The sequence below is a fragment of the Saccostrea echinata genome, unplaced genomic scaffold, assembly GCF_033153115.1.
Source record: "Saccostrea echinata isolate AGI-Se365-2 ecotype Australia unplaced genomic scaffold, CSIRO_AGI_Sech_v1 ptg000005l, whole genome shotgun sequence".
In the NCBI taxonomy this organism is placed as follows: domain Eukaryota; kingdom Metazoa; phylum Mollusca; class Bivalvia; order Ostreida; family Ostreidae; genus Saccostrea; species Saccostrea echinata.
In genome coordinates this window covers 13,018,078-13,090,166 of record NW_026889754.1, presented here as the reverse complement: position 1 = coordinate 13,090,166, position 72,089 = coordinate 13,018,078, and the positions used below count along the sequence as shown (strand labels likewise).

The following is a 72,089-nucleotide window of genomic DNA, read 5'->3' as shown; positions in this document are numbered from 1 at the left end:
ACTCTAACAACTCCAAAAGGCTATTGAAGAATGCTATGAAATCTCCTTCCATTTCACAAATATCTCTGTCAGCCATCCCTAATCTGAAAAGTATCAACTGAACAATAAAGTGACCACTGTGATTTCAAATATTTCACCATGTTAAAGGGGTTAGGGTTATAAAATTGACCAGTTTTTCCATAGGTTCCTTAAGAGACCATAAAGATGGTTGGATATGTGGAGAAAAAAATGCCCTTGTTTCGACAAATAAAGTGAAAAATTAAATTACCATTTTAACACAATTTTCTTTGATATTCCATTATTATTTGTTGCTCATTTTTATAATTGCTAGCTGTTAATGACCATCATCTATGAGAAAATATTAATTAAATGTCAGCTAAAACATGTTTTTTTCTACTTTTATAGTTCTTGTCCTGTTCATGTCCTTGTTTTATATGTTTTGTGTATACCGTACGGAGGAGGAGGAGGCGGAAGCGGAAGTCGCACTGGTGGAGGAGGTGGTGGAGGAGGAGAGAAGACCCCACAGAAATCCACGGATGCCGACCTGTGCCAGTACCCGTGTACTGCGCTCGACCAGAAATCGATAGAGTTTTGATGAAAAAAACATTAACATTCATTATTCATGCGACCTTTATTGGTCCTTTTTTAATTTGATCAAAATGTCGTTATTTTAGAAATATGACATCATAAAGTTCACGTTTTCCCCGCCATTTAAGCATATTTTGTATAAAACTACTTATTTTCAAGCAGTTTTTCTTCCAGAAAATATAGAGCGCAGCCTAGAACAAACTTTATATTTTTTTTTACCAAAGATGTATCTATCCAATACTAATTAGAGACAGAAAAATTATGTATGTTCTACACTGCGCACCATGTTTTCCATAAGAAAAAACATCAAGAAACAAGATGTGTTTGTAAAACACTGATGCCCCCGTATGGCAGCTTATGGCAAAGGTTAAAGTTTCTCAAATGCAAAGCAAAATCCAGGCCAAAAGATAAAAAATGTTAAATTTGAAAGCCCTAGCTGCAACTGTTCAAAAGTTAAGGCGAAGGTTAAAGTTTTTTAAAAGTAAGTAAAACATCAAGGTCAAGGTCAAAGTTGTTGGTATCCAAAGGAAGGTCTTGTCACAAGGATTACATATGTAAAGTATGAAAGCCCTAGCACCAACCATTCAAAAGTTATGGAAGGTTAAAGTTTTTCGAAAGTATGTCAAACTCCTATGTGAAGGTCAAAGGGTCAAAGTGGTTGGTATCCAAAGGAAGGTCTTGTCACAAGGATTACATATGTGAAATATGAAAGCCCTAGCATCAACCATTCAAAAGTTATGGCCAAGGTTAAGGTTTTCAAAAGTAGGTCAAACTCCTAGATCAAGGTCAAAAAGTCAACGTTGTTGGTATCCAAAGGAAGGCCTTGTCACAAGGAATACACATGTGAAGTTTGAAACCCCAAGCACTAACTGTTCAAAAATTATGGCCAAGGTTAAAGTCTCATAAAATTTTGCAAAAGTGGGTCAAACTCCAAGGTCAAGGTCAAAAGGTCGAATATGATTGTACCCAACGAAAGGTCCTGTCACATGGAATACACATGTGAAACATGAAAGTCATAGCTCCAACCAATCAAAAGTTGTGGACAAGGTTAAAGTTGACAACAGACAGACAGATAAACAGACAAACAGACAGACAGGACAAAAACAATGGATCTTTCGATCCCGGGGCATAAAAAAAAAAGCATATTTTTGGCTTTTTTTGTTAGATAGCAAAAATAGCATTACTTCTCATGTCATTTACAGCCAGTAAGTGCATATAAATGTGAAAAATATATTGGAAATATTTCTAATATAATCTCTTCTACAAAATAAATATCAGTTTAATATATCTGAATATCATTCTAAAATGTTGATTTTTAGGAGGCCAAATTTGGCTCTTATCATATATAGTCCTTTCTTTATTATCATTGATATTAATATACTTGTACTATATTTTATTGTTTTCTTCTTTTGCGGGTATCCCCCCCCCCCCCTCTTCTTCATCTCGTAAAAAGTTTAATGTGTATTTATGTTGTATCGATTTTTTTTTGTAATTTTTTCATACGTTTTACTGTGTATGTTAAATAAATCTTTCTTTTTCCTGAATATCTTTGTTTTCTTTTTTTAAACTTAATGGCATGCACAAAAATTGATTTATGTACAACGTGATCCATGGACATGCAGTAACAACTATTACTTTTGATTTTTTTTTTCATGTCATTTACTAGTTACACGTTTTTAAAAGTAGGAAAGCACTCGTCTTTCGTTTCTGTCATTAATTCAAGTGGGCATTTAAATGCTGACGCAGTTCAAATTTTGCTTATAAAAAGATTCAAATGATTCCGTTTTTTTTATCTATTTTCGGAGGCAATCCTACCGAAGATATCTCCCAGTTTTTTCCCGCTTTTACAATATGGCTCAACAACTGATTACAGAAATGTAAGTCAATCTCTCTCTCTCTCCCCTTTCTCTCTCTCTCATGCTTCGAACTGGTTAAAAAAGAGCAGCAATCTTAGAGTTCCTTCAATTGATTTACAGGAGTAGGTATTTTTTTTTTGTATGTGTGTTGATTTTTTTTTAATTACAAGTTTTCAATTATAACATTGTTGCGTTTCCTCGATTCCAGCATTGAAGAACCTATTAATATCAGCTCCGTCTCTGATCTTACACCTCCAAGTGGGTATTGTTTAATTACTTTCTTTCAACAGAAAATCTTGGTTTTTTTATAAATCAATTTTCTTTACAAAATAAAATATTAAGTACCCCCCTTTACTTTTTTTGTAGATCACCGACTGTTGGATCGTTATCAGCATTATCGTCATCATCATCATCTACTCAACAGTCTGCTTCTTTTTCGGCTACTTCTAGGTATACATTTTCTTAAGTATTAATATACGTCCAGGACAACGGATTTGTTTTTTATTTATTATCATCACCCCGTCGTCATTTACCCAATTTTGATTTCTTTTTACTTTCTTTTTTTTTAGATCTCCTACACCGGTCTCCTCTAGATCTACTTTCCCGGAAATAACATCTCCTTCTCATAGGTATTTTAATTTTAGAATTTTCCCGCTTTAATTTAAATATTCATTTAAGTTTGTAAATCTATTATTTTGTCTTCTTTTCTTTCAGTCCATATTTTTCACAGACTGATGATGAAATCCTTGATGTCGATTCAGGTCCTTAAAATTTCGTTCTTTACAATATGCAGAAAGAACACGACCGATTGACAAGAGAACTGGTCTCGAAAAAAAGAATTCAAGAAACTTTAAAGAAAGAGTTAAATGAAATTTCTACAGAGATTGAAAAGATATCCAAAAACTTAGATAGTGTGCAAGAGGATCTGAAAGAAACATGCAAAAAATTAAATTTTAAATAGTAAAATTCCCTTACTTTTCAATGGCTGCTGTCCAGCGTTGGTATTCATTGTTAGACCGTACTTTCCCTGTTTTATACCTATTTCTCTTTGACCAATACATCATCTTTAAATAAATTTCGTGATTTTACAAATGTACATGTGGTTTTTTTTTTTTTTCGTGTTTTGTACTTGTTTGTTCCATAGTCTGCACGTAAAACACTTTCCTGTACATTGCTTTTTTAAATTTGTTCTTGTTCGTTCCATAGTCTTCATGTAAAACGCTTTCCTGTACATTCGGGTTTTTTTTATTTGTTCTTGTTGGTTTCATAATGTTCATGTGAAACATGTTTCTGTACATTCGGGGTAATCCCCAGTTTATTTCAACAGAATAAAGGAATGAACGAAGCTATGAATGATTTTGAAAATTTTCTATAGTTGTAAGAAAAAAATGTACAAATAAAATCATAACTGCAAGAAATATATATAGCAATATATATATAAAAGTGTGTGTGTGTGTTTGTTTATAAATGGGGGTAACCAATTAGAAAGGGGTGTTTGGGTTAACATAAGTAAACTATAAAAGGAAAAACATATAAAAATTGTTTTTATTCTTGCATTGTGTTGAATGGGGGGGGGGGGGGAAACATGGATTCTACTTCAGCAATTAGCAATTTGATGGTTACGGAATGTGAGAAGGAACTAAATTGGTCTGACAGAGTTTCTGGGAAGAGACATATCGGGGCAGTGATAGATCATTTATAGTATGATAATTGCAATTATGACACTCGTATCCGTAAACACTGTTATTCTGGAGAATGAACGCGAGGTAAGAAATACACCAAATGCACTGGAAATTCGAAATTGCAATCAATGGAAAAGCAAAAATATAACAACAGTACAACTATCGTGTCCTTACAGCGACAGATTTCCAATGTGCGAAGACATTTATGTGCTTATTTGTGAAAAGGAAAAAAATCGTTCATAGATATTCGACGTTTTACAGGGCATAATGCAACAGCGGAAGGAATTCATTTAAATCACAATCAGTGGTTACATTTAAAAACATCAAATAGATTCTACCGTTCACGGTAGCTCAGTCGGTAGAGCGCTCGCTTCGTGATCGGGAGGTCGTGAGTTCGAATCTCGGCCGCGACAGACCTAAGTCGATAAAAAATAGGTAGCAACTCTTCCTTTGCCATGCGCTCGGCACTTTGGAGTGAAAGTTGCAGGTCTTTCGGATGAGACCTTAAAAACCGAGGCCCCGTGTCACGGCAGGCGTTGGCACGATAAAGATCCCTCACTGCTCAATGGCCCTGAGTGCCGAGTAAAGGTCAAAATTTGAAGCCCTTCACCTGTATATGTTGACGTCTCTATATGAGTGAAAAATTATCGAATGGGACGTAAAACAATATACAATCAATCAATCAAATAGATTCTACAATTAAAGAGAGTACTTCAGAAGAAATTGTCAGATAAATGGCATTCTTTGTATACATATTATATGAGATGAATAAAACGCATTTATGTAAACATGAGATGATGTTTCCTTTTGCTTGATTATTCACATGATGATGTTCAATGCATAATTATACAAGAATAAAATGGCGACACTTCGCATTCCTAAAAAAAGTGGGAGGAGACAGTTGAAAAATTAATGAAATAGCACCGAAAAGGTCCGCTTTAGAGTAGGAACCCAAGAGAGAGAGAGAGAGGAGGAGGAGGAGTTATCGGTCACATTAAAACTTATTTAAGAACACATACACCATAACTGCGAGAGGTTTTATAAAATTAACGTTGGAAGTTGAAAATGGAAATACTCTATTCTGCAAATCTGGGCAATGATAGGGATATAAGAGTCTGTAATGTTGATAATCGAAAAGTAATTTTAATCGAGAATTGGAGGGTGATGCGGATAGTCAAAGAATTGCAATAAACAACAACCAGTGGACAACTTTAACATTGTACGCTAGATATGCAACTGAGGCATTGCGAGCAATGCATGAGGGTGCTAAAGAAATTAATTATATGGAACACTTAGGAGATGACAATAATGCATATGTATCAAGATTCAGACTTTATTAAGAAATATAGTAATGCCAACAAAATGATAAAATATGTGTTCCATTTGACTATGTTACAACAAGGAAAGAGATAATAATAAAAGATATATTAGGAAGTGTATTCTGTATCGTCTTTTCTGTTTTTAAAAAATTTAGTGAGCAACACGATTTTTCTTTTGGATGTACATTGTGAATGCCCCGTCTTTTTTTTTTTAATTCACCAAGTTAGTTAATTACCCTGTACAACGTCTGGTTAATAAAATTTTACAAAAAGTTCTAAACAGCCATTTGATCTACATTACGTCGTTAAATTGACTTCAGATTCTTGAAGGTTAAAGGACAATTGGATACAAGTTTTATATAGTCATTGGCACATTTGATGAGTATTTTATATTGTAGAGTTGGTGTTGAAAAACACAGACCAACAGAAAAAATGAAGAAGAAAAAAAAACAGACTAAAAAAACACACAAAATCATACTTTATTATTCATATTGGTGATAATATATATATATATATATATATATATATATATATATATATATATATATGACGGTATGTCTATACACAGAAAATTCTTACTGATGACGACACATAGGACATCGCTGATTTGGTGTTGGAAAGTCCCTTAAAACACTGTTTACAACAAGAATATTGATGACATTGTAGACGTTTTAAATGACATTTTACGTTATTTTCCAAACAAATGGGACATTGTTTCACTGTTTTGAGTCTAGTAAACTCTGCCAAGTTTGGAATTTTGAAATAGTACTCATTGAAACAACCAAGTTCCTTGAAGTTACCAACTCGTCTAACTTTTTTTACATACTCCGTTCCAGATACACGAAAAATTTATTCGTATGGATCAAACCAAAGAAAATAAAATAATCGACACACATTTCGTTTCTGTCTTTGATATTTAAAAGGAATATAACCTTCATCACGGAATGTTTGAAAATAATGCTTCGAAGTAGAGCATATCATGTAGTTTAAGTTCTATTTTTTTCATACATATATCTCATATCTATATCGTTATAACGTAACGACTCTTCTGTTACTGGAGAAAGGTTGTGTGAAAAATACCAATTTTTAGACCACTTTTGCGTTTCATCTTTCGCCATTTTCAGAGTTAAATGTTGTCATTTTCTTTTGGTTTAAACATGCCTATTTTATAAATGTAGACCCCTCCTCTTGTGTTATACGTATTTAGATTTAACCTCTTTCATTAACCATCGTCTAGGGCTATATCTAATCAACCAATCATCTTCTGGGGCTATATATTTTATTTATATTCCCCTCCCCCCTTCTCCACCTCCTCTTGGGTCTCTGTCTATTATCACTTTATTCTTGCGCTATATTTGCCCAACCAATCATAATCGTATGGGGCTATATCTGACCAACTAATCGTCATTTGGGGCTATATCGGTGACTCTTCCCTCTTTCGGGTCTGCATGACAGGAGGGGTATACAGCCTAAGCAATCATCACATGGGGCTTTATCCGAGACTCCTCCCATCTGTGACCCCCCCCCCCTTTTTGCTTGACAGCTGGGCTATACAGACCCCTATGCAGCAGTTATACAAGACACTGTATCATAACTATTGAAATTATCGTAACATTTATTGGTACTATACCCTCGAAAGTGTCGAAAAGGCGTTAATTAATGAATTTATAATCTACCTGCATGGCTTGTGCAGACACGACTTTGTTATCACTATGATCTTATCTCTGCATGCGAAGAAAAATCAGGAGGAGGGGGTTACGAATGTAGTTTGTTTTCATGACACTGAAATTCTAGAGATTTAAACTTACCTAAACGACAGTGACAGTTCTGGATTTCCTCTACATTTCAGATGCTCGTTGACTATCTTGTCTGCATGTCATTATGGTGACGTCATATTTGATTTTGTTGGCAACGAAAGGGAAGCAAATCCCAAATTTGAACTTATATTTGTATAAAATTAAGATAGTGCGCAGAATTTTACCATCGTAATTTTTTGGCATGCAAGTCGCTCATACAGAGTTTAATTCTTTGGCAAAGAAACAAGTTGGTAAATCAATGCGCACTTGGCAAAATATTGAATTGTTTGAGAAAATTTGAAGGCTTTTTTCCGGAATTTCTGATTCCGTCGAAGTTTATCGCATGAAAAGAAGCATATCGAGGCAACAATTTTAAAAACCATTATTAAATTTTAATAATTTATATATTTAACATTTTTTCTGATACAAAATATATTTCAAAAGTACAATTTATTTTGGGGTAAATTTGAGGGCGTCATGTTACATCAACTGAACCAACTTCTTTGGACGAGTGATAAATATGACGTTCAGATAGATACTAGGGCTGTGTGTCTAATTAGTACAGTTAAAGTTCACATTTTAGATGCACGTTTTATTATGGGGGATAGATTCATTAAGTGCTTCGGAGAATGATCTTTTCTCTATTGTTCAATTTTTATTAAACATTGACAGATTCACATGTTAGTATTAGTATTAATATAAATATATTTATTTATATATACATGTATATACAAAGTTATATGTATGATTCTTTAAAATGCATTGATTTGTAAATTTCACAAATATTGAATATTTCAAATGTACATATTTATCTGTGACCTAATTTAATCTTTGTAATTTACATGTAGGTAGAGGGCGTAATAAGTTTTTAGAAATTGTGCCTAATCCCTTTGTAATTAAAAACTACAATAAAATATGTCCAACCCAATTAATACAGTTTACGTATTTTATTAACCATCGCATGTATAAACAACATGTAGTTCTAAGGGGGAAATCATGAATAAATCATGTTTTATTATTTTTTAATTAGTTATGAACTATAAGATAAAGAATACTAGTTCCTGTCTGATTTATCTATGTGTGAAGTAAATAAATTGAAATTATTAATAAGATTTTCGGTTTTCCGTTCCGTTCGGTGTTTTAGCAACACCCGCTGAGCACAGGTATTCCGTGGCTGTCTCTTAAGCATCCTTACGGTCAAGATCTAGTGAAAGAAAGGTGCCCAGAGATTTCTCAAATTTGAGATACACATTCTTTTAATGTTCGAATATAGCATGGTAAAATAAGGTGTATCCGGACATAATTTTGGGGTAAACTCATCGGAAAAACATATTATGAACTGCCTATTTTCAGTGAAAAAGGAAGAAAGTCTGGTATAAATATGGGAGGGTTTTTTCATCTCAGACAAAGGAAATGTATAAATATTACCTACAGTCTCTCAGAAAACGGTTTTTTATATCTTCTTGATCTCTACTTTAAAATGATATTAAATGGAATAAGGGTATCGGGGTTACATTTGACATGATTTCAAATTGAATTCCATAAAAAAGCTTTATTTTTTACATAATTCTTTTGAAACCGTAAAGTACGGGAAACATTAAGTTTAAACATATTATGACGTCATAATGAATCTAGCACCAAGAAGAAAGTCTGAACTCATTTACTAGATCTTGACCTTAAAGTACAACTTTTTTTTAACATTAACATAGATATTGATACACTTTTAATTATGTATGTAAGCTGCAAAACCTCGGATAGTGTGATTAAGGCACTAACTTAATATAATATGTAAATGTAATAATATGCATGCAATTGAGTGCTGCAGATAATAATAATATATATATATTTCTATATTTGTTTGTGAAGATGGACATTTCTTTGTTGTTTAACGTCCATCTCGAGAATTTTTCACTCGTATGGAGACGCCACCACTTGCCGTTGGGGAGCTGCAAATTCTGACCTATAATCAGCACTCAGGGCCATTGAGCAGTGAGGGATCTTTTTCGTGCCAGCATCTACTGCGACACGGGACCACGGTTTATACCGTCTCATCCGAAGGACGGTCTCCACGTCCAACAGTGGGATTCCGACCCGCGACGTAAGGATTAACTCCTTACTCCGCATCTCTGGAGGAAACGCTCTACCACTGCGCCACGCGGGCGATTCTGCAGCTGGAAACGACAGATGTAAAACCTATCACCAAGGGAAACTCTGCGCCAAAGGAGGAAGAGTTACATGAATCATCCCCAAGCCAATGACCTAGATGAATGGACCAAACACTGAAGCAGAGTCTGCAGAAAGTGGCCCACGACAATCCAGTCGACTGGCCAAAAGTACATAGATCTTTTGCTTCCACAGGCTACTCACCAATCTACCCACGGGAGCTAAGGACAGTGGGACACACATCAAAACCAAATTGATCCCTACACAGAGGTAAGGTTTTCTAAAATTATATTAAATCGTATAAAAAATTCCATCGACTGCAGAAATAAAATTCTCCAGGAAGCAGCGGTCATTTCCCGTGCCCAGGAGAAAAGCAGAAGACCAACTATGACAAACGCCACAATATAGTAAGTTGGGGACAATTTCCAGGTCACCAACCTAGTTCTACTACAGAACCTGGTGCGGAAGACGAAAATGGTAACGGGATGAGGAAAAATGGCTGGGTCCACACATCATTTAAAAAAAAAAACCAACCAAATCTGGTATAATATACCCTCATGTCATCCAATGGCACGCTAATCAAACGTCATGGTGCACAACTGAAGCATTATGAAAGAAGTTTGACCACATCAACTGTTTCTTCTTTGCAGGGCCAAGAACTTGCTAACGAGGACCACCATGATTCCGGCCACCATGTCTTTTAAAGAATTTGCAAGCATCCTCATCCCGTTCCCCAGTCGCCCGCGTGGTGCAGTGGTAGAGAGTGTGCTTTAAAGTCGCAGAGAAAGGAATTGATTCTTATGTCGCGGGTTCGAATCAAACTATTTACTTACGGAGTTATTTCATACTAGTACAAAGGTAAATGTTTTGAAATTACAGATGTTTAACCTGTAATTCATCCCAAACGTAATCTGTGTTCTGTTATTTTATTCGCTAAGTGACTTAGTCTTGGCCAATCAGGTTGGCATTTATTTTTAGTAAATCATTGGCTTACTCTACCTATAAATAGAGCTACTCATGAAATTGAATACATTCACTCTGCTAGGGACCAAGAACTGAAAGGTTCGCTTCACAAGAACTTTGTGTTTGTTTTCTTTAGAATGTGTTTTTATTCATTTAAAATGTAGGTTTACCAAAAGTCGAGTCATTTTTTTCCGGAGGGGGGGGGGGGGGGGGTGATCAGTGTTGAATTAGATTTCCCTTACCTTATTTCAGTTTATATATATTAATATATACTTAGGTTATTCCCGTGTTTATTATTAACAGGGGCCTACATTCTTGGATGTATGGAAGCTGTTTAGTGCAGTTAATACTTTTTTTAGTCGCATTCTCCGATGGATGCGCCAATTTTTCTAGGGCTATTATTAAAACACGACAACAATTATTTTGATTCGCACAGCACTTTCTTCAATTCAAACAAAACTAGTATGGACAAACCAATCAAATCGTGTTCTTGGGTCAGACGAAGAACAAGCCCTTGTCCACGCAGTTATCTCAGCTTTTACTGAAGCTACCCATCTACTCTGCAAACGTCATCTTTATCAAAATACAAAGCAGAAGCTGATTGGTGACTGCGTTGAGAAGGTCGACAGGCAAACGATTTTTGGATGATTTTTGGAAGTGACGGACTAGTCAATCCCGACGATAGTTTCTACTGACATAATGACATTCCGATGACATAAAAGACGCTTCTAGAGAGTTATCAACCCACAACCCATTATGTACTGGGTTAGTAGAAAAAGCGTGGACAAAAAGAAAAACAATTTTGAGTCTGTCAATCATATCTTGAAGCAGACAATAAATAAAATGCTCTCGCCTGTGCCGTAAATACAGTGACATCTGATATCATTTGCGTTCAAAGAGATCGAGATGTCTAGCGCATATAGAGCCGATAGAGAGCCGAAATCTCCTCGTTTCAAACGGATTCACCCTCAACAACACAAGTGTCTCCGTGTTTGATACTAACTCTTTCTCTGCAGGGACAGAGAAACCATAGAAAGAGGTTGTAAGGGTCACAGGGGAGTTCCTCTTCCTGTATAGGATTCGTGTGTAATCAACATGCTGGAAAAGCTTGATGCTGAGCTCACTTCTGATAAAAAATAAGAAAAAAATCCGCAACCCTACCACCCTTAAAATGACAAACTTTAAATGGAAACCGCTTTTTGTATACGAAGCAAATGCCTTATGGCAAAGTTCCTACCAAAAAAAAAAAAAAAAAAAAAAAAAAAAAGTGAATGCTTAAGTTATTTTTCGGTCTGCAAATGGATCGTTCAAATGCCTGGGTGTGATGATAAATCTGCATTTGTTGCTTTCAATACAAATCAAACGTGTGATCCATTTAAAGTGTACAAATCTAAATGCACAACCTTATTCACGTGTAAAATCAAATGCCACCGCTACAACTGTTACAAACTTTGTGAACATACAATTGCGACATCATTTTATTGTAATTCATTAAGAGATTACATACAACAATATAAGAAGAAATACAACAGAAACGAAAGAAATCTAACAGGAATTTCCCTAACAGGAATGCCTATGAATAGGGGCCAGAAACCAAAGGGAACCTCAATTAGGAAAGATAGAAACAATAACACTTTTGCAGAAGTAATGGATTACGCTATTTCAGAAAAAAGTAATTTAGAACAACATTTCATTTCATATTTCTTGCTGGTTTGGCGAAAAAGTGCTATGAATGCGGACAGCAATTTTCAGACAAGTTGAGAACTCCACCATATGACCTTGGTCTAAAGCGTTTTGATCACAGGAAGTATCTAACCCCTAATTCAAAGACACAGAAAGTATCGGCATCATTACAAAACACCTATTACCACCTGAATTCTGATTGCTGTCGAAGACAATGTCCAATGTTTGAAATGTGCCGTGATGTCATTATTCACTCTGAAATATTTAAATTATCTGTTGCACACAAACATATTTTATAAACATTAAAAAATAATTAGTGATTAGATTCAGTAAATAAACTGATTATTATATTAGAGTTCTGAGCATTAATCGGTGTTCTTTTTTTTCCCTAAAAAGAATAAGAGACAGGCAACATGATCTATAAAAAAACAAAATGAAACCCAAAAATGACGTGTAGATATGAAAACCAAATGAGGGGCATGCAGCTTGTGCTTTTGATTTAAAGGACAAGATATGGTAATGGCCGAATCTGGCCCCTTATTTGATGTAAAAATCAGAACACAGTTAAAACTGTGATAATTTGTAGTTAAGTACTTAAAAATGATGATTGTTTTAAACCAGCACTAATTTTGATTCAAAGCTTACACGGAGGCCACAAGAGGGTGCCAAATTAGGACATTTTCCCGAATTTCCTCAATTCTGGTGGAATTTCGTCAAATTTGAGATACTTTTCACTCGGGAAACATAGAACACAAGCTTGCCTATCTGAGATTTTTATACATAAGATGCATCTGATACTAGTGTATGAAATATATAAAGTTTGTAGATAGGCAAGCTTGTTTTCTATGTTTTCTGAATCAAAATGAGCCGTAAAATCGATGAAAATTTGCATAAAAATGAGAAAATTCGGAAATTGACATATTTTGTGACCTTCCTGTGACCTCTGTGTATCCCATAACTTAGAACCAATTCTCATTTTGTGGCAGGGGTGACAACAGGTTTTTATTGATAAACTATTGCAACATTCTAAAAGACACCCCAAACCAGGGGCCAAAAAGGGGTCTTAGCTTATCTTGTCCTTTTGTTCGGCAACAGATGCTAAGTGCAATGGAAACTTCTTTAAGTTTTATGTTTCATGCTGCTATCACAGTGTAAAATCCACTTTTCAAGAAAAAAAAAAACAAACTTTATTTTGACTTAACCTATCAATTTCTTATTTCTCACGATATTTTCAACGAATCTAATGGTTTAATTGCCGAGTGACACTTTTCGGACAATTGATCGGTTATTACAAAGAGACAGAGTGCTATGTCTCAAGAACTGTTAATCTCTTATAACAACATTGTGCAATTATCTGTTTTTAATGTCCAAACATCAAAGAGTCATTAAGTATATTTAATTACTCTATACCTGTGAATCTTTCATTCATTTTACTTAATCTCAACACCTGTCATTTATTTACTCTTTATGTACATTGTTATAAACAGTCATGTATAATTTCAATCTTAAGTCTGGAATATACGAAGGCTAGTCTCGGCCACGTTCTACTCGTAAGGACTCTGAGTCGGGGGCCAAATCCGACATTATTATTTCTAATATGTCTGTTGATCCAAGTAAACTGTTGCCATCGTTAAGTCTCATCTAACAGATACGGAATCCTTCATCATTTGTTTTATCTCTGGAATTGCATATTGGTGGACCTTCAGGATTACGGCACACCTATACTTCGTTTTTACCTAACGGCCACACAGCGCCTCTACCTATATCTCGTACCCCCTACGCCAACATTCCCTCACCCCGTTCGTTCTGCAAACAACGGATGCAGTTGCAGACGAATTGCTAAGTACCGTCCAAATCTACACGGTCACAATTGGTGGATGAATCCTTAGGGTAAAACAACGCCCTGGGCCACTGCATATATTTTGCAGTGGTCAGATCCCAAACCTCTACAGCAAGCGAGTTTCCCCTATTGAATCACTCTGATCAACGTGAACTGTTCGACCAATGTATCAACGTACAACAACATCCATGATCAACACTTTCGGCATTCCTTTGTTAACCACCAGAATAGTTTCAATAACCTATATATATAATGTAATGTTTACCGGTGTGTGCGTCTACAAGAACATTAAAGAACAGAATCCGAAAAATAATTAAAGTTAAATTTCTTTCCAAACACGAGGACGTGTTTTTCCGAGCGGTAGGAAAAATTATCACAGTGATATATCCACTGTTCCAGAAAAAAATTATTTTGGACTTCCTATCAATTTCTTATTTTCCTGTCATATTTTATTTCTCACGATATGTTCAACGAATCTAATTTTTCTTTATTAATATTTAATTTAATTTACGAGTGACACTTTTCGGACAATTGATCGGTTATTACAAAGAGACAGAGTGCTATGTCTCAAGAACTGTTAATCTCTTATAACAACATTGTGTAATTATCGGTTTTTAATGTCCAAACATCAAAGAGTCATTAAGTATATTTAAGTATATTTAATTACTCTATACCTGTGAATCTTTCACTCATTTTACTTAATCTCAACACCTGTCATTTATTTACTCTTTATGTACATTGTTGTAAATATTCATGCATAACTTCAATCTTTAGTCTGGAATATATGAAGGCCAGTCTCGGTCACGTCCGACTCGTAAGGACTCTGAGTCCGGAGGCCACCCTCGGCCAATCCAACTCGATCACGTTTTATATGTCGGTCTGTTGATGTATGTAAACTGTTGCCATCGTTGAGAGTTATCTAATAAAAACGGAATCCTCATCATCTGTCTTGTCTCCCTTCTTGGTATTGTGCCCTTTGGTAATGCTACCACATTCCAGCGCTTGAACTATGGTATTCTGTTTGACCAACATCAGGAACTTTATTTCGGACAGGAGTATTGGTCACACATCTTTCAAATTCCACTGCCGAAGAAAGTCTACCTACATAGAGAACTGTATTGTAACAACTCCCCATACTGTTAGTGCGGACAACACATTTTGAAAACACTAATTGCTCTTCGGACCCAAACAATGGTAAAAGTAAACTCGACCTTGCATGACATCCATAAGCTGCTTCCACAAAATCACCTTCCAAGCCCAAAAAACCTTTATTGGCTCATCTGGATCCAAACGTGGCTTATTTGACTTTGTGGGACAGATTTCAAAATCACTTTTTGGGACGGCAACTTCGGATGACATCGCAACATTACAACGACACATGCAAACCCTTAACCGATAAAATGCAAAAATTACTCAAGCGATGGCCATCCAAGAAAGACATCCTTCATCCTTTATACTCTCGGTTGATGCAGGGTTTAACAACATGAGTGCAGTGGAAAAAAAAAACACCAAGACACAATAGCCCTCACTGACCTTCTACACAGTTCGATGGATTCCGTGGATCATGAGTTCGTTTTGTTAGAATAATTGATTATAAAACAAACAAATGTCTCTGCGCAACTAGAACAGGCACTTGATCATGTAACGTGAAGTATTCATGAACTCATCAACGGAAAATTACCACCCTATTTGATAACGCCGCATGCAATTCCTTCCTCCTTAAACCACATTCAAGATATTATTGATAAAAAGTGTCCTCAGTTTTCTAAATTCACACAGATCCCCTTTATTATTTCTTATACAGTGACTTTCTATATACAAGAGTTCACTGTACATTGTCTTTAACATTGAAAATTCCCATATCCCCATTCAAGAAGCCATTGTTATTGTATAATGTGTACTCTCCTCTTGTTCCTGTGAACTCTTCTACTTCACATGCCACAAAACTCATGGATGAAATCAAATATTTTCTGCACACTCATGACAATCAACATTTTACAGTCATGTCACCTCATCAATTATCCAAGTGCATTGGAACTTCAGTATTGTTTTGCTCTTTTCATTTGGCACTCAAATCATCTGCATCACCATCTTGCATCTCATCATTGTTTTACAACCAAAAAGAATCGGTTCACAAATTGTGTAACTTTCGTTTCTTGGTTAATGAAATCAAATCAAACATAATTGAGTTATCTCCTTCTAATACCGTCATGTACCAAATCCCCATGTTTGCTCTTGACTGTCCCTCAGGCCAAAGAATTATCAAAGGCTGCCCCTTCTGTGTTATGAAGATACCTTACTTGTGTTCAGGGACATCAGGTGACCTGTTTTTACCATGCAACAACAACTCACAATCAGTTACGGTACTTCACCCGGTCAACTTAGCTCTCATTCAAGAATTTTTTGATCCTAAATACCTTTCGACTATACTTGGCGATACATAATTTCAGCAGTACCTCAATCTAAAAGTTACAAATTTCAAAATTTTCAATCATCTCTTTTCTCATATTTTGGCTGCTGATCAAAAACAACACTTAAATTCAAAGAAAAATGGCTAAATAAGCAAAGAAAGATGCAACAGTTTTTCAGTCTTTAGCACAACCAATGTTAGATGGTCAAATTTACTTTGCAGTAGATTCCTTTCCAGATACAAGTGGTACTATTGCACTAATTGCTTCTGCAATTGTACTAATTTGCATGATCTACTGTATTTGGTCCTTCTTTAAGATCAGAAAACTTGCAACTATTATTATGCTAACACAGCTCCTTAACACTGCCAAAGCATTACCCACCGTTCATCCTGATTTGGTACTCCTTTATTCTATCCCTCCAGATACTGATAAACAAATAACAAATTCTTGAGCATGTTAACACCTCATTTACCACTCTGACAAGAATAGGTCCCTGGCACCCCCTTGCATGTCGTAAAAGGCGACTAAATGGGGCAACCTGTTGGCCGTGGGTTGCAACCCGTGTTGGTGGAGAAGGGGATCCTGGTGGCTGAGGTCTGCGGGTGCTGGGTGCAACGCACCTGACATGACCAACACTCCACTTTGGCCCCATATTCATCTAGACGGGAGGTCAAGTTTGGCCCGACTTGATCAATCGGCTGGTCACGCCGAGCTGATAATATCTGCATGCCATAGTATTGATGTTTTGCATTTTTTGTAATATTATCTGATTCATTTTGCAATTTCCAATACGCCGACGTTTCCATGTTGATATATTTATATTAAGCGGTGGCTCAGGGTCAATCAGGTATATCATGTCTGAGTATAGTCTCTTTGTATCCTCTTGGTGTCTATCTTACTGGATATCCGTTTGACTAGATATCGCCCTTGTTGGCGCTCCGAGGTGGGCGGGGAGCAAGGATTCTGAAACGTTCTTCATCTAACCATGGATACTTCAAAATCAAAAAAACGTTGTTACCCAACAGGTCTAGAAATTTCTTTCAACGACGAACAACTTAACTCCGTTGTGGAACACTGGCCTCGCTTCATCACACTTGAAGCAAAACTATCGGATCAAAATTCAAAGCCTCTTACAAAAGTATCGCCTTTTCTTATACAAAAAGGTATTCAAGGAATTATTGGTACGCCTAAATCTGTAAAAAAGTTGAAGTCTGGTGCTCTTCTTATTGAAGTCACCAAGAAACAACATTCAACTTTGTTGGCTTTAAAAATGTTGGCAGATATCCCTGTACTTGGAAAGGTTCATAGCGGACTCAACCAGAGCAAAGGTATTTTGTTTGACAGGGATCACGACCTGGATGGTATTCCTGAACAGGAAATCCAATCTGAATTGGAATCCCAGGGAGTGATCTCTGTAAGAAGATTCACAAAAAAGCGTAATGATGTTGTTGAACCAACAAACACTTACCTTTTGACCTTTTGTATGCCAACTCTCCCTACCAACATCAAAGTTGGGCTGTACCTAATGAAAATTGAAACGTTTGTGCCCAATCCTTTGCGATGCTTTAAGTGTCAGCGATTTGGGCATGGGCAAATGAATTGTAAAGGATCTGAAACATGCTTCAGGTGTGGTGAGGAGGGGCATGACGGCAAAACTTGTCAGAATGACCCAAAGTGTAAAAATTGCAAGGGGGAGCACATGTCGTCTTCAAAACAATGTCCGATATGGAAAAAGGAAAAAGAAATACAAAAAGTTAAAACAGAGAAAAGAATACCATATCCGGAAGCTAAAAAATTAGTGAACATGTACAGCGTTCCAAAACCAAATATGACGTATGCAACTGTTGTTAAATCATCCTCTTTGAAGGAAGTGTCTACTCAGGTCTCTGAGAAAGATTTTCTACAGCAGACCTCATCATCTGAAGCACCTTTGCCTTCTCATGACAAAGGTAAATCTACTTCATCACCTGCTTCTGCAGGCCATGCAGCTGTGGCTGCACCAAAAACTGCAGCTGCGGCTGCATCAAAGCCTGAATCTGCAGGAACATCTAGATCATCCGGGAGACAAAACAGATCTCCCCCAAAAAACAATCAGAAGCAGTCGAGGGATCGGTTGCCGAAAGGGGCAGACGACCTCGTCGCTCTCCACAATAAATTTGGGGTCCTAGAAGAAATGGACGTTACACCTTGTCATTCTTCCTCGCAGGCCGGAAGCGTGTCACCCAATAAAAATAAAGGAAGAATATCCCCCATCTCCTATAACAAGAAATAAATATGGATCATCCTACAATTATACAATGGAATTGTCGAGGTTTTAGAGTTAACTTTAACGAATTATCTTTACTTATTCAGGACCATTGCCCGGTAGCTTTATGTTTACAGGAAACACATTTAAAGGAAACAGATAAGATCAATATTAAAAACTATAGTATGTATAACCATTATGCTCAAACTGATAGAGCATCTGGCGGTACTTCTATAGCAATCAATAATAAATACATTCACAGCCAAATAAGTTTAAAAACTAATCTTCAGGCAGTAGCTGTACGCGTTTCTCTCGATAAGACAATTACCCTCTGTTCTGTATATGTACCCCCACACTATCAATTACAATCTTTAGAACTCACAAAATTAATAGAACAACTCCCTGCTCCATTTCTGATTGTCGGTGACTTTAATGCCCATAATCCGCTTTGGGGTAGCGACAAAATCACAGATAAAGGGAAAAAAATTGAAGATGCAATATCGCATCATAACCTTTGTATACTTAATGACGGCTCAAACACCTACTTGCATCCGGGTAATGGTTCTTATTCATCAATAGATATTAGTTTAGTAGATCCTTCTTTACTCCTAGATCTAAGTTGGTCAGTGCATGATGATTTATGCGGGAGTGATCATTTCCCAATCATACTTAAAGTACCCAAACCCTCTGAAAATAACAATGTTCAAAACTGGAAATTAAACAAGGCTGATTGGAATAAATTTGAATACTTATGCTTACAAAATATTTTGGATGAAAAATTTGAAAACCATCCTGATCCTATTCAAAAATTTACTGAAACACTATTAAATACTGCAAATGATTGTATACCTAAAACCTCGACAAATTCTACTAGAACTAAAAAACCATGGTTTACAGAAGAATGCAATGAAGCAATAAAAGCTCGAAAAAAAGCAGAAAGATTATTCAATAGAGTACCTACATCAATAAATTTAAGCAATTTCCGTGTATTTAGAGCAAAAGCTCGCAGAACTATTAATTTGAACAAAAGAAGATCTTGGAAAAAGTTTGTTTCAAACCTAAATTCACATACCTCTATAAATAAAGTTTGGAACGCAATAAGGAAAATAAAAGGAAAAGGTCCTGAAAAATATCAACATCTTAGTATTGGAAATCAAATTATAACTGATAAGAAAGAAATATCTAATGAAATAGCTAATACAATTTCAAAAAATTCCTCGACAAACAACATGAGTCCTAATTTTATTGCTCATAAAAATACTCAAGAAAAGAAAACATTAGATTTTATATCCGAAAACAAAGAATGTTATAATGAACCATTTACTTTTGAAGAGTTGCAAAAATCTTTAGACAAATCTCATGACACAGCTGTAGGGCCGGATCATATCCACTATCAAATAATTAAACATCTTCCTAGTGAAAGTAAAGAATGTCTTCTGCAAATTTTTAATACTATCTGGGAACGAGGTCATTTTCCACCTTCCTGGACTCAAGCCACAATTATTCCTATTCCAAAACCTGGAAAGGACCATGCAGACCCTAATAATTATCGACCAATTGCATTAACAAGCTGCTTATGTAAAACCATGGAACGGATGATCAATGAACGCTTAATATGGTTTCTTGAAACCAATAACATCCTTACAAATATACAATGTGGTTTTAGAAAAAAACGAAGTACTATTGACCAGTTAGTTAGACTGGAAACCTATATTAGAGATGCTTTTGTTAAAAAAGAGCATGCTGTGTCTATCTTTTTTGACTTAGAAAAAGCGTATGATACTACATGGAAATATGGAATTTTAAAAGATCTTTACAATGTTGGTCTCAAAGGAAATTTACCTAATTTTATTAAGAATTTTTTAAATAATAGAACTTTTAAAGTGCGATTAGGAACTACAGTTTCAGACAATTTTGAACAAGAAATGGGTGTACCACAAGGAAGTATTCTTTCAGTCACATTATTCAGCATTAAAATAAATAGTTTGGCTGAAGTACTTAAAAATGATATGCATGGTAGTTTATATGTTGATGACTTTGTTCTGTGTTATAAGTCTAAAAATATGAATTTTATTGAGCGGCGGTTACAATCATGTCTAAACAAAATTCAAAATTGGGCCGATACTAATGGTTTTAAATTTTCAATGAATAAAACCGCGTGTGTACATTTTTGTTTAAAGCGGAAAAGCCATGATGATCCGAATTTGCAATTAAATGGAAATCCAATAAATGTAGTTAAAGAAATAAAGTTTTTAGGTGTCATTTTTGATAATAAACTCTCTTTTATTCCACACATAAAGATGCTCAAAGAAAAATGTTTAAAGGCACTCGATATTATTAAAGTAATAGCAAACACAAAATGAGGAGCTGATAAAAGTACTCTACTTAAACTCTATCGCTCTCTAGAAAGATCGAAATTAGACTATGGGTGTATTGTGTATGGATCAGCTAGGACTTCCTATATAAAAGCTCTTGACGCAATCCACCATCAAGGTCTTAGATTGTGCTTGGGGGCTTTTAGAACTTCTCCTAAAGATAGTTTATATCTAGAGGCAAATGAACCACCTCTAGACTTGAGAAGAATTAAACTTGCTTTACAATATATAATTAAATTAAAAGCAAATACCGATAATCCTGCTCATGACTGTGTTTTTCATCCACCAAATGCAAATTTATATGATAAAAACAAGAAATGCATAAAACCACTTTGTTTCCGATATAAAAATCATATAAGAGATTCCGAACTACCATTGGATATTGTAAAACCTTCTACTCTTTCTGAAATACCACCATGGAAATTAATTAAACCAGTAGTGAATAAATCTTTATCAGATCTTAAGAAATCAGAAACAAATCCTCTCATTTTTCAACAGAAATTAACTGAAATAAAATCTAAACATCCTTCAAGAGAAATTTACACAGATGGTTCTAAGGACAGAGGCAGGGTTGCTGCTGCTGCAGTGGTCAAAAATGATGTTTTTTCTACACGACTTCCGAACGAAGCAACAATTTTTACGGCCGAAGCAAAAGCTATACAACTTGCTTTTGAATATATAAAAACTTCTAGTGAAAATTCATTTACAATATTTTCAGACTCGCTCTCATGTTTAGAGTCCATACACAATATGAACACAAATCACCCATACATTTTGGATATATTAACTAAGTTCTATCATCTTACTCAGCAAGGCAAAGAAGTCGAATTTTGTTGGATTCCGAGTCACATTGGTATTTCGGGTAATAACAAGGCCGATAGTTCTGCAAAAACAGCTCTTCAGTATGAAATTGTACCTTTTAAAATTCCTTACACTGATCTTAAGTACTTGGTGAAATTTTACATAAATTCCCTTTGGCAAATATTTTGGGATTTTTGTGATAATAATAAACTTTATACCATACAAAACAAAGTTAATCAATCATCTGACTTTGGCCTGAAACGTCAGGACGAAGTCATTATTTCAAGAATAAGAATTGGACATTCAAGGTTTACCCATTCATATTTACTGAGCGGGGAACATCAACCTGAATGCATATCTTGTGACTGTGTAATAACTATAAACCATATACTTTTAGAATGTTCTGATTTTACGCCTGTTCGAAATAAACTTTTTAATGGCGTGCAAACAATGCATGATCTTTTTACAAATGTAAATCCTAGTGCAATTTTACAATACTTGCAAGAAACTGATTTTTACAATAAGATTTAAATGTATATATTTTTATTAGCATTTTGTAATTTTCAATTTAACTGTTTTTATTTTTAAATTCCAAGTCCGTCGGATGGGACGTAAAACGGTGCCCCGTGTCCAGGATTACAACCCCCTTGGCACGCTAAAGATCGTTTCTCTGGTTTTCGAAAAAGAGTAGGCTCATTGGGGGCCGCCAGAGAAACCCAAAAACTCTCAAAACCGTTCATACAGTATTTAATTCATACCGCCGAAATATGGCTGAAATATTGCCGACTCGGCGTAAAACAACCATAATCAATCAATCAATCATTTACCACTCCCGCATTTATCAGCAAGCCGGTGTCAAACATATCCTTTTTACCTTTATTATAAGCAATATATTTTTGCGTTTCATTTTAAATTAAGAATTACTTGAAAAACTACCAAGAGGTAATGTACGTTGTGTATGAACTTAACTTGTGATAAAACAGCATATGCATAAGTATATCTCAAATTTCGTAGTAGTTGCAGGAAATCTTATTCTGCAGTATTTGTCCGAGTTAATTGAGATTACCTTAACAATGGTCACATTTTTCATAAAATAAACAATTCGTCCTTTAAACTATTCGTGCAAAAAAATTGTTTAGTTTGTTGTTTAAAGTCCCTCTCGAGAATTTTTCACTCACAAGGTAACGCTTAAACTTGTCGGTGGAGGGCTACAAATTTTTACCTGTACTCAGCACTTAGGGCAATTAAGCAGTTTGGGATCTGTAGTGAAATTGCAGATGTAAATATATTCCCTATGAACTTTCACCCTAATGTAGCGTTTCCGAGCGGTCCAAGTTAATTCCTTCTGGTGTAAAAAAAAATCCAATGTCAATATGATAATCCTTGTGTTTAAAATCATAGGTTTTTCCTCGTACTAAAACTCAATAACTGGTTACAAATGTTTAATAAATCCAAAGGAAAAATAGAATATAATCCAAAGAAATTAAAACAAAAATAAATCCAAAATATTAATGAATGAAAAGCACTATAAAATCACTCCTATATCTAACTCTATCACTACTTCTATAACAACTTCTATATCAACTTCTCCTAATTACTTAATCATCCCGTTTATATACTCTATTGACTCCTCTTACTCCACTTAACTTCCCCCGATCCATTTACCTAGTCTAGACGTAATTAATCACTAACATCCTCCTCCCACTGATTATAATCGCCTAACTTTCTCCTCCTTACTTAATTACCGCTAGCTCCCCATGACCTGTCCACAGTCCGGGTCAAACCTCCAATAAATCTATCTAAGTGACCAATGCAGTAGAATGCTACATTTAAACTAAAACTACAGACATGAATAAGGGAATCTAAAATAAAACAAAAGAAAAATAATATATCTACGCTACATTTCCCCCTGCTTATGTTTTGAATCCGTTCAAAACATTGATAATTAAGAATATATCAAAAGTAATTAAAAAAAAACTATTTCTACTGCAAGTTTAACTAATCAAAGATACAACAATGCTAAAAAAATATCAAATTCTAAAATTGATAAAAATGTAAAATCAAAATAATGGCTAAACTAATTAAACAAACGTACCTTTCAATCGTACAATGCAAAAGATAATAAAATGCAAATATATGTAAAGTATTATGTACAACAAAAACAAACTGAACATTAAAAAAATGATTAAAGCAATTACTGAACGCGAACGCAAGGAAATTAAAAACATTTCAAATTAAAATGTCACGGTTCATTATTTCCTTTTCAAGACACATCATTTAACATTTAATAATGAGCTCCCATCTCGCTCGCAAAATCGCTCAATAGTTCATCCACATCACGAAGGTCTATATTTTCACTATTGGTGAAATTCACTTCTCTTTGAACTTCGCTCCTTCCCCCTGGAAATTCAACAGTTCTCCTTATGTATTGAATATTGATTGATTTTGTTAATAGTTCTCGACCAATATTTTGGTTTTCGTCACCTTGATTGGACTCTTCTGTGCACGGTTGCGCAGGCGAGGCACTATTTGTTGGAGATAAAAGTTCTTCAGAAACATCCTTTGCATGACAATTAGAGTCTTCTCTTTCAATCTTGTCATTGTCATTTCCATCAGAAGTGATTAGAATGTCTTCTTCATCTGAAGAAATGTCTTCATACAGGTCACTTTTCACTGTGAAATAATCCATTGTTTTACTCGTTTCTAAATTGTCATCTTCTTTAAAACCTTCTAAAACTTCATACAAAGTATGTTGGGAACTATAATGTCTTTTTAAATTGAATAGTCTAGAAAAACTTTGTTCACAAATGTCACATGTAAAAAATTTCTTCTTTGAATTATGATGTTCTCTTTGGTGTCGCAGTAAATTCCTTTTATATTTATAAGTAATATCGCAGTCTAAACATTTATGTATATCCATCGAGAGTAAATTTAGAAGTGTTTATTTCCTAAACTTGTTGGTGTCTTTATAATTCTTCCCAGTCTTGTTTTCTTTTCCACCTGGGTTGGAGTTGACAAATGTCCATTAGTCTCATTCCTGCTCCTCTCTAACGGTACATTTTGATTTCCATCTGAATCTGGCAAGGTGTTTCTGCTTTCAGAATTTTTAAGGTTGCTTGTATGATCTTCAATGTTCTCCTCTGGGACCTCATCATTAGGACATAAATTAGGTACAATGACCTCAGAATTCCTGTCTTAACACTGTTGAATTATTTGCCGAAGTTTATGATAGATCGTTTTGTTTACTTTAATTGGTTTAAGATTGTCCGCATGAATCACAATAGGTTTTGACACAGTAGAATGTTGAATCTGATATAACACATCACTAAGTTTTTTAATCACTATCCAAGGTCCACTCCAATTTCTTGCAAGCTTAAGTTTAGTTCCTAGTATCTGTTGTGGTTGGAAAAGGCACACAGTATCACCAACACTATATTTTATTTTTTCACATTTTTATTGTAGTTTCTTTTCTGATTTTAGCTATTTTTCTTTGTTTCTTCTCTGGCAATTTCATGGCAATTTTCTAGTTTTTGTTTTAACTCTCGAACATATTCATGATGGTTGTATAAATCACTGATAGCACTATTACTCGGATCTGAGAATAAATCAACTGGCATCACCATTTCTGTTCCAAATATCATTCAGTATGGACTCACTCCTGTTGTTTCATGGACAGTACTGTTGTAAGTCATTGAAATTCCGTCAATAAATTTGTCCCAGTCTGACTGATTTAAGGAAATATATTTTGACAACGTATCCTTAATAGTACGATTTAACCTCTCCACCATTCCATCTGATCTTGGGTGAAACGGAGTTGTGCGGGTTTTGTGAATGCCCAGTAATGTACACAAATTCTGAAAAAGTTGACTTTCAAATTGTTGACCTTGATCTGTATGTAATGCATGAGGACATCCATAGCGTTTAATCCATCCTTTGAATATAACACTGGCAACAGTCTCAGCTTCCATATTTGGAATTGGAAATATTTCCACAAACTTTGTAAAATAATCTGCTACCACAAGAATGTACACATTTTCACTAGCTGTTTTTGGAAATGGTCCAGCTATATCCGCTGCAATTCTTTCAAAACGCCCTCCTGCTATGAAAGATTCCATTTCACTACGTTTTTGTCTGTAAGGGTTCTTTCTTTCTTCACACACACATAGCATGATTTCACATAATCTGTCACATATTCTCGAATACATGGCCAATAATAAGAACTCTGATTTAGTTTTCTAATAGTCCTCTGAATTCCAAGATGTCCAGATACTGGAGAATCATGAAGGTACCACATTACTACATCCCGCATTATTTTAGGTGTACAATTTCTTAACTTTATATTTTCCTTTTCTGTCCATTTGATGCACAATACTCGTTGATAAATTTCCAGTATTTCCCATCTACTGTACCAAAATTTACATTCCGAGTCGAGATATGATATTACATTACTGGAAGGCTTATTCTCTGTCCCATACTCCTCAAACAATTCAAGAATTGGTCCTATTCCTGAGTCTTGTTCCTGTTTTTCACGAATTTCCTCATACGACAGTTGCATGTTTGGTATTTCCCGTTGTTTAACACGTCTTGGTCGATTTCTTCTTTTTGTAATTCTTTCAGAATCCACATCGTCATTATTTTCATCACTAGTCGCATTGAATAAATGATAAATGTCACATACGACTTCTTTTGTAATGTTTTCACTGGTATTTCCACGCAAATCATTCACATGTGTCACTAAATCACCATTATATTCACCATGATCTGTTTGCTTACACTTAGTTTGACAACTATTGTTTTCTATCGGTAATCTGGATAAGGCATCAGCATTTGAATGTTGTTTCCCTTGACGATGTACAATTGTAAATACAAAAGGTCCAAGTTGTTGTAACCAACGACATATTTGTCCATCTGGTTCCTTAAATTTATGAAGCCACGTTAACGAACCATGATCCGTTCTTAGTACAAATTCTTTTCCCAACAAATAGTGTTTGTAATATTTTACAAAATAAATTACAGCAAGCATCTCTTTCTTTGTCACACAATAGTTCTTCTCTGCTCAACTAAGAGTTCGACTTCCATAAGCAATAATCTTTCCCTTCCATCCTGAATTTGAGATAAAACACATCCTATAGCTTCATTCCTTGCATCTGTGTCCAGTATAAAAGATCCACCATTTATGTCTGGGTATCCTAATATAGGTGCTTCTTGTAGTTTTTGCTTCAGCTCACAGAAGGCTTCGTCACATTCAGTCGTCCAATTCCATTTACTATTTTTACTTGTGAGAAAATGTAAACATTTTGCAATCTTGGCAAAATCCTTAATATACTTTCGGTAATACGAAACCAATCCAAGGAAACTTTTCAATTCTGTAACATTCTTTGGTACTGATATTCTTTTAACAGCATCAATTTTAGCAGGATCTGTTTTGATTCCTACTCCAGATACAACATATCCAAGAAAAGACACTTCCTTTTTGAAAAATGAACATTTCTTTGCTTTCAACTTCAAATTCGTCTCCTCCAGTCTATCAAATACTCTCTGTAAACCAAATGCTCATCAAAATTCTTACCATAGACAATTATATCAAGATATAACACAGCTACATTCCACTGCAATCCACTCAATGCTCTTTCAATGATTCTTTGAAAAGTCGCAGGTGCATTACAAAGTCCAAATGGCATGACAGTATACTGAAATAAACCTCCTCGTGGTGTAGCAAATGCAGTTTTCTCTTTATCCCTCTTCAACATCGGTACTTGGTGATACGTCATGTTCAAATCTAATGATGAAAACCATTCCGATCCAGCCAATGCATCCAGATTATTATCTATCCTTGGTATCGGATATGCGTCCTTTATCGTATTAGCATTCAATCGACGTTAATCCACACAAACTCGCCAACTCTTGTCCTTCTTCTGAACCAAAACAAGTGACGACTATGGACTGCTGGATTTCTCCACAATTCCTTGTTCAAGTAATTTCTCTATCTCTTGATCAAGAATTTCTCGTTTAAATATTGGTACTCGTCTCGGCGCCTCCTTAAATGATGTTTCATCACTCAGAGTAATCCTATGCTCTCCAATGGTTGTTCTCTGTAACACTCCATTTGGATCAGCAAACATATCTCTTCGTTCAATGAGAAACTTTTTAAATTTCTCAGATTCTTCAAAACTTAAATTCTGTCTTCCATTCTCATAAACTGGCTTCAAATGTTCTGGAATGTCTTCTTTCTCAGACTGGAAAATCTCACATATCATAATTTCTTCATCACTGATCGGCTGACTTACAGTGTTCACAGTAATAAATAATGCTACGTCTGTACTCTTCTTCACTGTTACAGAATTGTTTCCTGGATTGTATAATCGAACATAAATCTCTGGACTATGTGAATCAACTAATGTTCTTGCTACTCCTATTCCATGCGAATTCACAAAAGTTGTTAAAGGCATTGGAATTCCATTTTCTCCATTAATATTAGTAATGCTTGATCTTACTACTGCTTCATGTCTTCCAGGAATTGTAATTGAATCCAAAGTATAAATTTTCCTAGATGGATACCATTCTCCTTTATTTTCAGAATCAAAAACCATGTTCAATGCTCCTAATTGATGGTTCCAATTACATTTAAATCTCAGAAAGAAGTCTTCTCCCAGTAAATCATGTGTAACACTCCCAACAAAAACCCTAAATTCTGCACTAATATCTTGAAATGTCAGCAATATTTTAGATGTTCCCAAAAGCATTAATTTATTTCCATCGTCAGAAAAGAATTTACTCTTCACTGGCTCTAGTACAGGTCTGTTATCTGGAGGTATATTATAAAAAGTTTCCTCTGTTATGAAGGTTTTCTTTGCTCCAGTATCCATTTTCCAAGTTATTTGTGTTCCTTGAATTAGTCCATTGACCAAAAATCCACTTCTCCCTGGAATCTGCATTTCAGACGTTGTTTTCTTTAGAATATCACAATAATTACTTTCATTGAGCTTCACGTCCCTGAAATCATCATTACATGGTTCCTTATGAGCTCTGTTATTAACTACTCGTAAGTTATGGTGATTTACTTCCACTGTACTAGGCCTATCAATATCACAGACCGGAGCACGGCCTATTACCTCGGTCTCCCGCTGTTTAACGATCTCTCCTCTAACTTTATGGCATCATTGATGGGTTTGTTCTCTTTACTCTGTCTGGTTTGCAGATTCTTTTTTAATTGCTGGGCAGGTTCTTTGTAAATCTTGAGTAGAATTACAATTGAAGCATCTTTTTCTTGTATCTCGTCTAATGACTTCATTTTGATTTCTCTCAAAAGACTGACCACTAATCTGGTAAATTCTGGGTTTCTGAGCCCTTGGTTCTCTATTCTGTTGCTCGCTTATTCTTATACACTCTTCCTGCATTGCACAAGTCACAGCCTCCTGTAGAGTTTTAGGTCTACTTCTCCTAACTGCTAGTCTAAAACTTTCAGATTCACTGCAGTTATCTAGAAATGTTTTCATACTGCATTCCTGTACATACTCTCGGCTCTCTGGATGTGCACGACGATACAAATCCTCAAGACTCTGAGCAAAAATCTCTATAAGATTCATGTTATTTTCTCTTTCGAAGTTTAGCCTCTGCAATATAACTTTCCTTCATTGACCTGTGTCCAAATCTATAATCCATTGCCTTGACAAGTTCCTCATAACTATTTCTCTGTTCATCTGATAAACCATAAGCATATGTTTCAGCTTGTCCTCTCAAGGTAGTAAATAAAATTCGTCTTCTACGATCAAAATTCCAGTTATTGAGAACAGCAACATTCTCAAAATATCTTATGAATTCCGTCCAGATTTCATTTCCATCTCCTCTGAAAGTACGCTTAACATTGACTTGATGTGTGGATTCCTGAAATGGTGTTCCAATATTGCGTTCTTTGTTATTGCCATAATTTCCTGGTGTTGTTTGATAGATATTCCATCCATTTTCTGATTTGATTGTTCCCTTAGAAACTTTTTCAATCAAACTTATGATCACTAAACACAGCGCAACAATTCCCACAGAAATAAGAAATTCCTTGGTCAAGCAAAGAAGCATGTATCCCGGAAAATAACGATATAATCCAAGAACAGAAACACATCCACAGAAAAACATTAAAATCCAAAATAATGTTAACATATTCCATTTTGAATGTGAAAAATTGTCTTCCTGAAGTCTCCCTTTTTGTACAATTTCAGGTGAATTTTCGTCCACAAATGAATCCTCCAATCTTCGCCTGACATTTGAAATTCCTGAATTTGAAAATAATCCTGGTGTCCTTTGTTTCGGAGTTCTGTCACAATTTGTCATTTCCATATCCATTAATGAATACGAAGTTTCATCCATTTTTTTTTTTTTTTTTTTTTTTACATTTCACTGGTACGATGTTTTGTATATGCTTTAATCCTGCACTTACAAAAGGGACACTTTAAGAACTCACTGATTTCTCCTTTTTCCGTGACAAGTGAAAAACGGTTCTCACTCACTTTAAACATACAATAACAGTTTGGACACTCCTTTTTATCGTGAATTGTAATCCTTCCTATATACACTAAATTTCCATTGTCATCATAGTCATACACGTCTGCGAATCTGTATACATCCATAACTATGAATAGTATATGATAAACAAATCGCATGTATAATCCAGTTATATGAATGAAATAAATCCATCACTGACACTTTTCACAAATATCCCAATGAACACAAGCAGTGGACTGGTATATTCCCATGAAAAATAAAAGAATCCACGGTAAGATAAATCCCTCTATATAACTGCTGATATTAATCCAATTTTGAAAAAACACAGATTTATCCCACCGCTGCCCCCATTTGTAGCGTTTCCGAGCGGTTCAAGTTAATTCCTTCTGGTGTAAAAAATCCAATGTCAATATGATAATCCTTGTGTTTAAAATCATAGGTTTTTCCTCGTAATAAAACTCAATAACTGGTTACAAATGTTTATTAAATCCAAAGGAAAAATAGAATATAATCCAAAGAAATTAAAACAAAAATAAATCCAAAATATTAATGAATGAAAAGCACTATAAAATCACTCCTATATCTAACTCTATCACTACTTCTATAACAACTTCTATATCAACTTCTCCTAATTATTTAATCATCCCGTTTATATAATTTATTGACTCCTCTAACTCCACTTAACTCCCCCCGATCCATTTACCTAGTCTAGACGTAATTAATCACTAACATCCTCCTCCCACTGATTATAATCGCCTAACTTTCTCCTCCTTACTTAATTACCGCTAGCTCCCCATGACCTGTCCACAGTCCGGGTCAAATCTCAAATAAATCTATCTAAGTGACCAATGCAGTAGAATGCTACATTTAAACTAAAACTACAGACATGAATAAGGGAATCTAAAATAAAACAATAAAAGAAAAATAATATATCTATGCTACACTAACCTCAAAGTCACCCACCCTGCCGGCACACTTCCCTCATCAGTCTAGTCCTACCAGTCAAACCTTGCACCACGTTACATGTTGTTCTTGTGTGTGTTGTATGTACCCATGTTTACCCATCATGTAGACCTGGGTGTTAACTAACAAAGAGCATCAAAAACAAGGCATGGAAATTGAGAGAGCAGACCATTCCTTCCAAAGATGTTTGAAAAAAAAGGCAAAAAATTATATGCGTTTGTAAGAGTAATAAAATCAAAAAAGAGATTTAAATAACTAGTTTAATTTTTTAAATCCCTTGTTACAGGTGACCCTATGTGCCCTGTTAATCTTTAAAATGAATTCACACGACACAGGCCTTTGGATGCTGGAGCCCGACAGTAGATTTACAAAATCCAACAGATGACATATGGTATAAGAAGCAACCAATGGGAAAAATTAGGCTTGGAAAAATTGTGAGCAACATGACTAATACAGGTTGGTACTATATCAATCATCAATGAGCTCAACCTCACACTTGATCCTTAACAAAAAAAATGATACCTTACTAAAATTAACAGCTTAAAAATGCTTTACTTTCAGCTGGAATCGCAGACAAGCGTTTTACAAACCACAGTGTAAGAAAGACCACGGTCACAAACTAACTGGAGGCAGGGTTTGAGCCAACTCAAGTAATGCAGGTTACAGGACATAAGAACGTCCAATCAATAAATAACTACAGTCATCTTCCAATCAAAAAGCAAAGAGAAATGTCCAAAGTACTTTCTTGGGCAACTGCCAACATTGCTACAAACGATAATCAAGAACCATGTGACTCAATGGATGACAACTGTGATGAATTTTTAAGCCAGGCAGTGCAGTTGTTCGAGACGTCTGCATATGTAAACACCGCTGAACAACAGCAGTCGGTTTACCTGGTTGATCTTCCTATCACCGTGACAAGGAATGGACTGAAAATTACATCTGAAAGAAGTTTCAGCTTGTTTCAAAATGCTAACATGAGTGGAAATATCACAATCAATGTATATCCCTTGAAGGAATGAAACTTGTTAAATTGTGGAAAATAACGTATATATGCTGTATTCTCCTTCTGTAAACAGTGATAAATATTTTTAAACTTGTATCTTGTTGTGTTTTAGGTATATGATATAAAATACGCCACACTCTAGTTTTAATCTCGGACCTGGGATTGGCCCCTCGGGTGATCTCAGGTCCGAGATCAAACTAAAAGTGTGATATTTTATATATATTTCTCTTTAAATATCAAATCCAAAATACGGTAGTGACACAGTGAAAGTGATTATGAAGGAAACTTAAGAACTCCAAAGAAAAAAAAGAAAGAAAAGAGTGACAGATTTGCCACCACTGCCACACTTACCCATCCCGATATCACCAGCCAAGACCCTTGAGAGAACAAAAACCCATGAAAGGGCCCTTGAGAGAACAAAAACTCATGAAAGGGCCAAAGATTTAATATCCTCTGTAACACCATTTCAAGTCAGGGCATCAGGTACTTGCAGTATATGATATACTTGTCTAAATAACTGCGATGAAGGAGATTCAACAAATCAAATTCTGTGCCATCCTCTTTGTAAACTTTATAGTAAACAACATTTTTAAAATTAGATTTTGTGTATTCTTCTACTGAAAAATATGCTACAATTCATTTAATTTTCATTTCAGAGATTGAGTTAAAGGTTCGTTTGAGTTAAAGTGTAGGAGAATTATGAGTTCCATGATAAACAAAAGTGTTGCAAAGAAAATGAACTCACTAGGGAGGGGTGAGCATTTCCCTCTTCCTCATTGAAAGATGTGTTGCTGCGTGAGTATTTATTTATACTTATTATTATTTTTTACTCCCAAGATATACTGATTTTGGTTTGTGTGTTTGTCTGTGTGTGGACAAGTTTACTTACAAATTTAGGAAAACATGAACAACATTTCAAATTGTCAAAGACCAGACATGTGTCGAGACAGGGTCATGCATCAAAAGTCACATTTATTGAACTAAGACTAAAACTTTTCCACACTTTTGACATAATGTTTCACAAAATATCTTGTCAAAAATTTGAGATCGGAAAAAATACGCCTTATGCGGCTTTTAAGAAAGAAAATTGAAAGTAAACATACCTACCCCGAAATACATGTGGGTTTACACACTATCCAGGAAGTTGCATCATGCGCACCTAAGAGAAGAGTTCCCTTTAATTCAGTGGGATAATTCTAGAGGGTTATCGGACTTTTCCGGAATTTAGATTCTTTGTCATATTTTATTCTATCTTTTATTTTATCGAGGACACATGCTTTCCTAGGTATGCATGTTTACTTATAGATCATTTGATAATTCCATCATTTTGTACTTACTGAATTTACTATTCTTGTTTAAGTCGCCCGCGTGGCGCAGTGGTTAGAGCGTCTGCTCTAGAATTGCGAAGTAAGGAGTTGATCCTTACGTCGCGGGTTCGAATCCCACTGTGGGACGTGGAGACCGGTCCTTCGGATGAGACCGTTTAAACCGAGGTCCCGTGTCGCAGTAGTTGCTTGCACGAAAAAGATCCCTCACTGCTCAATGGCCGTACGTGCCGAGTATAGGACAAAATTTGCAGCTCTTCACCTGCAAGTGGTGGCGTCTCCATTTGAGTGAAAAATTCTCGAGAGGGACGTTAAATATCATATAAACAAACAAACTATTCTTGTTTAATGTTGCAGATGACTGTGTTCATTGTTATTAAAGTCGATCCCTGAAACAAATAGACATAGTTCTTATCTATGAACACAGTCTACTTTCACTTTCCATATACGAAGCCGAAAGTCAAGTGTCCTATCCCCGACTGTGAATATGAAACCGCCGACCTCGACGCAGCGATTGTGGCCACACTACTTACAGTTCACAGTACCATTCACTCATCTCAACACGCACCTACTGCTAAGACGGAGAAAGTCAAACGCCCTTCCATATCAGCAGCCGGTACGAGTGAGGAATGGTCGTACTTCACATCAAGATGGTCCGAATACGTCAGCGCCACGAAAATTGAAGGCCGTGACAGAGTGGTTCAACTTTTGGAATGTTGTGACGAAGCACTCAGGAAGGAGCTCACACGATCTACTGGTGGCAGCCTGACGGATTAAGCTGAGGAAACTGTACTTGCAGCCATCAAAAAGCTCGCTGTACGTGAAGAAAACACCATGGTGGCTAGAGTCACACTTCATAAAATGCATCAAGATAGGGATGAACCTGTACGCAATTTTTGTGCGAAACTTCGTGGACAAGCGGGAGTCTGCAAATTTGTAATTACATGCCCCAATTGTAACCATAAGGTAAATTATACTGACACTATAGTCCGAGATGTACTTGCTAGAGGCATAGCTGACCCTGACATTCAACTTGACCTCCTCGGGGACAAAAACCAAAACATGACATTAGAGGAAGTCACCCAATTTGTTGAAGCTAAGGAAGCAGGAAAACGATCAGCCTCTCGCATATTGGACTTTCACGCTGTAGAAGCACCTAAAAGTTCATACAAGGGGACAAAGCAATCGTCACTGAAAGATCAAAATGAAACATGCTCCTACTGTGGAAAAAGAGGTCACGGCAGAAATGCATCAGTCCGCACCCGCTAAACGGAATGTCCGGGTTACAAGTGTGGACATTGCAACAAGGACCACCACTTAGAGACTGTTTGTCGGAGCAAACGCAAGGAAAACCTCCCTACAGATCTCCAAATACCCACAACTGTGAGAGTGGTGTGTTCGAATCCCTGTGCGTCTTATCTGATGCTGCCTGCAATCACCCTTCAAACAAAACGATCGCAATAGATCATCACCTTTATCAGACACATGGATCAGAAAGCGTTCCAAACCGCAACCTTTCATCAATGTCATCAAACTTTTACCCAAGGACCACAAAGCACTGGGTTTCTCATTGAAAGCAACATCAAAAACCATAAAACTCCCAGCTATGGCTGACACAGGATGTCAAAGCTGCCTCGCTGGAATTAAGGTCATCCACAGGCTTGGACTTACAAAATTAGACCTTATCCCAGTGACAATGAAGATGCACGCTGCCAACAATGGGGGTATAAAGATCCTCGGAGCAACCATCCTCCGCATATCTGGAACAGACAACAACGGCAAACCAGTCAGATGACATACGTGACTGACAATTCTGATAAACTATTCCTCAGCAGAGAAGCTTGTGTTGCACTTGGAATCATACCCGACACCTTCCCCTCCATTGGTAACTGTAGTGAGAACATGATCACAGCAGATTCATCCCCAGAGACACAGAACTGCCATTGTCCGAAGCGACAGCTTCCCCCGCCACTCCCAACAACACTCTTATTTGCGGCAACCGGGGACAATCGACTTAAACTCCGTGATTTCCTACTGAACTACTACAGATCCAGTACATTCAACACCTGTGAACATCAACCATTACCACTATTGAGAGGACCTCCCATGCGCCTGATGGTAGAACCTGGTGCTACACCCGTCGCTCACCATACACCTGTACCTGTTCCTATTCATTGGCAAGAGGAAATCAAGGCAGGACTGGATCAAGACGTACAGCTCGGAGTCATAATGCTCGTACCCATCGGCGAACCTGCCACATGATGCCATTAGATGGTTGTGTGCGCAAAGAAAAATGGCAAGCCTCGCCGCACTGTAGATTTTCAACCTCTTAATGCATATGCTACCCGTGAAACCCATCACACCCCTTCACCATTTCATCAGGCCAGACTTGTCCCTCACGGCAAGAAGAAATCGGTCTTAGATGCTTGGAATGGATACCACAGCGTTCCTCTCCACCCAGACGACCGCCACCTCACAGCATTCATTAACTCCTTGGGGCAGATATCGCTACAAGACCGCTCCACAGGGATACATTGCGTCGGGCGATGGGTACACCAGAAGATATGATGAGATAGTTGCACATATCCAGAACAAGACAAAATGCATTGACGACGTTCTGCTTTAAGCTGATTCTCTCGAGGACAACTTCTTCCAGGTGGCAAAGTTGCTAGACATCTGTGGACAAAATGGCATCACCCTAAACCCAGAGAAATTCCTGTTTGCACAAGACACTGTCGAATTTGCAGGCTTCGAAATCACTTTAAACAGCGTCCGTCCATGTGCAAAATACTTTAACGCCATCATGGATTTCCCAACCCCTCAGAACATAACTGACGTACGCTCTTGGTTTGGACTTGTCAATCAAGTTTCATATGCATTCAGCATGGCAGAAAAAATGAATCCTTTCCGACAACTACTCAAGCATAATGCAACATTTGAATGGACCACCGAGCTCCAAAATCTCTTCCAACTATCCAAGGAGACCATCATCAAAGAAATTGAGCATGGCGTGAAAATATTTGATTGCAACAAACCCACTTGTTTAGCTACAGACTGGTCAAAAACTGGTTTTGGGTTCTGGCTATTCCAAAAACACTGCCCTTGTCCTGGACAAGAACCCTTTTGCTGTACCTCAGGCTGGAAACTAACGCTCGTCAGGAGTAGGTTTACCCACCCAGCGGAATCAAGATATACTCCCATACAAGGTGAAGCTCTTGCTGTAGCAGACGCCTTAGATAAGGCCAGATACTTTGTCCTTGGATGTAAAAACCTCATCATTGCAGTTGACCACAAGCCACTTTTAAAGATACTTCGAGACAGGTCCCTAGAGGATATTCCAAATTCCCGCCTCCGGAACCTGAAAGAAAAAACACTCCGTTACCGCTTTCGTGTAACCCATATACCAGGTGTGAAGCACCGTACAGCTGACTGCCTTTCACGCCACCCAGCAGGAAAACCCGAGCAACTGCACTTACCTGATGACATAGCTTCCATCAGCTATGCTCTTCCACCATCCTATTTCCTTGCTGGTATACGCTCCAACGATGACCCTGACAGCATGGAGGATAACTAAGTTGCTGCAGCAAACACAATGCTGGACTCTCTATCCATTCAATCAGTAAAGTGGGACAGAGTTCGCATAGCCACTACAAGTGATGCCATCATGCACCATCTACTTCAACTCATTGAATCAGGATTGCCAGAGACCAGACTTGAATTTCCCCCTGCCCTACGGGAATACTTTCAGTTTCGAGAACACCTCCACTCTTTAGACGGAGTCATCCTCTACAAGGACCGCATCGTTATACCACCCTCACTTAGGCGGGAGATCCTATCAGTAGTACACTCTGCTTATCAAGGGGTAACTGCGATGATTTTTAGAGCTGAAGCCTCCATCTTCTGGCCAGGAATTACGCCCGATATCACTTCTGTTCGTGCACAGTGCATTCAGTGTAACCGCAATGCACCATCCAACCCTAGCGCTCCACCAACCCCACTCATTTCCCCAGACTATCCATTCCAATGTCTTTGTGCTGACTTTTTCGACTACAAGGGGACAAATTACCTTGTTATTGTTGACAGATATTCCAGCTGGCCGATAGTCGAGAAATCGTCCGAGGGAGCAGCTGGTCTGATCAGTTGCCTTAGGCGTACATTCGTCACCTTCGGCATCCCAGATGAACTCGCCACAGACGGTGGTCCAGAATTCACAGCTACAATTACACGACGCTTCCTAAAGGATTGGGGTGTACACCACCGACTATCATCTGTAGCATTCCCAGACAGCAATTGCCGAGCGGAAGTTGGAGTGAAAACAGTGAAACGCCTTATCACAGACAACACGGCTCCCAAAGGTGACCTAAACACTGACCTGTTCCAACGTGCAATGCTCCAGTACAGAAATACACCTGACAGGGACACCAAGTTGTCTCCAGCTATGTGTGTGTTCAACCACCCTATCCGAGACTTCATTCCCATCCAACCGGGAAAATACAAGCCTCACAACACTTGGCAGGAGACTATGGTTGCCAGAGAAGAGGCTTTTCGCATCCGCCACATGCGTTCAGCAGAACGCTGGATGGAACATACCAGGCGCCTTCCACCACTGAGCATTGGTGACCACGTCCGCATCCAGAACCAAACAGGCCCGCATCCTTTAAAATGGGACAAGACTGGTATTGTCATAGAAGTCCGTCAGTTTGACCAATATGTTGTCAAAATGGATGGTTCAGGAAGGGTTACGATAAGAAACAGAAAGTTCTTAAGGAAATTTATACCTGTGAGAACTCCTGTACCTACCAAGACGATCGACACTGATTTACTTCACAAAACAACATGCACGTCTCCACGGGAACAACATAAAAACCTTCCTCATGACAAAGGGTTAGTTGCCAATCCATCATTAAACCATAATGACATAACACCAGTGCCTACCCAGACACCTCCAAAACCTCGTCCCATCACACCCCTCTCGCCAATGGTTCCTGTTGAAAAGGAAGCTGGTCCGCTGCTCCCCGCATTGCCTGCAACCCGAGAACCCGCTTGTTCTCCAATAACGACACAGAGTTCCATAAGGAAACCAACGATACGACAAGTCCTCCAGCAAATGAGTCCGAGCCAGCACCTCGCCGTTTTGGACGCGAAACACATGCCCCAAAATGGCACGCTGACTATGATATGTAGTAGTATTTGACTCTCGGTCTTTTTCTTTAATTTCATTTCCCAAAAGACTTGGGGGAGATAAAGGGTTATCGGACTTTTCCGGAATTTAGATTCTTTGTCATACTTGTTCTATCTTTTATTTTATCGAGGACACATGCTTTCCTAGGTATGCATAGTATGCATGTTTACTTATAGATCATTTGATAATTCCATCATTTTGTACTTATTGAATTTACTATTCTTGTTTAATGTTTCAGATGACTGTGTTCATTGTTATTAAAGTCGATCCCTGAAACAAATAGACATAGTTCTTATCTAAATTCTGCTAAAGTACATGAATCCAAATTTAATACTGTAGGCCCCCCAAAAAAGACGCCGAAAATGAAAAAATACAAAGAAATTGTCTCTTTATCTGTAGAACTATAATTGACTTGGTTCATTTTGATTGATTAAAGACGTTAAATTATTAAATATGTTTAATAGCAATCTTCTCGAGGTCGGCGAAGATGTGTTCTCAGTGTCAGATTCACAGATGGCATACATCTTTCCAAATAAGTGTTTCGTAGAAGGGTAAAGGTGCGAGGGCTGAAAAGAAAATCTGAAGTATTGTAAGCAATTTTGAATCAGTAATATATTAAGTTAATCAGTTAATTGATTCAAAAGTGCAAATTTTTAAAGTTAATTTTTTGGAATTTTTATCTAAGGTTACTTCGTATAAATAAATTGTTTTCTATTACTTCAATTAAACTTTGTTTTTCTTTCTCAGAAAACTTGACGACAACAAAAAATGCAAATAAAATGGAAATAAGTGTCCTCGTGGGGTTTTTCATGTTTTGTAGTTTGGTGTAATATTTAATTTTCAACAACTTGAATTCATTTTTGCATGGCCTTAATAATCGGGAAGGGGAAAGACACAATAGTTTTACTAACATATACTATAGAAAAAATGTCTACTTTTTGCTTGTAGCCCCCTCAATAATAACGTCTGATGACTAATTTGATTGCTTCACGCATCATTTTGCTTGCTAGTGCCACCTGCCTTTTCCTCCAAACTTCACATGGGCCTGAAATAAATTGAACTAGCTTAAAAGTCTTAATATTGAAATTGAACGAGCTTAGAAGTCTTAATATTGTCATCAGTCGCTCGCGTGGCGCAGTGGTTAGAGCGTCTGCTCTACAGTCGTTGAGTAAGGAGTTGATCTTTACGTCGCGGGTTCGAATCCCACTGCGGGACGTGGAGACCGGTCCTTCGGATGAGACCGTATAAACCGAGGTCCCGTGTCGCAGTAGGTGTTGTCACGAAGCAGATCCCTCACTGCTAAATGGCCCCGAGTGCCGAGTATAGGTCAAAATAAGTAGCCCTCCACCGGCAAGTGGTGACGTCTCCATATGAGTGAAAAATTCTCGAGAGGGACGTTAAACAACAAACAAACCAAATATAGATATTAAACAGGGTCATTGAGCAGTGAGGGATCTTTATCGTGCAAACGCCTGCCGTGACACGGGACCTCGGTTTTTAAGGTCTCATACGAGGGAACCGTAAATTTCACATCAAAGTGCCAAGCGCATGGCGAAGGACAATTGCTTCCCATTTTTTATCGACTTAGGTCAGTCGCGGCCGAGATTCGAACTCACGACCTCCCGATCACGGAGCGAGCGCTCTACCGACTAAGCTACCGTGAACGGTACCAACAGTTTAAAGTTACGACCAAGTTTTTCGAAAGCAAGTCAAACTCCCAAGTCCAGGTCGAAGGGTTAAAGTTGGTGGTATCCAAAGATAGGTCTTGTCACAAGAATTACACATGTGAAGTATGAAAGCCCTAACACCAATTGTTCAGAAGTTATGGCCAAGGTTAAAGTTCGGTAAAATTTTGCAAAACTGGGTCAAAATCCAAGGTCAAATATGATGGTACCCTAAGAAAGGTCTTTTCACAAGGAATACACATGTGAAATATGAAAGCCATAGCTTCAACCAATCGAAAGTTATGGGCAATGTTAAAGTATTTGCGGACAAACAGACGGACGGACAGGGCAAAAACTATAATACCTCCGAATCTTCGATACGGGGGCAAAAAAAGGGGGGCGAGTAGAGTGTCTAAATAAATTAAGGACATTTTATTTTTAAGCGAGTATGATATTCCAGTCCTAAAAGAGGACCCACAAACAAGAACAACCGAATATGTTACCAAATTATGCCAGCAAACAAAAGGTGACAATTTTACCGATGCAAATTTGTTTTGTTTGTTGTTTAACGCCCATCTTGAGAATTTACCACTCATATGGAGACGCCATCACTTGCCGGTAGTGACCGGGCTGCAAATTTATACCTATGCTCGGCACTCGAGGCCATTTAGCAGTGAAGGATCTTTTTCGTGCTAACACCTACTGCGACATGGGACCTTGGTTTATACGGTCTTATCCGGTCCGATGCAAGTAATCCACAGAACAAGACATTTCAGTACAAGTAAAGATTGATCCGATCTATATGTATAAAATAATAAAATACATCTGACAATTTTTCATCATTTTCTCACCAAAAAAAAAAGTGAAATGAATCATGTCAGTCTATACCAAGTGACTATTAATCCCTAATTTCAAGACTTAAAATCTTAGATACTTTTGAGGCAGTCCCATTAGACATCTATGAACCCATTGAGATCAGTGATATAGAGGATTACAGGGAATCACGAGACTTCATCCCTGATATCTGAATTCGTGCTGGGCAAACCGTACCTCTTTTCTTGACACACCATGTGACACACTACCCTCCTCTCAGGGGATGCCCGAGTCTAGGCCGGGCATAGGTGCAGAGGGACCCCCCCCCCCCCCAAGGCAACCCCTCTCCCATGTGGCCTGACATTGACTGAGCAAAAAGTGTGTGACGGGAGGCAACCACTCACTCCCGCTATAAACATGTGGTGAATAACCCCCTCCCCGGGGTATCCCACCCCCGGAGTGTTAGGGGTGACATTATCTTGGTGACAGCCGTGTCACTTCTAAGGCCGACACGGCTTCCTCTAGTAGCACAATACATACACAATGCACCGCAGGTTCTGGCCCGTGACTGACTCACCGTCTGGATGTCTTACACACGTCTTGTCGCGTGGACATCTTGGCACTGAAAGAGAACCCTGCGACTTTCCCGCCATCTGACGTAATATCGTTAGTAAGTCGTATCATGGGACAGTCGCAAAGGTACTACAAAGGTGAAAGTGGCCATAATATAATTCTTGAATGGGACATTTAGCGTTTCGAACAAGTGCAGTATTGTTTCTTCTGATTCCCATTCTAAAGTTAATGATTTCTTGAGAAAATCTAAACACTTGCATATTTAGATAAGCACAATTTGGTTTTTCTGCCTTATTTTCTCTATAAAATGTAATAAAAGACTACAGATATTGACTGACCACTGCTCTTTGCTAATCGAACATATGGGGCAACCATTTCTTGTACAGCTGTTATATGGAATGTAAGCAGGAGCTGCCAGGCAATATGATGATCTTTGCAGGTTTTAGCAAAATGTTTCGCATTTTCTGAAAAAAAAACCCCATCAATTCGTAAATTGTCTCTCAAAATGGAACCACATTGAGTTCAAGAAAGGCTTTGACTGCATTCATTTAATAATGTCCTGCGCTTATTCCCATATAGAGCTAGTCAAACTTCCTTGGCCATGACGGTGAGGAATATTTGTGGAGATTTTTGTGGTGTTCTCTGTAGGCAGATTGGGTTATAAAGGAAGCTTTGCACAGGTCGCAGATCACGGCGTCCTCTAACAGGCTGTGACATCTACCATCACAACATACAAACATGCACTGTCTTTCCTCTCTGCTGTATCTTTTAATTCCTCCGTGGATACCAATGTGTCGAAGAACCAAAGCTACTGTTTCGTTGCTGTTTGGGTTGATGAAGGTCGGCATCCCGACAGTAACATAAGCTGCGGACGTGTAATTAGCTTGAACATATGAATATCGCTGACTTGATTCGCCTGTGTTTTCCATCGGACCTTCTACATTAATGTGCACAGCTTTTAGATTTGTTTTTGCTTATGACACGACGGCTTTTGTTCTTTTTCCCCGTATTCTAATTGTTAATTTCATTAAGTGAAATGCAAAAGTGAATTGACCTAAAATAATGTATAGTGACCTACTTTTTGAAATTTGCAGGCATTTATTTTCAAATTAATTTTGATACATATCTTGGACTCTTGGACTTATCAAAACCTATTATCATTAAAACTTTTCAGTTGATGCATTATTGTGACTTGATTGATTGATTATTGTTGTTTTACGCCGAGTCAGCAATTTTTCAGCCATATTTTGGCGGTTATTGTGACTTGAAGTGTGTCAACTAAAATGCAGATCACTGTGACCTTCTTTCTGAATTTGTTATCTAATTTTCAAAACACTTAAATGATTAATATTTCTGATACTGAGAAGATTAAAAGAAATCATCAAACCTTGTCAGTTTTTGCATCTTTGGATTTCATGTGATGTTGAGTCAAAAGTAGGTCACGGTGACCTACGTGTACTTTTGAAATTTCTAGGCTTTTTTAGCATAGTAAGAGACTTTCAGTAGAAGTCAAAGGATTGTACAATTTATCGGAAGAACAATTCTAGGTGCTTGAGTGTTTTCTATTATCAGGGAATTCTCCTTATTAAGTCGGTCATAGAATATTAATTTTGTCCATCTTGTAATCTAACAAAAGTGTGTCCTAAATTTCTTGAAACTGAAATAGAACGGCTTAATTAGACCCTTTTTTGCTGAATGTAGGAGCGTTCATACAGGCAAGTTATCTTATTGGGAATAATACTATACTATGGAGCATACTTTTTGCTAAATACACCAAATACACTTAAACAATGTATTCTCTAGTCGCCTGCGTGGCGCAGTGGTTAGAGCGTCTGCTCTAGAGTCGCGAACTAAGGAGTTGATCCTTATGTCGCTGGTTCGAATCCCACTGTGGGACGTGGAGACCGGTCCTTCGGATGAGACAGTATAAACCGAGGTCCCGTGTCGCAGTAGGTGCTGGCACGAAAAAGATCCCTCACTGCTCAATGGCCGTAAGTGCCGAGTAGAGGACAAAATTTGCAGCTCTCCACCGGCAAGTTGTGGCGTCTCCATATGAGTGAAAAATTCTCGAGAGGGACGTTAAACAACATACAAACAAACAAAGTGTACCATATAATATATTGTACATTAGTTATTATCTACCACTATTTATCCATGTGTCGGTTATTGCATCAGAAATTTCTCGCCTTTGAATTCTTTTCTTTAGACCTCAAGACTGATTGATTGTATAACGCCGAGTCGGCAATATTTCGGCCATGTTTCGGCGGATAATTTTGTTTAAATGAGCGGTTTTTAAAAAGGTGTTAGTTTCCCTGGCGTCCCCCAGTGAGCCTACTCTTTTTCGAAATCCAGAGAAACGACCTTTTACGTGCCAAGGGAGTTGAAATCCTTGACACGGGGCACCATTTAATGTCCTGTCCGACGGAATTAAAAATAAAGATATGTAAACTATTTATATTTTTCAAATCACAAATTACTAAGATTGTTTTTAAATTTTACTGTAAAAATCAGTTTCATGTAAATATTCTTAAATTGTATAAACATTAACATTTGTAAAAAGTTCAAACATCGTTCTCACATTACTAAAAAAGTCCACTTCGAATAGGCGTAAAATCAGAACATTCCAAGAGAATATGATTTATAGTTATCGGACAGTCACAGGATATGCATTTTGGCTGAGACTCCCGATTCAATAAGTGTCCATGTTTAATTTTTGAATGATCATTACGTATTCTTGAATTACTTTGTCTTGACGTTTCAGGTGGAAGTCAGATGATCTGTTAACTGTTTTCTATAGCATACAACTTAAGAAAATTGCATGATAATTATCAATATTTATTCTCAAACAAATCTGAAATTAGAAAAATTGCCAATGTATAGCAAGATAATAATTATCACAAATTCATACACTAAAATTACACAGATCAGATAATCATGTCCGAAAATGATACTTTCAACAAAGAAGTTGAATCAATTTTCATCTCAGTAAATTTTTCCAATGACAGGAGATAATGATATGTACAAATCAGTTGCTTCTTGTTGGTTAACTGGCTTGTGCCAACCATGATTTTCCATTTCAAGATGACACAATTCAAACAAATGTTGATCACAAGGCACTTCGTACTTTTTGATGCAATGCTCTTTACATAAATCTATTTTCATTTCCACAACGTCCCACATGAAATCTTCGGTGCCACAACGTTTAGGAAAATTGTACAACACATAAAGTTTCCCGTTTGGCGTTCTTTGGTTTTTCGTGTTCATAATTCTGTTACTACTCCAGGTTTGTGCAACCATGTCTAGTTCATCCTTTGTGCATGTACATATAATATAAACTCAAAAGATCAACATTACAGATTTTGGCGTATATATAAATATTTCAAAGATTATCGATTAAGGTACTGCATATTGTAGCACCGGGGGGGGGGGGGGGGGGGTTATACAACAATCACGTAGTATGGGGGGGGGGGGTCTCCCTCTTGCTTTTTCCCAAACTTTTTACTATTCAAACTGAAAGGGCAGTTGCCCCCTTTTTCTTGTTGCGCTATAGTAAAATTACGGTTTAGGATAATGGGGTAACAAAGGACAAAAATTGTTTTGAAAAAAATACGGATTTCATCGAATAATCCCTCACCACAACTCACTCCCCGTTCCCTCACAAAGTAGGATTTTCGACTTTGGACAATTTTACCTTTTAATTTAATTTTTTTTGGGGGGGCTAAGTTAAAATATTTTTTGTCGGGCTGTCCTTCCTTTCAAAAATGATGCTAATTTTCTGTACAGTGCAAGATTGCTTTTATTATATGGTCGTCATTACCTTGATTATCTGAAGAAAACAAAAGCGTATCAATTCCTGGTCAAGATGATCACCAGAGTAATAGCCATCATCCTTAAATGACTCGAAAACGTTCATCCAAAATAGTGCAAGCTCAATTCTCTGGTTACATCTTCTCGTCCCATACAAGAAGACGCTGTTTGGGTTACATGTGGCATCATCTTCACGATGAAATACTGTAGTTGACGTACAGTTCCATTTTCTGTACCCATATCCGCTCTAACCATATTCGGACAACCTTCTATCTTCGAAACATAAAGTACCCCGCAATGAGTCGTGGGTTGAAGCTGCCTCAAGCCATATCATTTGCCATGAATATCCATCTCTGCAACCATGAATACATATTCCATAAGGCTTCAATTTGTCATAGCCATCTAAATGCCATGGATAATTTGGACCTGGATTCGAATACTCTCTGCGTCCTAAGCGTCATTTAGCGCGACATCTACTGGGTTAATGCATTTGAGAATGATTCGCACAGTTTCTTGATCTGACATAACAGTTTTCCAAACACTTACATACCCATGTAATTGATCTTTGAATTTCCATGCATATAATGTATTTAACATTTAACACATTAGCCTTTTTTTTAATTCATAATTTGTTCGAAAAAATTATTATAAAATTAGTAATTTGGTATAACAAATTATTAATTTGTTTTTACAAATTAATAATCGGTTAAAACAAATTAAAACAAAATACTGCTGCGGCACTTATACGCTTCCTTAAAAAAAAAAAGATGACAATTAAAAAGTGGTTAATAAGGTTATTTCAAAATAACAAAAAAACATGAGTAGTAAATATGTGTTTTTCGCGCTCGGTTTATACGCCCGATTTCGGCTATACGCACGATTTTTGGTACGAACATAGAAGAAAACGATTATACACCCAGTTTTTGGCAAGGATATAGAAGAAAATGATTATACACCCGGTTTCTGGTAAGAATATATAAGAAAACGATTTCACGCCAAATTTTGGAGAGAATATACAGTCATTAAATGTGGATTAATAAACGTTATTGATTTTGGTAAGAACACAGCAGGGAGGTAGGGTATTCATGTTCACGTTACAACAACCTTATAGTTAGAGTCAGTTGGTTAACACCTGTTAAGAAAACAATTCCACCACTGTCAGAATCACTTTATTATACTCTCACTTGAGATGATTTTTATTCGAAAATGACTAGGATTTAATATGCGATCAATTAAGAAGAACAGGTTTCATGTATAAACACGATTCAGCTATTGGTTTATAAGAAATAGTAGCGTCTGAATAAAAATGCATCATTTAATTACTATGCGTCTAATTAGAAATAAATGCATTATTTTAATAAAGAAAATTGATGATCTGATGTTCACAGTCCATATAAATTATCATCCCTCTACAATCTGTGTATTTGTAAAAGAAAGTGAATTTCACATCTGGTAGGTAAAGAGATTTAACGTTTAAGAAGTAAGTAGAAGGTGAGAAGAAGTTATTGTCATCGATTTTTGATAAAGGTCATATAAGAAACAGCAGTGTACGATCATTAGATGTAGGGTAGTCATGTTAATGAGTATGAATGATCCTTATATGACGAATACAGTTAGCTCACATTCGACAGGTAATTACAGGGGCATAGCTTGACGTAAAAGTCTAGTGAGGCAAAAGTATTGCTGCCGGGGGTCTGGGGGCCGCCTTAGGCCCCCAGCAGGTCCAGGGCGGAGCCCTGGTTGGGGGTTCAGTGGGGCGAAGCCCCCCGACGGAAAATGAATTTGGGGGTTTAAGAAGGTAAATATCATACTTGTCCTGGACAGAAATTTTGTAATTTTACCGGTTTCATTATTGAAGACTTCAGCATGCACATGATATTAAATATTTCAAAAGTATTTAATAGACTAGAGTAAATGAAAATGTTTATCAAACTTCAAAAACATTTGAAGATGAATTCATATTTTATTATTATTTTTTTTTTAATTTAAAACTTCAATTGAATTCTGCGTTGTTTGGATTCGGCAAATCTAGTAAGTATATTGCGAACAGAAACTGCCTGGTGTCTGTGAATGAACAGCAAGGCAAGACCGACCAGGCGATCCTCATTCATTGTTGATCTCCCCTAGTGTTTCAGACGTCTCATTGCGGAAAAAGATCTTTCGCAAGGCACAGATCCAACTGGCATGGTGAGCAAAATACGGAAAATGACATGCAAATTTGGGTAAAAGTCCGAGTCAGCTAACATGATTGCATTGCTTAAGGAATTTCTTTCAAAACCATCATTCGGCAAGTTTCCACAGAACACTTTCCAACGTTCGAATTCTTGATTAAACACATCTCTGTCCGGTAAATCATCTTGGAACCTTTCTATAATATCTACCAATTCGTCTTGGGTTAGTATGTCTATCTGGCCTAGAAGAAGCTTGAAGGCTAGGAATGAAGGACGTGTCTCGTCTGAAAATCTGTCGTTGAGTTCCTTCACACAATGATCAAGAAATGGCAGGTAAGTATTTATTCTGTAGTATTCTTCAGCAGTGCCAGCAAGAACAGTATTTGCTCTGTGTTGCATATGACCCGCCGTTCTTGGTTTCTGTAACTCGATACCAATACTGTCAGCAATGGCTGATGCTTTGGACCATATACATCTCTGAAAAACTTCCTCACAACGCTGATCATTAATAACTTGCTTGCAATTCTGTGCGTCAACAAAGGCCTTGTATACACCACATTTTGAACTCTGGAGAGCCAAAGTCAGAGGCTTCATATAACTCAGTATGTGGTGTGCAACAACAATTGCAACAATAAATGAACTCCTCTCCATCATATTTATAAATGCAGTGGCTTTCGTACGAGCATCGGATACAGTGCTTTCATTTCTGACATCTTCGAGCGTCGATAATATGGCTGCATACTTTCCAATGACAACTGAAAGAGTATCAACTCTAGCAGACCATCTAGTTTCGCAAAGCTTAAGCAAGATGTTCACAGAAAACGATTTTTCTATGTTTTTATTACTTTCGGTTTCCTCATTTTCGATATTTCCAATTAAATAATCAACTTGTTTTGCATTTGGCAAATGTCGTTTCATAATCGAAACTCTCTTTGGACTGGCCCCAAGAAACCATGTCAGCTGATTAACATCAACAAAGAGGTTTCTGACCATAGGTATGTTCTTGCATGAAGAAGATATAACTAAATTCAGTGCATGTGCTCGACAGTGGTGGTACTCGGCAAGCGGTTGGACTTCCCGTAGACGAGAACAGACCCCAGATTTTGATCCAGACAGAACGCTTGCCCCATCATAACCCTGCCCTCTAAGGTATTGTGTATCTAAATTACAGTCTTCAAGCTTTTGCAAAATTGCATTACTTAGGGATGCTGCATCGACTGAATCTAGAGGAGCATATCCAATGAAGTCTTCGTTTACTTCATTGTTTTCATCCACATACCTGATGCATATATCCATTTGTTCAATATTGGCTACATCTGCACATTCATCGGCCATAACAGAAAACCATTTGTCAGTCCTGGTACGGGACAATATTGAGTTTAGTACTTCTTCTCCAGCTAACTCAATTATTTCATTTTGAATGTCGGGACTAAGATATTTTGCATTGTAAGCTGCATTTTCAAGGTGAGCTTTAAGAACGGGTTTTTCTTTAGCCAACCAGTGAACAAAGAAATCAAAATTACCATCCTCCCGTTTTGTGATAGTGTCCCAACGATGACCTCTTAACGGAATATTCCGTTGACCGAGAGCAATGATGACTACGTTTATAATGTTTGACAATATTTCTCTGTTTTTGAGAACAGTATCTTCATAACTTTGAGATATACTGCTTTTGATGCTTTTTTCTTCCCCCGAATAAACTTTCATAAGGTTCACTGCCTTAACAAGGGCGTTTTGGTGAGCGCTTGATTCCTCATGAATCTGTAGAGTACCTCTTTTAGAACCCGTAGCATTTTTCCAGTCTCTGAGACCAGACGTTACAAGTTTGTCCGATTGATTTTGCTGACCAAAAGCAATGCATGGGGCACAAAATGCTGCATCTTTCGATAGCGAATATCTTAACCAAATAAATTTATCTTCCCAAGTTAAATTGTATCGTCTGCCATTGGTTACAGGAAATGAATATTTTTCGTGTGGAGAAGGATTCCATTTGCTTGACAGTATCTTTGATTTTTCAGCATCATCTAAAACTTTCTGTATAAAATTTACTGGATCCATGGACTCTGTTTTGGGTTTTTTTCTCTCGTTATATTGCTCGGGCTTTGAAAGTTCTAATGTTGGCGTAATATATTCATCTGTTTCTGAAAAATAGGGAATTACTAGTAATAGAAGAATTTGTGGTTTTTTTTTTTATGGGAAGCAGGTTTGTAGTGCCTTAGTTAATTCTGAAACTATGTTTATAAGGATAAAAAAAATTATTCACTAATTTTTAGGTTTTGTAAAATAGGCCTACCTGACGCCGATTCTAGACTGTCATCTTTCCTTTTCCTCAGAAAGGATGTCAACTTTGTTTGCCCCTTTTTCTTTTGGTTTTTGTTTTGGTCCATTTTTTTTTAAATTTCCCACCAAAACTACTTTGAGGATTTAGTGGAACTAGAGCCCGATCTCATGAATTTTGATTCCGAACATATTGATATGAAAGCAAAACAATTTAAAGCAAAACAGTTTATAGATTTGTTCGAATGTTTAATAATATGCATTAGTTAAAAAAAGAATTAAATATTTTCTACAATGTATTATTAATTATGGGAATTGAATGGTGCTGAAAAATCTAGTGAGGCAGTTGCCTCATTGCCTCAATGGAAGCTACGCCCCTGAATTAAATAGGTTTAACAAATCTAGATAAAATGACGATCCACTTATTGTCACGGTAAATGTTCCAACGATATATTAAGCAACTTTAAGATACAAAAGACTCCTAGTAATTATAGAAAATCTTCCTTTAGGTGATTGTGGAAATACGAAAAAATTATTCAATAAATGAGATGGTTGAGTACAATGAACATCATTGTAAGACATGTATTTTGTATAGAAAGAGATTGACTCCCCATAGGTGAAGGGAGGTAATCAAATGTTGTCATCAACTTAAGCAACGGAAAGGGTGCAAATGGTTATTGTTATCTATCCGAGAACGCGTCACGTCAACTTATGAGATACAAAAGACTTTTTTCTATCAATTTAGAATCTCTTCCTTTAAGAGTTCGTGGGAATACAGAAAAGTATAACTGAGGGTCTGAATAAAAGAACCAGAGGAAAAATAATAATTCAGCACTTATGTTACTGACCATGTATCGTATGTTTACTGAAGTTCTCCCCTTACGAGATCTATCTAGTTTCTCACTAGAGTTAAATTTGTACAACAGAGAGCAACAAATTTACGAATATATATATTATTACATGAAGAAATCTTCACAAAATGTACGACCAAAGCTGCTATCGAGAATCGCTCGTAATTTAAGGATAACACAAGAGGCCATCAATTGCAGAGTCTGGACAGACCGAGGACAAACAGTTAAAGACCTGGATGTGCCATGGCACGAGATTCCTACATGTCATATGGGATGTAATATTATTGACTGCTTCCGAGAAATATTCTCAGAATATTTCAATGAGGAACGATTTTTCACCCCCAAACATTTCTTTAGAAGAGTGGACATAGCCGTGAGAAAAATGCGCCGACGTCACCACCGGGAATTAAGCTGGAGTGTGATTGGATATAGATGACATCATTTTGACTAATGACATCACAGACAGGATTATTTTTAAAACCTTAACTCTATTCGAATAATTAGACTACTCTTATCATGTTCCTGAGCGAGCGAATCACTCTAACCACTGGTATCTACCAGAAAGAGAAGAAAATAAGACTGAACAATGTGGACCATCAGGAAAAAAAAATATCCTTTTCCGGCGCCGAGTGGTTGCTGCTAATAAACATTATCAGTGAAATTCACGTTCATGTGAAAAAACTGAGAGAGAACTCCACAACACCGCCTAAAACCTGGGACTTACAGAGAAACGAGGAGGGAAACAAGCGAGTAACGGCGAAGAGATTCCCCGAGAGCAATGTAATCATAGTGGATTTTAAAGTCTTCAATTTCCATGTCGACCCTGCCCTTCCTACCACATTTGGTATTGCCTTGAACGAAAATGAATGGGAAAAATTCCAAGAGACATATCAGGACATCGAGCAGATGGATCAGTGCATGAAATCCATCATCGTGAAAATCTTGCGGAAGATGATTACATGTAAATCTAAAGAAACGTTGCCATGGATGCCTGACGGATCATCCCAGCCAGAAACAACACATGGAAATGGATTGCTTATCTTCGTGGGAGGAAAAGAGGGATATATACCTCCAGGACTGCCTGAAAAATATTCCGTCAGACATTATATTGCGGGAATTTAACGAAATTAACGGTGACGACTCGAACGGGGAGAAATACCTCCGGGACGCTAAAGAGGATACATGTTTTCAGACATAACTTTCTAAATTGTCAGAATGACTTTTTTGTTGAAAAAAGAGACTTTTAGGGGAGGGGACAATTCTGGTTCTCTGGCGGCCCTTGGTGAGCCGACTCTTTTTCGAAAACTTCTTTACAGGGCAGATATCACTACAAGGAACCTCGTAAACCGCTTTCCAGCAGGGGCTTCGTCTGATCCAATACCTCCCTGAAATTTTTTGTTGGTTGTGTTTCATGGCGAAGTGTTGTGTACTCTAAATTGTGCTGATCCTAATGAAACTGAAATGAATCAATCTGTAATTGATGGTGAAACTCGAAGCCCGGTATTAGTAAATGAATTGACAAATTGCACCAGATGCATTGGCGAAGAACAGTTGGGAAATGTTGAGCAGAAAGACAATAAGTAGATATACTTTCAAAGTCTTCAGGATGAATAACTGATATTGTGGTTCGATGCTCTCGATACACCAGTTTTTGTTATTGATTTGAGCATTCCTTCATTGGTAGGCCTGAGTATCGCCAGCTATCTCACGATACGATACCTATCACGATACACTAATGCAATACAGCATGTATCACGATACAGCTGCTTTCAAATAAAATGAGCCTTACATACATGTATTACAGATAATGGTGTTGTAAATCTCAACAACTGTTCACACACTTTTATTAAGACAAAAATAAACTGTAAATATTACTGTCATTGTAATGACTAGAACAGGTTACAAAAATATTCAATGAGGTATCATTTAACTCATTTCAAGAAATAAATCTTAATGACTTCCCTTTTCTGCGTTTGCCTTTGAAAAGGCCCATATTGAAACCTGAAATAAGATGAAATCTAATCTTTAGCAGAATAAGAAATCGCTGTATTTTAACTGATTCAGTCCAATCATGGCAATAGCTAAATGGCAATGAAAAAATAGCCTCGATGACCGACAATAAGCTGAAACAAGAGATATTTTAGATACAATTACTACCCACCCACCCCCTTTTCCCTGGTGACAATCAATGTATCCAATTTAAATTCAGAATGATAGTAAAATCATCACACCTGAAACATGGCTTTATTCAAATTCGTGTTTGGCATATTTCAACATAAAGGTAAATTATCTAGCATTCTATTTTGCTTCTCTAACTCATGTCCCCCCGTGGGGACCCGGGGTGATAAGAATAGGTCCCTGGCACCCCCTTGCATGTCATATGAGGCGAATAAATGGGGCAACCTGTTGGCCGTGGGTTGCGACCCGTGTTGGTGGAGAAGGGGATCCTGGTGGCTGAGGTCTGCAGATGCTGGGTGTAATGCACCTGATAGACCAACACTCCACTTTGGCCCCATATTCATCTAGACGGGAGGTCAAGTTTGGCCCGACTTGATCAATCGGCTAGTCACGCCGAGCTGATTTTATCTAACATGCCTTAGTATTGATGCATTTGCAATACCTTTATAATAACTTGTCTTGCTTTTGCAAGTTTCCAATACGCTGACGTTTCCATGTTGATATACATATTAAGCGGTGGCTTAGGGTCAATCGGATATATTCTGTTCGAGTATAGTTTCTTTGTATCCTCTTGGTGTCATTCTTACTGGATATCCGTTTGATTTGACATCGCCCTTGTTGGCGCTCCGAGGCGGGCGGGGAGCAAGGATTCTGAAAATACTTTATCTAACCATGGCTTCCTCCAAAAAACGTTGCTACCCATCAGGTCTAGAAATCTCATTTAATGAGAAACAAATCAATTTGGTTGTGGAACACTGGCCTTGCTTCATCACACTTGAAGCACAACTATCTGATCAATTTTCAAAGCCTTTAACAAAAGTATCACCTTTCGTCATACAAAAAGGGATACAAGGTATTATTGGTACACCGAAATCAGTGAAAAAATTGAAATCTGGTGCTCTTCTCATTGAAGTCACCAAAAAACAACATTCGACATCTTTGTTAGCATTGAAAAAACTAGCTGATATTCCTGTTCTTGGAAAAGTCCATAGTGGACTTAACCAAAGCAAGGGTATTTTGTTTGACAGGGATCATGACCTGGATGGAATTCCAGAACAAGAAATACAATCTGAATTGGAATCCCAGGGAGTGGTCTCTGTGAAACGATTTACAAAAAAACATAACGAAAATGTTGAGCCAACGAATACTTACTTACTTACATTTGGCATGCCAACACTACCAACAAACATCAAAGTTGGGTTGTACCAGATGAAAATTGAAATGTTTGTCCCAAATCCGCTGCGTTGTTTCAAGTGCCAGCGATTTGGGCATGGACAAAATAATTGTAAAGGCTCTGATACGTGTTTCAGGTGTGGTGAAGAGGGGCATGACGGAAAGAGTTGCCAGAAGGACCCAAGATGTAAAAACTGCAAAGGAAACCATATGGCGTCTTCTAAACAGAACCCTCACTCTATACGAACCCCCCTCAAAAAATCATGACCCACAGAACGAATGAACAGACCGGAGAGGTGAGGTGGGGTTACATGTATGCACGATTTCCAATAACGTATTTTGAATGCAGACTTTGCTGCGAGGAGAAAAGGGTAAGCTATGTGTGCTACACATGCAAGAAAATAACTTGTTGCATGGCGTGTTTCCAGCGTTTGAAGAAGTCCCGTGGCTGTCCTCTCTGCAGGAGCCGAACAATACCTGGTAAATTATTATGATTGTTAATTGGTGTACAGTAGCGTGGTATAGATTTTCCCTTTTAAAATTTTATCATTTTTTTTTCTCTCATTCAGACCCTGCTTCAATTTAAATTTCATTAAAACAACGAGGGGGGGGGGGTCATTCTACCTTTTACTTATTTTAAGAGTAAACTTATTACGCTATATTGATATATATATTGATATATATATATATATATATATATATATATATATGTAATACTTTTTTTTACTTCTCCTTGACCATTGGAGGTGTCTAATATGTTTATTTTAACTCGCGTTTGATCATACATAATGGGAGGGGGGTACAAAAAAACAACAACCTACAATTCATTAATCTCTTCTTTAACTGTGTTTATTTCTCGATGTTTGTATATTCAAGGGAAAAAAAGTCATTCACATTAAAGAATTAAGTTTTAGAATACAATCGAGGTTTAAGGGTAACTAAATTTGAAAATCCAACAGTAAAATCATCTTTTTAAAAAAAAAAACAAAAACAAAAAAAAACCTAATTAATAATACTACTTTTCTTCAGTAAAATCACTGACAATTTATAAAAAGTCACGATTTACTATTTTTTGAATAAATAAAACGTAATACTTTCACGAGAATAAAGTCGTAATGTTCAGCAAACTCGATTCAAGACTGTACTAGCTAGAAATCGTGTATAATCATTCCTACTACAGACGTATATACACATTGCGTAATATCCCCATCATGCAGCTGGTTCGCTACGCGAGGGGACAGTCTTCGAGTAACATCAAAGGCGGCGCTAGCGCCTGGGTGACTCGACTTTCACAAGAGGGCAAAGGAATGGAATTCCTCAAATTACTGACTTTGAGCTTCTACGGAATCGAATAATTGAAGTGGCATATAACTAAGATTTATTGTTTTTAATAGTTATGACATTTATTAATCGTTTATTAATCAATTTCTTTGTGAATAATTATTTTTCTTAACCTTGAGGCAACTTTACCAATATGGACACTTCCACTGGTCAAGGACCAGTTCCATTTTATTAAACAGGGATGTTGAACGTCTTTTATTAGTTTTAAAGAACTATGTATGTACCTTATATCCAATTTTTTTCCCTATTATTCTAAAAACAATAATACCCTGTACTTATCAACTGTAAGAATTTACTTTTTGGGGGGAAAAATTCATGACAACGCAATTTAAAAAACCATTCCACCCCTAATTGGAATGTGTCATTATTTTTTATATAAGAGATGAAGGAAAAAATTCGGCCATCTTAATTCCAAATTCGAAGAGACAATGTTCATGCTAATCTTAGTAATTCTGGTGGTTCACGTTGATGCGCGGTGCGGGGTATCAGAGGGAGTGGTGCAGTGTCGGGACTGGAGGGAGTTTGAGCGTGGTAACTACCCGATGGCAAACTTCATCATCCTGGAGAGGGCGATGGGGAAGATTAACGTCGAGGAATACCCAGCATTGACCAGGCTAATTATCCGCGACCCGCAAACTAATTGCGATGCCATCACCGCTAACGCCTGGACGACGGTGCGGATAGGTTCCCTCACGTGTCAGGTAATTATATTTTTTTATTTATTTAATTTTGTTATCTATGTCATGAAAAAATTAACAATAATTTTAAATTTCAAAGGAAAACTTGTCAGGGAAATAAATCGTCAAGAATTTTTAATTGAATCGATGTTATTTAAAAAAAAATTAAAAAGTAAATAAAATTGAAATTTATGTTTTTCTTTTTTTTTTCAGAACGGCCAGCACAGCAGTGGGGTCACAAACAGTGTTGCAACGACCACCATCAGAACCGTCGAATTGACAGCTATTACATTCAGTAAGTTTTGAATTAAAAAATAAATAATTTTAAATAAATAAAATAAAGCATTATTTAAATTACTATTATGTAGAAGTTGTTTCTAAAGCCACCCTTTGTTTATTTAGACAAACCTTGGATATATGTTATCCTTGGAGGGACGGGTGTAGTGGTATTGATTTTCTCAGTGATGATCATTTGTGCGATTAAGAGTAGATGTCTGAGGAGACGGGTGGAGCTCGAGATCTAGTCCCAGTCGCTAACCGAGTTTGACGCGGTTGTCATGAGGGATTTTAAGAATGATTAACTTTTTTTAGTGATCATTCTGGCGGTATGTGTGAGGAGAAGAGGCCAAGATGTACATATTCGAGCCCCAACACCTCCACCAGTCATGCCAGCGCCTCAACCAGCACCACTCCGCCGTTCGACAAGACAGAGGCGCTCACCCACCAGACTGACATATTGATATCCTTTTGTAATGATAATTTTTATAAACATGTTGACTTTTCTGAAATTCTTTATGTATTTAATAAACGAAATATAAATATTTGAATTATTTGTAATCTTTGTATTATTCTGCCAGTGGTTCTTTTGTAAATTTTGAGTACATTGCTACAGTCTGTTTCAACCGTTAACAGAATTGAAAAAGACAGGTTGAAATTTTAAACATTTTTAATTTTTGCAAAAATTGCAAACATTCAACTTCCGGAGGATTCCCCTCCCTTCCAGCTCCTGTCGCAGTGCTTCCAAACTTTCTTCAAGCCTCAGCACACGTTGCTGAATACTTTCTTCTGCGATTGTCTGGAAAAGATAAATTATATTGTAATGAAAAGGACAGGAAAACTTAAGGATGTATAAAACAAATCTGTGTTCAGTAAGTTTATTTCCTACGAAAAGAGAAGGAAGGAAAAAACTGAGGCCTGTATTTTCTAAAGAAAAAATTTACGACTACGAGCCAAAAAAAAAATCCTTGCTGATTGGAAAATGTGCAAAATTGATAATTTTGTTTAAAATTATACTTGCTAAAAGTATCTTTCTACACAATTAAAAAGATTTTTTTAATATAGAAAAAGAAAGGTATTAGCAGAATTAAATTTGGTCGTAGTCGTAATTTTTTTTCTTTATAAAACAGGTCCTCTAGATAATCGTGGTTAGATCATCCTTAAAAAAATGTTTGCTTGTGCTTTCCCGACTCAAATTTTTAAAAATATTTGTTGACAAGATAAAAGGAATAAAGAAAAATATATTTCGCTTTCTGGGATGTAGAGGAATTGAGTCGGTCGGGAGAGCACAGCCAAACAATTTTAAAGATGACCTTACATGAAATACATTAACCAGTGGCGGATCCAGGAATTTCGTAACGAGAGGGTGCAGTAAAAGGTAGGAGGAGGGGGGCAGTAATGAAGCCCCCCCCCCAGTAGGTCTTTTAAGGCCATGGTTCTGATGGGGGTTCGGGGTGAATCCCTCGGAAGCTTACACATTTTTTACATATAAGAAATGTTATTCCTTGATTTATTTAGGATAATGAACATATATAAGTTTTATATACACAAAAAATTCAAACAGGGAGGGGGGGGGGGCGCACGTGCGGTGCGCCGTCCCTGGATCCGTCATTGTTTACTTTCGGATAACACATGACGAATTCAGTCATAACCCGGAAAAAGATTATCTATGTAAAATAATGTAATGCATGTGTATGACTAATGATGTACTATATAAGACTGAGGAAAATGTACTCATTGTTTAATTAGGTGTTCAATGTCATTAGAATGAACGACTGTGAATTATGCAGACATTTTGTGCTTTATGTAACAAGTCCTTTATTACTGTTTCTAATTACAATCGACATTATAAAAAATGTACACGAAAAGACAAATAGTTTTCGTTGCGATATTTGTGAAAAGGTACTAAATCGTAAAGACAATTATGATCGATATGTTAGAGTGTGCAAAGCAGAATTTAAATGCTTTTACTGTGACTATACTTTTAAGTTTTCATCACATCGCACATTACATGTCCGCAAGGAGCATAAGGATAAATTATTTAAGTGTGATAACTGCAGCGCTGAATACTTGGACGAGAGAAAATATCAAAGACACCAGCAGACATGCAAGGTATAGTACCACATTTTGAAAATCGTTGTTAATGAAAATATAAGATATATGTACCGTATCTGCAGGAATTTGGGGGGACGCTGCAGGTGTTTGGAGGGTCACGCATGCGCCATCCCCAGCCTCCGAGGAAAAGTCAATTCTTCTCCTCACCTATAAAAAAAAAATCCATATTCACATTTTTTTATTAAGATAATTTTCATGAAAGTTTGTCATTCATTCACATTTGTTGGTTAATCGATAGTTTATATATTGCATTTCTTGATTGATCGTAGAATATTTACAATTTAAAAAATAGAAATTAGAAAAATTCAAATTGATAAAAACAAACCTGGCGAAATCTAGGCCCTCTAGGGGTTGAATCGATCACAATGACCCGGGAACTTAACCACACATCATTGGTCTGAAAATGAAACAAATAAATAATGAAAGATATATACTTTTATAAAGTTTGCGGATATTACATTACATGTACATGTATCACTCATTCGCTTAACATTGAATTTTTTTTTTAAATATATTTTAACTGGTCTTTTTTTAATTAAAGCAGAACAACGATGCTTCAATCACTTCGACATCCGCACAAGACAACAGCTTTGAGTTTTTTTTTTGTTTTTTTTTTTTTCATAATTATAAATTTTATATCTATTATATCTATACAAGTCTGCAGTGAGGCAACAATCTCTTAAAATTTGTATTCATGATTCATTCATCACATGAATCTTGATTTTTTTTTTTTAAATTGAGAACAATGAACAAAGATCATCAAATTCATCAACACAAAAAAAAAAACGCACCGAAGGTAAAATAAAAAAAAATCTAACACACATTTTACGAAATTGATGGTTAATCGTATACTATTATTTTTCTACAATGAAGTTTATTTTTTTTTTTAAATTCTCGTTTAGGATGCTTCTTTTGGCTATACGTGTCGGACATGTCATCAAAGATTTGATTGTCGACGAACATTGTACGTTCATCAGATGAATGATCATGTTCAAATAGGAGCAGGTCTGTTACAACCCAGACCCTGGGGGAATGGGTCTCCGCCATGGGGGGAAGGCGACAGAATTGATGAACAATTAAAGGAAGTATATGAGACGAATGCTCCTTTAATCCTGAGAAGACACCAGGAAGGAAATGTTTATAGTGTATACAACTTTCCTACTGATAATCATTTCACCGTTTCCGAAATTATGCAAGCAGGAAACGAAATTTATGACCGTCAACAAAAAGCCTTCCGTTTAAATCTAGAATTTGGTTTTATATTGAAAAACACCGAAACAGGTGAATATCGGTATTTTAAACCTTATCACAATCAAGAGGTATTTCAACGCCCCATTTACGTATCGAGAAGAATTCATTTAAAACGTTTACAGCATCGCATGCAGCAATTAAACATCACTGATTATATTTTGCGTCAGCGTCCCGATACAAAGTGGAAACCATTTCTGATCACAAATGTCCGCATCGTCACATATCATTTGAATTTTGTTTTGGGAAATGGTAGAGTTACTGTGCCTGAACACATCAGTCAATCAAAATCACTCATTTCAATGACAACGAATAAGAAAGGTTATGTATATAAAGACAACCTTTGTGCTTTCCGCTGTTTAGCATATCACCTGAATAAAGATTGGTCTTTGTTGGAGAGACAAACCCAAGAGCTATTTCAAAAATGGGTCTCCTTTAACAAAAGACAAAGCAAAGACATAAACTCAAATTCAAAAACGTTTCCTGGTATTACTTTAGATCAACTAGTCTATTTCGAAAAATGTTTCGAAATCAATGTCAACGTATTTTCTTTGCTAGATGATGGTTCTGCACATGTAATTTACAAATCAAAATGTAAATATTCAAATGATATTTACTTAAATCTCTTCGAACATCATTTGTCATACATTACAAAATTCGACACTTACGCCAAAAAATTTCAGTGCAAAACTTGTCATCGTCATTTCGGGTATTTGAAAAACTTGAAAAAACATCAGCGAGTGTGCAAGAATAAAACAAAGAGACAATTTCCAGGGGTTTTTATTCTACCCCAAACACAATTTTTGATAAATTAGAACAATACGGTATCACTGTTAATTCCAGTGATCGTTTGTATGAATGGTTTTTAGTTTACGACTGTGAATCTATGCTTGTACCAACTGATGATGGTCAAAACAGTGCAAGTCTTCAATATACGGAACAACACGTCCCAGTATCCGTAAGCATCTGTTCAAATGTAGAAGACCACACCGAACCCCTATGCATTGTTGAATCAAACATTGATTCTCTTGTCGAAAAAATGCTAGAGTACATGTCAACAATCGCTCAGAGAGCAACCGAGTTAACTAAACAAAAGTTTTCTGATGTGTTTAGCGCCCTCGAGGACTCGGTGTTTGACGAGAGAATTTGTGATGACGCACTCGAGTGCATCGGAGACGATGAGGAAATTCATAAAATGATAAATGAAGAAAAAAAGCTTTCCAAAAAATTAAAAGAAGAATTTGAAAGTTATTGCGAACAAATGATCTGCATTGGTTTCAATTCGGCCAAATACGATATTAATTTAATAAAGAGTTACCTCGTCAAACACCTCCGACTCGACGAAAACGGCGCATTCGTTGTCAAACGCAATAATGCTTATTCGTGCATCAGTACAAACACTTTTAAATTTTTAGACAGCTCTCAATATCTGAGTCCCGGTATAAATTATTCGGGGTTTTTAAGAGCATTCGATGTTCAAGAAAGTAAGAGTTTTTTCCCATACGAATTTTTCGATGATATAGACAAACTTCGTTACGACCGACTTCCACCTCACGAGGCCTTTTATTCAAGTCTCAAAAATGCCAACATTACCGACGAAGAATATGCCTTCTGTCAAAGAGTGTGGGACGAGAAGAAAATGACAACGTTTCGCGATTTCCTCGTCTGGTACAACAATCTTGACGTCGAATCTTTCGTACAAGCGGTGAGGAATTTACAGAAATATTATTTCGAGCGCGGCATTGACATATTTAAATGTAGTATATCGGTACCGGGTCTTGCGCGTCGAATGTTATTTGAAAGTGGTACGAAAAAGGGGGCCAGTTTTGCTTTGATCGATCGTGAAAATGAAGATCTGTACGACACGATCAAGCAGAACATTATAGGAGGACCGAGCATTATTTTCAAACGCTACCACGAAACAAAAAGGTCATTTATTCCTGGTAATCCACAAAAGCCATGTGGTCGAATTATCGGCTTTGACGCCAATGCGCTATACCAATACTGTTTAGGAAAAGAAATGCCCGTCGGTGCTTTCGTGCGTAGGCGCATGCTCGATAAATTCAAACCTCAGAAACGAGATAAATATACCATTGCATATGATTGGTTAGATTGGTTGTCCCACTGGGAAATATAAAGCCATCAAACATAAGCTGAATTCAGGTAAAGAAAAAAAAAATTGGTCGCTTTTGTTGACGGTTACGACGAGGAGACTAACACGGTGCTGCAGTTTCATGGATGTTACTGGCATGGACATCGTTGTTGGTTGACTCGACATGTCAAAAACGACAAACTCTTAGAAATGAGACAAAATAAAACCAAACTTGCAACGAGTTACCTCAGAAAACAAGGTTACAAGGTTGTTGAAATGCGCGAGTGTACTTTCCGTAACAACATTCGCGCTAACCTTCAGTTGAAAAAATTCGTCAACTCGAGAAAGCAACCTACAGGTCAAGGTCCCATGACACATGAAGATGTCATTAGAGGAGTTTTGAGTGGCAAGTTATTTGGCATGGTAGAATGTGACATTCGGGTTCCAGAAGCTTGGCCCGATCACTTTAAACACCGGACTATGACACCATTCGAGTCTTTCTCAGAAATGAGTCCTCTCTTTTGCACCACGGACATTCCATTTGACACCATAGGCTCGCACATGCAAAACCACGCGAAACGGTTTAATCTGAGTACGAAACCTCGTCATCTTCTGGTAGGAGGCATGAGAGCGCGTCAATTATTGATAGCTACGCCTTTACTGCGCTGGTATATAGAGCACGGTCTGGAGATTACCAAAATCTACCAGTCTGTTGAATATACACCTCAAAGATGTTTCAAGAATTTCGTTCACGATGTAAGCGACGCTCGACGTCAAGGCAACGTAGACCCGACGAAATCCATAATTGCGGATACGCGTAAACTAGAAGGAAATCGTGCATTCGGATCCACAATTAAGGACCAAGAAAAGTTTCAAACCGTCAAATTCGTACGCGGTGAAGGAAAGGCCATGATGGAGACAAACGAACCCACTTTTAAGAAATTATCTACACTTTTCGACGAAGAAGAGCTTTTCGAAACTGAAAAAAATAAGAAAAAATTAAAACTGAATTTACCCATTCAGTAGCAATGCCCAATAATTTTTAAGGACTCAAATAATTGTCAGTTTTTTATATTTGTTGTGTAAAGTATGACCCACTGATTCCATATCAGCAATCATTTCTCAAATCGGGTGAAAATTAAGTCTTGTATGAATGTTTAAAAAATGCAGAATTCATCCAGAGTTATCTATCTTTCTGAGGAAAATGATTAGAAAGTGTACATTGGGCAATAAAAAGCAGATAATACAGGAATGCAAGATCAAAATATTTTTAGAATATAACCTAGGTACCAGTTATTGAATTTTATCTTAAATTTCACAATATTCTTGTGCCGTTGTTGAAACACAGAAGAATATATTGACACGAGATGTAAAATTCAAGAGTTGTCTTCCTTTGATTTCCTTATTAATATACAGTGGCTTATGTGTCATTATGCACATGAAATATTGTCATTTCCAGTAATGAACCTATCAATAAAAGTTAAATTATGGTTATAGATTATGTTTTTATTTGACTTTCATTGTTTTCTTCATCAAAGTAAGTCAATCTTGAAATTTATTCCTGTTAACTTTGAGATGCACCCTATTTTCGCCTTCGCATATGAAATAGCCTTTGATACGAGCTATTGATAAAATACTTCAGTTGTTTAAGGACACAGTGCAAAAACATGAATTTAAAATTGTATCACCTTAACATTGTTCGACATGAAGTAAACAGACGTCAGACATTCAATTTGAATTGTTTACATTTTTTCCTACACACGTGTTGGCTGCCATATTGGATATGAATGAGCCGATTTTAGCTACAGTATGCCTTGGAAAATTCGTGTGGCGAACAAGAACGGTTGAATACTTGCCTGCATGTGATATGCATTTGTAGTGGAATACCTGAGGAAGCTATTAATGCATGTTTTGACAAATTACTCGTCCGTATATGAAAATTAGAGATAGTTTAATTTTTCAATCTATCTTTAAAACGTCTAATTGCGCCATACTTCAAACATTCAGGGTTGGTAATTCTAGGGGGCATCTCAAACTTCATAGAAAGGTCATCAAAACGTTTGAAAACACGAGGGAAAGTAGTTTCTGAAGCCGTACTTTTCAAGCTCTTTTCTGATACGGAATCAAAACGAGGCTGAGGAAATGTGGAAAGTTATCTCCCCCTTGCTTGGGCATTGCTACATTCAGATCGGTTACTTCATCTTGCAGTATGCAAAACTACACATGTTACAGTTTTACTATGACTTCATGGATAGATTTGTAGACCGTGCAGACTTTGAATACTGTGAGATGGACACCGACTCTGCCTACATGGCCATTTCGGGACCTACCTTTGAGTCTGTGATTAAACCCGAATTGCGACAGATTAACGATCACAGTCTCAACGGTCACTGTGTCGACAGTTTAGAGATCGAGGCGGACTGCGACCGGCATTGGTTTCCTCGCACTTGTTGCGAGAGACACGTAAAGTTCGATCGTAGAACGCCTGGACTCTTCAAAATTGAATTTGAAGGTGACGAAATGATAGGTTTATGTTCTAAGACTTACATCGTCTCTACTCGTGTGCAGAAGAAATGTTCCAGTCAATTGATTGTAGCGCAGCGACTACTTAGACGTGCAAAGAAATGACGTGCAAAGAAATGTAGGTTTAGAAAATCCCAAGTTATCAAACCACGTTTGGTGACGAAACATAAATTTTCTTGCAAGGGAATTTCAAAGAAAAGACTTAAAGCTCCCCTCGCCTTATTCAGAGATGTATTAAAAACTCAAAAAGTGGGAACTGGAACAAATATGGGATTCAAACTTAGAAATAAGTGTGTATACGTATCGTCAAATAAGGAATGGTTTGACTTATTTTTACTGTAAGAGAAAAGTTTTAAATGACGGAGTTAGCACTGAACCATTAGATTTCGAGTTATGTTCTGTAAAAAGCAAAAAGGAATATGAAACTGATATAGATGACTTCGATCTCGAACTAGTACACATGCTCGCGGAAAGCGAGTAATTGATATTATTTGTTGCAAGACACTGTTGTTCGAAGAGATTGTATGTATTTTCTTTTTTGTTGTTGTAAAGTTTGTGTTGCACTGGAAAAAAAAAAGGGGGGGTCCATAACGTCACATCATTTCATCTCTTGGATGTGACAAGAAATGTTATCTAATAATTTCGCTTCTTCTGTGAAATTTGGTAATTATTTATGTACGTTGAATGATTGATTATGCAGTTGACTTAAATGTGATTAAAAAAAATTATTGCTCTAATTCATCGTTTGTTTTGAAGTATCCGTGTTCAATATATTCATCTACATGTACATTACGTAATTATTTTTTCATTATTATTTTGCATATATTTATACTGTTACCGAATTTTAACTCAAGATTCATTTACCGTATATATTTTTGTTTGTCTAACTATTTACATACGTATATACTTGTATACACAATAAAGATTTTTGGTGTAATTCACGTTTTGTCATTTATCACAAGACAAGGTCATAAGAAGGGTGTAGTATCTATATATTCAAAAGCATTTTATTTAACATGGAGAGAACTTCCAGCTCGTCAACAGAATCGTGGTGTTTAATGGGAAAAAAAAATCCCAAATCTGAAATTGTCTACTTTTGTCAAATGATCGTGGTGTATATCATCATTAACTTATCTCTAAAGAACGGTTCCTCTGAACTATGGATTTCCTTACTTAGCAGTGCAATAGGTTACATATTACCTAACCCCTCTTTAAAAACAGAAAAAATATAAGAAGGTTAATGATACTCGGATAAGACTTAAATCATCAGCATGTCTATTCCATTTCAACCGTGTTCGAGTATGTGTATAAGCGGCCAAACAGGAAGTGGTAAGACGCGATTTGTATACCGATTGTTGACTGATTTGAATGAAATGTATGGCGGTGAGCCTCCTAAAAAAATTTTGTATTGTTACGGTATTCATCAACCTCTTTTTGACGAAATGGAGGAGCGCTTTTCTAACTTGAGATTACATCACGGGGTTCCCACAAACAAAGAAATAGAGGAACTGACCTCTGATCGACAACATACACTAATCGTGCTGGAAGATTTTAATGCATCGAGTAGTCAGAGATGCCGACATGGAACTTTTATTTACTCCAGGCTGTCACCACCGACGTCTCAGTGTAGTATTCATTAGTAAGTCAAGAACCATAGCTTTAAATACCTACTATTTGATACTGATGAAAAATGCCAGAGATGCATCGCAAATTTCAATGTTGGGTCGACAGTTATATCCGGGATGTTCTAATCTCTTGGTGGAGGCTTACAAAGATGCAACTAAGCGTCCCTTCGGTTACCTGGTGGTGGACACGTCACCACGAGGCGACGATAAATTTAGACTCAGAACAGATATATTTCCGGGAGAGGACCCTACAGTATACACATGTTTATAAGAACAAATGTAGACCTTTGGTGTAAGATATTAATAATGACTTCTGCTGTCAGACAACAGAGACATTTTTTTTTAGAATTTTTGCTTCAGTCAAATCCCGCACAAAGAAAATTGATTTTAAGTTCCATCACCAGAGATCAATTACACGTGTTGGGAGAAATAGCCGCGAACGTTATCCATAGTGTTATTTTACTGAATCCAGAAGAGAAAAAAGCTCTTAAAAAATGCAGATCTTTTCTCCTCGTACTAGGCGACAAGAAGACGGCTAAAAGAATAAAAGGAGGTTACTTAAAAAGAAACCAGCTCGGCATCGCAACCTTGTTAAAAATCGTAAAACCTTTCCTGAAAAAATGGTGGACGTGATGCAGAAATCTGTGTTGATACCTTACAAGAAGTACAGCCGTCTCATGACACTCCAGGAGACACATCGCGCGAATTCCGAAACAGACGCGGAAAGGGTAGTGGCAGAAAATGTACCTGAAAACATGATAGCCCTACCACACCCGGAGAAATCACAGAACCTTGACATGTCAACTCAGACCGAATCCGAGGACTCGATAAAGCCTGAAACAACATCAACCAATCTATCTACGAAGGAATCCGAGGAATCGCTTATCACAGAAAAGCCAGTGTTCAAAAAGAAAAAAAAACAATTGAAAATAAAAACATTAAAGCAAAATCTCGTTACAGACTTCAAACAACGTGGATTCGATTTTAACCAATGTACACTTCCTGAATGAATAAATATTTTTTTCATTTGATTATATCAGAGTGGTTATTTATTTATTATACTTTTAAATCTCACTTATCAATTATCATTATTTATAATTTTTTAAAAGAGACCGTTTTCCAAAGGGATTACTATATTCCTCTTTATTTATCAATATTTATACAGTAATAATATTATTCTTTAATACATGCAAGTTTTATAAAATAAGATCTATATAAAATAAGATCCCGTTTGAGAACACACATCGGTATATTTTTCAGTATACATTAAGAAAGGATTCGTCGTTATCAATCATATTTTTTCTAATATATGTTTTATAAATAAACTATCGTCTGAATACATGAAACAAATTTATCAACACTATAACTAAATTATTCATTCACTCTTTTAATAAAAACACAGAATAAACCATTTGTTTTCCGGAATGACTTCTTCAAATGATTTAATCTAGGTTACATGTCGTAGTATTAATCCTAATCATTGATTACGACTACCCCCTTCTCTGCGCTAATTACCTTCCTGTTTGCTACGTCACGATCCTCAATCGTACCGATCCTCAAAGTGGGCTATAATGTCCCCCTCTATACTACTTAGTAGACATGACCTCGGTTTTCTCTTTCTCCCATGATTCGTTTTTAGAGATGCAGTCTCCGATGCGCTTTGCGTCTAATGCAGAAGTCGCTGAGCGAATTTTTTCGGCAGCCACAAGATCGCCATCGCCATCGCTTTGGTAATTTGAAAAGCGTGTTCTGCTGACCTGTGATTTTTCCCGAAAACTTTGAATTCACTCATATGGAAATTTGAGAGGATGTTTCTAAAACCCTGAAAAGCGACCACATTTTCTTGTTCTTGATAAAATTCGCACTGAGTTTCCCCGGGTTCATGTCCCGGTTTTTGACAGACTTTACAACAGATTTCATTTTGACAGTTCCTTGTATAATGGCCAGATTGCCAGCATTTGCGGCATTTTATTTCTTGTTTTGGTGAAAATTGACCAAAGTGGTGAATTCTGCATTTTAGACCTACGCAGTAGCTAGTTCGGGGAAGTGCTCTACCGTTGGCTAGTGGGGCAATGTAAATGAAGCTATTTCCATTTAGGACGCTTGTCATTTTTCCAGTATCTGGATTTCGTATGTTTTCATAACGAAGTTCACTTTTGAATTCAACGTTAAATTTTTTGAGCATAATTATAATTTCAGTATCTTGTACTGAAAGCGGAATTCCTGAAACCGTGACTTTTAACACCTGATCTTGAGGAGATAGTGCTCCAGACGAAAAGGGGTTAGAGTCATAAACAGATACAGTTTGGTTTTTAAATTCAAACCCTTGTTGTAGGAGCTTTTGTCTACTTTCTTTGTTATGAAGATATATTCTCCAAAGGTCCCTGTCCAGCTGTATACACTTAACACTATCTCCCACAACTGCGCTCACGGCTTGTAAAAGTTCATAATCTATAATTCTCACAGAATTATCTGAGCTTTCGAGAAGTTCACTGTTTTTAAGATAGACTGGTTTTTCCATTTCAGAATAACTGTCAGCGTCACTAAGCCTTTACACAATCGAGAAGTGAGTAGCTACTCACTGAGGTACAGGTAATACAATAGTACAAATAAACTTTCTTGTTTAAGTTGCTATACTCGCCTCAAAACACATCAAAGTCATGACAGAAAGTAATCCAAATCAAAGCAAAGTATATACACAGCATAAAGAAACACACATATATACACAAATCGTCTTGAAGATAGTTTTTCTAGTCAGGGACGTTTAATAACTGCACTTGTTATAATTAGTCTTCAATTAATTATCAAATCTAACTATTTTATGTAAACCTACCCTGTTGTTCGTGAAGTGAATATATAACGCTGATTAATGTCGTTCTAGCTACGCTATGGATTAAACGGATATAGACACTCATTTTTTATGTCGACACGTGTATACACTGTATATACTAGTCGCAACTGTAAAGGGATTTAAGAACGTCCAATAAGAACATCGACGCGAATAACTCGTGCGCTCTCTCTCTACCGTTGTAAAAAACATCATTGGGCTCTACAAAATAGACAGTTTATGAAGAAACTATTTTAAGAATGAGTTAACTACCGGCTTCTTTATTCATATTTGTCAACTCGTTCTTTGACTGACTCTTGGCGAAATAAATGGAGATAAACAGTAATCAAGCTCAGAAGTCCATTAAACAATGCAAATTTTGGAGCAGAGCAAACACAGACCCCTAAACCATCAGAGGTGGGATTAGGTACCATCAAGAAACGTCAAATTTGGTAGGCACGTAACTGCGTTTTGGTTAAGAAGGGGACTTTCGGGAAAATATTTGGACTAAATCCAGTGGTGGTAAAATCGTTAGGCAAACCCGGGCCGGGGCAAATTAAAAACCGGAGTTATTCGACATTTTTTAATTTTCTTCGCTAATACGCCACCAATGGATTTGAAATTTTCAGATTATGTTTCTTTAAGGTTGTTGAGTACTCGTTGTAAATATCACCTTGTAATACACAAGATTTTGGATTTTCTAGGCGATTGTTTATTTCCTAGTTGGTAAAATGGGTAGGCAAAATCAAGACGCTGTTTTACGGTATTTTTAACTAATGGGGTCAATATTCTTGTGGTTTTTCCCCATGATTAACACGGCATATTAACTATAACTAATGAGTTTTACATCGCAAACTGCTAGAACTATGCAAAATTTACGTATTTTCAGGAAAACTGGGTCATTAAAACAGGATCCGATCACCCGAGGCAAACCCGAAAATTCCGAAAAAATGATAACGAATTGTTCGTATCGGAGGATGTTAGCTATCACCTTTGTGACATTGCCCAGCTCTAACCACATGGAGGTATCCTCACAAGAGCCTTTTTTTATTATACCCCCCGCAAACGAAGTTTAGGGGGGGGGGTATATTGGAATCAGCATGTCCGTCTGTCTGTAGACGAGAGTTTGTCCGGACCATTTCTTGGAAACTGTTGGAAGGATTTGTCTGAAAATTTGTACACTTATTATTCACCATATGAAGGTGTGCACCTGGTATTTTCATTATGATTGGATAATTATTTTGCATTTTACAGGTGTTTTTTTCATTTTTATTATGTGGTTTTGTCTGGATCTGTTCCCAGAGACTATTGCATAGATTTGTATGAAAATTTGTACACTTATTATTTACCATATGAAGATGTGCACCTGGTATTTTCAACATTATTTGATAATTTTTCTGCATTTTACAGGTGTTTTTTTTAATTTAATTTATTGACTTAGTCATTTCGGGTTCATCTCTAAGGTTTGAGACATAGAATCTAGAACATCTGTACAAAAATGTGAACTACAGCTTAAAACTACTCATTAGAACTAAAAAAAACCCACAAAGTATTAAAAACAGTTTTTACATTACACAGCAGATAGTGTAAATCCATTTGTCCCTTGGGAGTAATGAGTGGACATGCATCCAGTTTAAGATTAATTAATGAGTTCAGTGTGGGAAGCTGTTAGGGCATCTCTGATCAAGCAGGTCTTATCTATATCTCACGGGAATTGGGCAGAAAGAAATAAAGATCTCTGTTGTCTAAGTCTCTTACTTGTAATTTATGTCTGTCAAATACATAGTTACTAAAACCAGCCTTTTATTTTTAAAATGAGTTTGATATAAAGGTATTAAAATCAATTTGATTTTCTATAATTAATTATGATATTCTTTTTTTCAACAATCAATTTGCAGAGTGTCATGTCTCACAAAGATGGCAGATAGTTGCAAACTATTTTTTCAATGTAATAAAAAACACTGTAATTATTAGTGTTGATGTTTTATTAGGCTGCACCTTAGTTTCATTCATTAAATAAAGTGCCCCACCACAGCATGATACGCCCATCAAATATTGTTAAATTATCATAAACAGTTTAGATTCAATTGTTTGAATGACATCTTAGCGAGACAAGGCAGTCTGCAATTTGTTGTAAAGATATAAAAATTCAAATAAAAAATGTACAATAAATAATTAGTTTAAATTATATTATACAATATCATATAACTTTTAATTATTATATACAATATCAAATTAGTTTTAATTACATCAAATTTATCTTGAAAGTAAGACTAGCCAACAAGAACAATTCAATACAACACAAGCAATTAATTAAGAGACTGATTCCTTTTGCCCAATTCCCAAGAGATGTAGATAACACCTGCTTGATCAGAGATGCTCTACCAGTTATCTCCTCACACAAAACTCATTAATTTCTCTCTAATTTGACATGCAATTTTCTGCTATCAAAATTTTCCTTGACCAGTGCCTGATCATTACACCCATGGGAGAAGTGGAATTTTTGTTGTTACAGATTGCTGTAAAGAACATAATGAAAAAAAATAAGACTAGTATTTTCTTGATTTAACACTTTTTTAATAAAGATACTGCAATACTCTGACATCTTTTGGGACTGTGTAATTTAAAAGTTAAAAGACATAGTTTTTTGATTCTAAGTCTAATGGTTTTCTAGTTATGATTTTTCCATATCTGGCCATAGCGTCTTTATTAAAGGTCAGAGCGACCTGGTTTTAATGTGCGACACACCTTCTACCCTAGATGTATCAGCTGACAAAGTTTGATAATTCTAGGCCTAATAGTATTAAAGTTATGAGCCGGACATGAAAAAGCTAACGGATGGACAAACATGAACGCTATAACATAATACGTCCCGTCGTAAGACGGACGTATAAAAATATATAATGAGTAATTAAATTTTCACTGTAAATGTTTAAGGAATTTGTGAACACCTCTCACATCTAGAAAACATTAGTGATTTGGTACTTTCTCTGAAAAACCCAGCGGGGGGTATTTGTCCCTTTTGGACAGTTCTAGTTTAATAAGTGAAATTACTAATATGGTGGAATTTGAACTAAAACAGGTCCAGCACAATCTCTTGATTTAGCTATATAGCTTGAAAAAGCTATATAGCTTTATTAAGCTATTCAAAATAGCTTGATTAA

At 36.8% G+C, this 72,089-nt stretch overlaps 5 protein-coding genes across 5 annotated transcripts; 3 read left to right on the top strand and 2 right to left on the bottom strand.

The window, feature by feature from the left end:
- Positions 1–17,286: 17,286 nt before the first annotated feature.
- On the top strand, positions 17,287–18,573 carry LOC133179670 (uncharacterized). The gene has a single exon (XM_061314370.1). It carries the CDS (start codon positions 17,287–17,289, stop codon positions 18,571–18,573), a length of 1,287 nt encoding a protein of 428 aa, XP_061170354.1.
- Positions 18,574–24,653: 6,080 nt separating this feature from the next.
- LOC133179669 (uncharacterized) lies at positions 24,654–27,493 on the bottom strand. The gene is made up of 5 exons (XM_061314369.1): positions 27,292–27,493; positions 26,846–27,154; positions 26,172–26,456; positions 25,379–25,872; positions 24,654–24,869 (listed from the first exon to the last, which is right to left on the bottom strand). Exons 1-5 carry the CDS (start codon positions 27,491–27,493, stop codon positions 24,654–24,656), a joined length of 1,506 nt encoding a protein of 501 aa, XP_061170353.1.
- Positions 27,494–47,674: 20,181 nt separating this feature from the next.
- On the bottom strand, positions 47,675–50,109 carry LOC133179668 (52 kDa repressor of the inhibitor of the protein kinase-like). Its single transcript, XM_061314368.1, has 2 exons — positions 50,016–50,109; positions 47,675–49,863 (listed from the first exon to the last, which is right to left on the bottom strand). The coding sequence occupies exons 1-2, from the start codon at positions 50,107–50,109 to the stop codon at positions 47,675–47,677; spliced, it is 2,283 nt and encodes a 760-aa protein (XP_061170352.1).
- Positions 50,110–53,700: 3,591 nt separating this feature from the next.
- Positions 53,701–54,468, top strand: LOC133179667 (uncharacterized). Its single transcript, XM_061314367.1, has one exon. The coding sequence runs from the start codon at positions 53,701–53,703 to the stop codon at positions 54,466–54,468; it is 768 nt and encodes a 255-aa protein (XP_061170351.1).
- Positions 54,469–55,970: 1,502 nt separating this feature from the next.
- On the top strand, positions 55,971–56,743 carry LOC133180070 (uncharacterized). The gene is made up of 3 exons (XM_061314663.1): positions 55,971–56,243; positions 56,433–56,514; positions 56,622–56,743. The coding sequence occupies exons 1-3, from the start codon at positions 55,971–55,973 to the stop codon at positions 56,741–56,743; spliced, it is 477 nt and encodes a 158-aa protein (XP_061170647.1).
- The last annotated feature ends 15,346 nt before the right edge of the window (positions 56,744–72,089 follow it).

What these genes read in the sequence shown, in the direction of transcription:
- LOC133179670 (XM_061314370.1), top strand. Translation starts at nt 17,287, where the DNA reads ATGGATACTTCAAAATCAAAAAAACGTTGTTACCCAACAGGTCTAGAA.
- LOC133179669 (XM_061314369.1), bottom strand. Translation starts at nt 27,493, where the DNA reads ATGACGTATCACCAAGTACCGATGTTGAAGAGGGATAAAGAGAAAACT. An exon ending in AAGGAATGAAGCTATAGGAT is followed by an intron (nt 26,457 to 26,845) that starts GTGTTTTATCTC and finishes ATGGTGATTTAG; the next exon opens with TGACACATGTGAATGATTTG. An exon ending in CTGTCCATGAAACAACAGGA is followed by an intron (nt 24,870 to 25,378) that starts GTGAGTCCATAC and finishes CCTAATGATGAG; the next exon opens with GTCCCAGAGGAGAACATTGA.
- LOC133179668 (XM_061314368.1), bottom strand. Translation starts at nt 50,109, where the DNA reads ATGGACCAAAACAAAAACCAAAAGAAAAAGGGGCAAACAAAGTTGACA. An exon ending in CAGTCTAGAATCGGCGTCAG is followed by an intron (nt 49,864 to 50,015) that starts GTAGGCCTATTT and finishes CCTATTTTTCAG; the next exon opens with AAACAGATGAATATATTACG.
- LOC133179667 (XM_061314367.1), top strand. Translation starts at nt 53,701, where the DNA reads ATGGCTTCCTCCAAAAAACGTTGCTACCCATCAGGTCTAGAAATCTCA.
- LOC133180070 (XM_061314663.1), top strand. Translation starts at nt 55,971, where the DNA reads ATGTTCATGCTAATCTTAGTAATTCTGGTGGTTCACGTTGATGCGCGG. An exon ending in TAGGTTCCCTCACGTGTCAG is followed by an intron (nt 56,244 to 56,432) that starts GTAATTATATTT and finishes TTTTTTTTTCAG; the next exon opens with AACGGCCAGCACAGCAGTGG. An exon ending in ATTGACAGCTATTACATTCA is followed by an intron (nt 56,515 to 56,621) that starts GTAAGTTTTGAA and finishes TTGTTTATTTAG; the next exon opens with ACAAACCTTGGATATATGTT.